This window comes from Pristiophorus japonicus, chromosome 7 (assembly GCF_044704955.1).
Source record: "Pristiophorus japonicus isolate sPriJap1 chromosome 7, sPriJap1.hap1, whole genome shotgun sequence".
In the NCBI taxonomy this organism is placed as follows: domain Eukaryota; kingdom Metazoa; phylum Chordata; class Chondrichthyes; family Pristiophoridae; genus Pristiophorus; species Pristiophorus japonicus.
Genome location: NC_091983.1, coordinates 230956932 through 231029020, shown reverse-complemented (window position 1 = coordinate 231029020; position 72089 = coordinate 230956932). Strand labels below are relative to the sequence as shown.

General features: G+C 50.3%; 1 protein-coding gene across 1 annotated transcript; it reads right to left on the bottom strand.

Moving 5' to 3' along the window:
• Window positions 1-27873: 27873 nt before the first annotated feature.
• LOC139266690 (netrin-G1-like) lies at window positions 27874-58400 on the bottom strand. The gene is made up of 7 exons (XM_070884280.1): window positions 58158-58400; window positions 43529-44172; window positions 40513-40685; window positions 39059-39085; window positions 35763-35930; window positions 30365-30499; window positions 27874-28103 (listed from the first exon to the last, which is right to left on the bottom strand). Exons 1-7 carry the CDS (start codon window positions 58398-58400, stop codon window positions 27874-27876), a joined length of 1620 nt encoding a protein of 539 aa, XP_070740381.1.
• Between the last annotated feature and the right edge of the window lie 13689 nt (window positions 58401-72089).

The window sequence follows — 72089 nt, the reverse complement described above, 5'->3', positions numbered from 1 at the left end:
ACCAGTGCGGCTGAAAATATAGAAACATGGAAAATAGGTGCAGGAGCAGGCCATTCGGCACTTCGAGCCTGCACCACCAATCAATATGATCATGGCTGCTCATGCAAGTTCAGTACCCCACTCCTGCCTTCTCTCCATACCCCCTGATTCCTTTAGCTGTAAGGGCCACATCTAACTCCCTTTTGAATATATCCAACGAACCGGACTCAACAACTTTCTGTGGTAGAGAATGCCATTGGTTCCCAACTCTCTGGGTGAAAAAGTTTCTCCTCATCTCAGTCCTATATGGCTTACCCCTTATCCTTAGACTGGGATCCCTTGTTCTGGACTTCCCCAATATCAGGAACATTTTTCCAGCATCTAACCTGTCCAATCCCGTTAGAATTCTACATGCTTTTATGAGATCCCCTCTCATTCTTCTAAATTCCAGTGAATATAAGCCTAATTGATCCAGTCCTTCTTCATACGTCAGTCCTGCCATCCTGGGAATCAGTCTGGTGAACCTTCGCTACACTCACTCAATAGCAAGAATGTCCTTCCTCAGATTAGGAGACCAAAACTGCACACAATACTCAAGGCGTGGTCTCACCAAGGCCCTGTATAACTGTAGCAAGACCTCCCTGCTCCTATACTCAAATCCTCTCGCCTTGAAGGCCAACATGCCATTTGCTTTCTTAACGGCCTGCTGCACCTGCATGCCTACTTTCAATGACTGATGTACCATGAGACCCAGGTCTCGTTGCACCTCCCCTTTTACTAATCTGTCACCTTTCAGATAAGAACATAAGAACATAAGAATTAGGAACAGGAGTAGGCCATCTAGCCCCTCGACAAGATCATGGCTGATCTGGCCGTGGACTCAGCTCCACTTACCCGCCCGCTCCCCGTAACCCTTAATTCCCTTATTGGTTAAAAATCTATCTATCTGTGACTTGAATACATTTAATGAGCTAGCCTCAACTGCTTCATTGGGCAGAGAATTCCACAGATTCACAACCCTCTGGGAGAAGAAATACCTTCTCAACTCGGTTTTAAATTGGCTCCCCCGTATTTTGAGGCTGTGCCCCCTAGTTCTAGTCTCCCCGACCAATGGAAACAACCTCTCTGCCTCTATCTTGTCGATCCCTTTCATTATTTTAAATGTTTCTATAAGATCCTTCTGAACTCGAACGAGTATAGAGCCAGTCTACTCAATCTATCATCATAAGGTATCCCCCTCATCTCCGGAATCAGCCTAGTGAATCGTCTCTGTACCCCCTCCAAAGCTAGTATATCCTTCCTTAAGTAAGGTGACCAAAACTGCATGCAGTACTCCAGGTGCGGCCTCACCAATACCCTATACAGTTGCAGCAGGACCTCCCTGCTTTTGTACTCCATCCCTCTCGCAATGAAGGCCAACATTCCATTCGCCTTCCTGATTACCTGTTGCACCTGCAAACTAACTTTTTGGGATTCATGCACAAGGACCCCCAGGTCCCTCTGTACCGCAGCATGTTGTAATTTCTCCCCATTCAAATAATATTCCCTTTTACTGTATTTTTTCCCAAGGTGGATGACCTCACACTTTCCGACATTGTATTCCATCTGCCAAACCTTAGCCCATTCGCTTAACCTATCGAAATCTCTTTGCAGCCTCTCTGTGTCCTCTACACAACCCGCTTTCCCACTAATCTTTGTGTCATCGACATATTTTGTTATACTACACTCTGTCCCCTCTTCCAGGTCATCTATGTATATTGTAAACAGTTGTGGTCCCAGCACCGATCCCTGTGGCACACCACTAACCACCGATTTCCAACCCGTAAAGAACCCATTTATCCCGACTCTCTGCTTTCTGTTCGCCAGCCAATTCTCTATCCATGCTAATACATTTCCACTGACTCCGCGTACCTTTATCTTCTGCAGTAACCTTTTGTGTGGCACCTTATCGAATGCCTTTTGAAAATCTAACTACACCACATCCATCGGTACACCTCTATCCACCATGCTCGTTATATCCTCAAAGAATTCCAGTAAATTAGTTAAACATGATTTCCCCTTCATGAATCCATGCTGCGTCTGCTTGATTGCACTATTCCTATCTTGATGTCCCGCTATTTCTTCCTTAATGATAGTTTCAAGCATTTTCCCACTACAGATGTTAAACTAACCGGCCTATACTTACCTGCCTTTTGTCTGCCCCCTTTTTAAAAAAGAGGCGTTACATTAGCTGCTTTCCAATCCGCTGGTACCTCCCCAGAGTCCAGAGAATTTTGGTAGATTATAACGAATGCATCTGCTAAAACTTCCGCCATCTCTTTTAATACCCTGGGATGCAGCAGAGAGAGCAGTGCAAACCATCAAGCAAGGCTTGAAGAGGGTAACTGAAGGCTCATTGCAGACTCGCCTATCCCGAGTCCTGCTTAGCTACCGCACGAGACCGTACTCACTCACTGGGATTCCACCTGCTGAACTGCTCATGAAAAGAACACTTAAGACAAGGCTCTCTGTAGTTCACCCTGATCTACATGAACAGGTTGAGAGCAGGCGGCTTCAACAAAGTGCATACTGTGATAGCGCAAATATGTCACATGAGATTGAAATCAATGATCCTGTATTTGTATTAAATTATGGACAAGATCCCAAGTGGCTTCCCGGCACTGTCATGACCAAAGAGAGGAGCAGGTTGTTTTGGGTCAAACTTTCAAATGGACTCATTCACTGGAAACACTTGGACCAAATCAAACTCAGATTCACGGACTATCCTGAGCAACCCACCTTGGACCCTAACTTTTTTGATCCCCCAACATATACACCAGTGGCAACCACAGCAGCCCTGCAGGGCCCAACACACCAGGCAGCCCAGCAAGGCCAGCTGCACAGCAGCCCAGCAAGGCCAGCTGCACAGCAGCCCAGCAAGGGCCCAACAAATGACTCAACAACACCAGCTTTCACACCGAGACGATCAACCAGCTTTTGACTACAGATAATAAGGGGTCCTGGCTTGTCCAGGTTTTGATCTGCTGGGCAGTGACGGGTGATTGTTCACTCTCAAATGCTTCCATAACCATGGCAAAATCTGCGGGCTGTGCCATTTCCACCCCGTGGTGAGCAATGGCAGCCTACTGAGAGCATCGGCGCAGTTTTCTCTGCCTGGCCTGTGGCGGATCGCATAGTTGTATGCAGACAACGTGAGTGCCCATCTCTGGATGACGGCCGATGCATTGGTATTTATCACTTTACTCTCGGAAAACAGGGATATAAGTGGTTTATGGTCAGTTTCCAATTTGAATTTTACCCCAAACAGGTATTGATGCATTCTCTTTACCCCATAGACACACGCTAACACTTCTTTTTCAATCATGCTGTAGGCTCTGTCAGCCTTAGACAGACACCTGGATGCATGGTTGCAGTTTCCTGAAATCATTAGCTTGTTCCAAAACACACCGACGCCATATGACGACGCATCACATGCTAGTACCAAACGCTTACATGGATTATACAACACAAGCAATTTGTTTGAGCATAACAATTTTCTCGCTTTTACAAAGGCATTTTCTTGGCTTTTGCCCCAAATCCATTCGCCCCCTTTTCGTAGTAAGACATGCAGTGGTTCTAACAGTGTACTGAGACCAGCTAAGTAGTTATCAAAGTAGTTCAAGAGTCCCAGAAACGACGCAGCTCCGTCATGTTCTGTGGCCTCGGTGCGTTCTCAATTGCCTCCGTCTTCACGTTGGTGGGCCTGATGCCGTCCGCCGCAATCCTCCTTCCCAAGAACTCCACTTCAGGCACTAGGAAAACGCACTTTGAGCATTTTAACCTGAGCCCCACGCGGTTGAGTCGACTAAGAACCTCCAGGTTCTGCAGATGCTCGACTGTGTTCCAACCTGTGACCAAGATGTCATCCTGGAAGACCACGGTGTGCGGGATCAACTTCAGTAAGCTTTCCATGTTTCTTTGCAATATCGCCACCACTGATCGGATTCCAAATGGGCATCTGTTATAAACAAAGAGACCGTTGTGCGTGTTGATGCAGGTGAGGGCCTTCGATGATTCCTGCAGTTCCTGCATCATGTAGGCTGAAGTCAGATCCAACTTCGTGAACGTCTTTCCTCCCGCAAAGTGCAAAGTGGTCGGCCGGTTTTGGTAGTGGGTATTGGTCCTGCAGGGAGAAACGATTGATAGTTACTTTGTAATTGCCACAGATTCTGACGGTGCCGTCTCCCTTGAGGACTGGGACAATAGGACTGGCCCACTCGCTGAACTCGATCGGTGAAATGATGCCCTCTCGTTGCAGCCAGTCTAGCTCAATCTCTACCCTTTCTCTCATCATGTACGGTACTGCTCTCGCCTTGTGATGGATGGGTCGCGTCACCGGAATTAGGTGGATCTGCATTTCTGCTCCTTGGAATTTCCCAATGCCTGGTTCGAACAGCAAAGGAAATTTGTTTAAGACCTGGGCACACGACGTGTCATCAGCGGGTGATAGCACTCGGACGCCATCCCAGTTCCAGCGTATCTTTCCCAGCCAGCTCCTGCCGAGCAGCGTGGGACCATCGCCCGGTACCACCCAGAGTGGTAGCTTGTGCACTGCTCCATCGTAGGAGACCTTTACGGTAGCACTGCTGATTACAGGAATGAGTTATTTCATGTAAGTTCTTAGTTTCGTGCGAACTGGAGCAAAGACTGGCCTTGAGGCCTTGTTGCACCACAGCCTTTCGAAAGTTTTTTTGCCCATGATGGACTAGCTCGTCCCTGTATCCAGCTCCATTGAAACCGGAAGTCCATTTAGTTCAACATTCACCATTATCGGCAGACAATTCGTGGTGAATGGGTGCACCCCAAGTACCTCTGCCTTCTCGGTCTGAGGCTCAGGTTCATTGTGATCCTCCATGGATCTGTCCTCCTCTGCAACATAGCAGTTTGCAGGTTTAACAGGCTTTGCAGCTTGCCTGCACACTTGTTGGAGGTGTCCCATTGTTCCACATCCCTTGCAAACGTACTCGTTGAATCAGCATGAATGGAAACGATGATCACCCTCGCAGCACCAACAAGGTGTTAATGGCTTTGCATTCATCACCCTTGATGGTGGACTCTGAGTCATCTGTGGACGTGGAGCTGCAGGTACGTGTGACCTGCCCTGTACGTTGCAATTCGAAAACAACATCACTATGTTCAGAGTACTTGTAGCAGCACTTGTGTGCTGAGAGATTTGCTTCGTATTGTCACTGGTGGCAATGAACGCCTGGGCTATCGCTATACCCTTACTCAAGGTTGGGGTCTCTACAGTCAAAAGTTTGCGAAGTATGGTTTCATGGCCAATGCCAAGTACGCAAAAGTCTCTGAGCATGTGCTCCAAATGTCCTTCAAATTTGCAATGTCCTGCAAGGCGTCTTAGCTCGGCGACATAACTCGCCATTTCCTGACCTTCAGCCGTTTTGTAGGTATAGAACCGGTGCCTCGCCATCAGAACGCTTTCCTTCAGGTTCAAATGCCCTCAGACCAGTGTGCACACATCGTCGTATGATTTCTCCATGCGTTTCGTTGGAGAGAGCAGATTCTTCATGAGACCATACTTTGGTGCCCACAGACGGTGAGGAGAATCACCCTTCGTTTGGCAGCGCTCTCTTCCCCATCTAGCTCGTTGGCCACGAAGTATTGGTCGAGTCGCTCCACAAAAGTTTCCCAATCATCTCCCTCCGAGAATTTCTCCAGGATGCCCACTGTTCTCTGCATCTTTGGGTTCACTATCTGTATCTCATCGCCAGTTGTGTATGGAGAAAGAGTCAGACTGAACACTGTGAGCTCAAAGTAAAGTGTGACCTTAGTCTTTTATTGCAGGTCTCCAGAGTGCCTCTCAACCTGTGAAGCCTCAAGGGATTATGGGATGTCTTGGGACACCAGGGGATGAGCCCTCTGGTGGCTGTACAGAGTAAATACAAATCCACATATGTAACACTGACATCAAAGTTAATTTGTCTTTTCCACTTTGACCCAGAGACCCCATTTCCCCCACTTACCCGACCCGCACACTTTAGTTTTCCGGATTTAATTTTTCTAAACCATTTACTATTTTAAGGATCTCTAAACACTTCCTTTCCCAGCGAGAAAGCCCAGGTTTCTGCTGTGTTTGCTCATAATTCAGTCCCTTTCCCCAGGGATCAGTCTCGTGCAGTGCATCATGGTACTGAAAATCTCCCTTGTTGTCTTGGTGACCAGAACAGGGCCCAGTGCTCAAGGTATGACGTGGCCCCAGCACGGAAACAGTGTAGCGCCACATCCTTCAATTTACTGTATTGTTTTGGCCAAATATTCAGCATTCTATATAAGAACATAAGAACATCAGAAATAGGAGCAGGAGTAAGCCACCTGGCCCCTCGAGACTGCTCCACCATTTAATAAGATCATGGCTGATCTGATCATGGACTCAGCTCCACTTCCCTGCCCGCTTCCCATCACCCTTTATTCCCTTATTGCCCAAAAATCTGACTATCTCCACCTTAAATATATTCAATGACCCAACCTCCACAGCTCTATGGGGCAGAGAATTCCACAGATTTACAACCCTCTGAGAGAAGAAATTCCTCCTCATCTCAGTTTTAAATGGGCGGCTCCTTATTGTGAGACTATATTCCCTAGTTTTAGTTTCCCCTATGAGTGGAAATATCCTCTCTGCGTCCACCTTGTCGAGCCCCCTTATTATCTTATACGTTTCGATAAGATCACCTCTCATTCTTCTGAAGTCCAATGTGTATAATCCCAAACGACTCAACCTATCTTCATAAGTCAACCCCCTCATCTCCAGAATCAACCGAGTGAACCTTTTCTGAAGCTATGTGTGAGATGACCCATTGACAATGACATTTAGCATCGATCCTGTCATGTGGGAATGTTTGAGAATGTAATGTCACCGGGGCTTGCAGGCCCCAATGACAACACGCATTTTTTAACAATATTTTATTGTTATTATTACTGTTGGTGTTGGTTGGGTGAAACGCACCATCAAACTTCTCAGGCTTGTGCTCTTAACTTATTCATGGTTAACACACGAATAGACTTGCTGTATATCGGGGTTTCTGGTTTCTGAGTATGATTATCATCATCATCATCATCATAGGCGGTCCCTCAAAACGAGGATGACTTGCTTCCACGCCAAAAAGGGATGAGTTCCCAGGAGTTTCAATGTATTCCAGGTCCCGAACTACATCTTGAAGGGTGGAAGATGCCTGTGCGTGGATTTTTTTAACGTGTGGTGGCCATTGCACACCAGCCACCACACGGGCTTGACAGAGCTAGGTCTTGGTCCAGTGGCAAGGATTAACCAAGACGACTGGAGACCAGTTCTGCTGCATGGACCTAGTGTGCACACATATCGCAGTGTGGGCTAGTCCGTGCTGCCCCTGGGCCCTTGCTTCTTCTGGACCCCGAACTCTCGCCTCTCCTGGGCCACGATCATGTCCCTCTACGATCTCTTATCGCTCCTTCCCCCCGACCTCACCCCGACCTCGCCGCTCCTTCGCCCCGACCTCGCCGCTCCTTCGCCCCGAACTCGCCGCTCCTTCACCCCGACCTCTCCGCTCCTTCGCCCTGACCTCACCGCTCCTTCGCCCTGACCTCACCGCTCCTTCGCCCCGACCTCACCGCTCCTTCGCCCCGACCTCTCCGCTCCTTCGCCCCGACCTAACCGCTCCTTCGCCCTGACCTCGCCGCTCCTTCACCACGACCTCGCCCCGACCTCGCCGCTCCTTCGCCGCGACCTCGCCCCGACCTCACCGCTCCTTCGCCACGACCTCGCCGCTCCGTCGCCGCGACCTCGCCGCTCCTTCGCCCCGACCTCGCTGCTCCTTCTCCCCGACCTCGCCGCTCCTTCACCCCGACCTCGCCCCAACCTCACTGCTCCTTCACCCGAACCTCGCCGCTCCTTCGCCCCGACCTCGCCGCTCCTTCGCCCCGACCTCGCCGCTCCTTCGCCCCGACCTCGCCGCTCCTTCGCCCCGACCTCGCTGCTCCTTCTCCCCGACCTCGCCGCTCCTTCGCCGCGACCTCGCCCCGACCTCGCCGCTCCTTCGCCCCGACCTCGCCGCTCCTTCGCCCCGACCTCGCTGCTCCTTCACCCCGACCTCGCCCCAACCTCACTGCTCCTTCACCCCAACCTCGCCGCTCCTTCGCCCCGACCTCACCGCTCCTTCGCCCTGACCTCGCCCCGACCTCGCCGCTCCTTCACCCCGACCTCGCCCCAACCTCACTGCTCCTTCACCCCAACCTCGCCGCTCCTTCACCCCGACCTCGCCCCGACCTCGCCGCTCCTTCACCCCGACCTCGCCCCAACCTCACTGCTCCTTCACCCCAACCTCGCCGCTCCTTCGCCCCGACCTCGCCGCTCCTTCGCCCCGACCTCACCGCTCCTTCGCCCCGACCTCACCGCTCCTTCGCCCCGACCTCGCCGCTCCTTCACCCCGACCTCACCGCTCCTTCGCCCCGACCTCACCGCTCCTTCGCCCCGACCTCGCCTCTCCTTCACCCCGACCTTGCCGCTCCTTCGCCCCGACCTCGCTCCTCTTCTGCTGTCATCTGAAAGATATTTGGTTCTCCTCCAGCAGATGGGATATAATCAGTATATAAGCGGACACTCTTTGCATATTATATTGCTCGTAAATGGATTTGTATGTGGTTAGGGACTACCTCCAAGTGTGAACAGATTATGAGAATGACCATACCTGTGAGATCAGAAGAAGGGACAAATTATTGGAAACCTAATGAATGGCTCTTGTACCCATTCTAATGGTTGGCTGCCCAGTAGTTTTGGTAGCATCTGCCACAAATCCATTCAGACATTTTTCATTTTCCAGATTGAGTAACGGGAGAATGTTATAATTGTCTCCAAATATGACTTTCATCACTATTTGAAGAAAGTTTCATTTTATGATTGTACATTCATTAATGCTTTTCTTCTTTCTTTAAATGGTCCCTCTCTCAATTATATGGCCACCTTCTCCATTTACAGAAAGGGATTTATTTCAATGGTGCATTCATTCACATGCCTTTTACACAGAAAAAACTGGGTAATGTTTCAACTTTTTTCCATGTGTGGCTTGCAAGTACATCGAAAGAATGATGTAACAATTGAAGATTCATTTATAGTTTGTTTGCCTTTATAGAATCAAAGAAATTGCAGCACAGATAGAAGCCTTTCATTCCACCGTATTTAGCGATTAAACTGGAGTAATCTACTCTAATCCCAATTCCATGTCCTGTCTCTATATATAACTTTTTACATTCTTTTTCTGTGTAAAAAATTCTATCCTGTATATAAGCATAATACCTATATTTAAGGGGATAGAACATGTCCAGGGAATTTTAGACCAGTCACTTAACATCGGTGGTCGGAAAAGTAATGGAACCCCTATTAAAGGAGAAAATAGAAGAACATCTAGAAACCAAAAATATAATAATGAATAGTCAGCATGGATTTCAAAAGGGAAAGTCTTACTTGACCAACCTCATTGAATTTTTTGAAGAGGTAACAGAGAGAGTAGACAAGGGTAATGAAATAGATGTAATTTATCTAGATTTTCAAAAGGCCTTCGATAAGGTAGCCCATAATAGACTGATGAACAAGGCCAGAGAATGTGGAGTCAGGGCACAAGTAGCAGAATGATTAATACAAGCTGTGGTTAATGTCTGGTTATTGGATTGATTTTTATATTCAACAGTCCAACACTAGAGGGTGCCATTGCCTTGGGAACTATGGGAGTGCGGGTTCGATCCTCAGAGTGACTATTTGCACTCGGTTTTTCAGTGTCCTTCTGAGCATGCGCATTGGACTCCGCCCGCTTTTTGAGCATGGGCCCTCGACTCGGTCGTGCATACGCACTGCGACATACAAGGAAGTCGGAAGTGGGGCACGAGACAAAGAGACAGCCGCTGGAGCTGCTTCTAGCTTTTGGATTATTTGGAACGTTTTCATGACCTTCTGTGGGAGAGAAAACGTCGGAGTTTGTGGGAGAGAGAGAGAGAGAGACTGGGGAGGGAGAGAGAGAGACTGGGGAGGGAGGGAGAGAGAGAGAGACTGGAGAGGGAGCGAGAGAGAGAGACTGGGGAGGGAGAGAGAGAGACTGAGAAGATAGAGACTGGGGAGGGAGAGAGAGAGAGAGACTGGGGAGGGAGCGAGAGAGAGAGACTGGGGAGGGAGCGAGAGAGAGAGACTGGGGAGGGAGCGAGAGAGAGAGACTGGGGAGGGAGAGAGAGAGAGACTGGGGAGGGAGGGAGAGAGAGAGAGAGACTGGGGAGGGAGGGAGAGAGAGAGAGAGACTGGGGAGGGAGAGAGAGAGACTGAGAAGATAGAGACTGGGGAGGGAGAGAGAGACTGGGGAGGGAGAGAGAGACTGGGGAGGGAGAGAGAGATAGAGAGACTGGGGAGGGAGAGAGAGCGAGAGACTGGGGAGGGAGATGGGGAGAGAGAGAGAGAGAGACTGGGGAGGGAGAGGGAGAGAGAGAGAGACTGGGGAGGGAGAGGGAGAGAGAGAGAGACTGGAGAGGGAGAGGGAGAGAGAGAGAGAGACTGGGGAGGGAGAGGGAGGGAAAGGGAGGGAGAGAGAGAGACTGGGGAGGGAGAGGGAGAGAGAGAGAGACTGGGGAGGGAGAGGGAGAGAGAGAGAGACTGGGGAGGGAGAGGGAGGGAGAGGGAGAGAGAGAGAGAGACTGGGGAGGGAGAGGGAGAGAGAGAGAGACTGGGGAGGGAGAGGGAGAGGGAGAGAGAGAGAGAGAGAGAGAGAGACTGGGGAGGGAGAGAGAGAGAGACGAGGGAGGGAGACTGGGGTGACCCACACACAATGTCCCATCTATGGTGGGGATGGGACAGGAACTTGGGTTGGGATGGGGAGATTTATCCTGTCTGGGCTCTGAAGTCAGAATGGTTCGAATTATATTTTTCAAAGTCACTCAGAACTTGGGCTGGGCAGTTCCAATTACACATTCCAGAGAAACGTCTGGGTGTGTCTTACCCTCCAAGGAGACCAATCAGCAATCAGATCATGTGATCAAGGAGAGCCAATCAGAGCATTTTGTAGTGCAAATAGCTGCGTCGCGGCTTAATTATACCCCTGAGGTAATAATTATACAGAGCTGTGAGATCCGATATATCAATGTGTTTACTCTGAGGTGGGGAGGGGGAGTAATATATCAATGTTTTTGCTATTCTATTCTAACAATGAGCCGCTTGATATTAATTCGCGAGGCCGCAAATGTGTCCTTGGTATCCTGGCCTGCACTGGGGTTAATCACATCGATTGATCACCAGAAATATCAGGCAGAGGGAGAAGGCCAGAAGGAAGCAGTAATAAGGGGTTGGATTTCTGTACAGTTGAATATTCTCTCAGATGTTCCCATTCACACACTGAGCTGTGTTTGAGGATCGGAGATATGGGCGAGTGTTGCATTAAATCCCATGGACTGTGGGACCCGGGTTAACACAATGAAACATTAATTAAAGCGATGAACAGATCACTATTAGTCAAATGTGGCCCAGAATCAGAACTGAGCATCAAAGCGAGAGAGCGGAGCCCCCGGATTATGGGCTGTTTGGGAGGTCAGCTTTCATTCGCTGCCAAAGGCAGAAATCTTTGTGAAAGATCGCACTTAAAGACAATGTTAAGATGTTCAGTGTTGTTGCGTTTAACCAGAATCTTTAAACAGATTATTGAGGCTCAGCGGGTCTCAGATGAAACAATCTAATAACATTGAAGTGTGTGGGAGCTGTGATATATCAGCTGGTGAACACGGGGCGTTTTATTTCACTGGAGGGGCGGATACAGCGGGAGCAGTCGATCCCATCGTGAGCAGAAATGGTGGTGAACGGATTTAACTCCCGAACTCCCTGCATCCAGCTCCTCACTGCTGCTCTTCTCTACCTTAGTGTCTGCAGCAACTCGCCAAGGCTTCTTCAACAGGACCTCCCAACCCACCAACTCCACCATCTAGAAGGACAAGGGCAGCAGGCGCATGGGAACATCACCACCTGCAAGTTCTCCTTTGAGTCACATACACTATCCTGACTTGGAAATAGATCGGCCATTCCTTCATCGCCGCTGGTTCAAAATCCTGCAACACCATCCCTAACAGCTCCCTCAGTACTGCTCCTCCGACAGTGCAGCACTTCCTCAGTTCTGCCCCTCTGACAGTGCAGCGCTCACTCAATATTGCCCCTGTGACAGTGCAGCGCTCCCTCAATATTGCGCCTGTGACAGTGCAGCGCTCCCTCAGTACTGCCCCTCCGATTGTATAGTGCTCCTTCAGTACTGCCCCTCTGACATTGCAGCTCTCCCTCAGTACTGCCCCTCTGACAGTGCAGCACTCCCTCAGTACTGCCCCTCCGATTATATAGCGCTCCTTCAGTACTGCCCCTCTGACAGTGCAGCACTCCTTCAGTACTGCTCCTCCGCCAGTGCAGCACTCCCTCAGTTCTGCGCCTCTGACAGTGCAGCGCTCCCTCAGTACTGCCCTTCTGACAGAGCAGCACTCCCTCAGTACTGCTCCTCTGACAGTGCAGCGTTCCCTCAGTACTGCCCCTCCGATTGTATAGCACTCCCTCAGTACTGCTCCTCTGTCAGTGCAGCACTCCCTCAGTACTGCCCCTCTGACAGAGCAGCACTCCCTCAGTACTGCCCCTCTGACAGTGCAGCGTTCCCTCAGTACTGCCCCTCCGATTGTATAGCGCTCCCTCAGTACTGCTCCTCTGACAGTGCAGCGCTCCTTCAAATGTGCCGCTGTGACAGTGCAGCACTCCATCAGTACTGCCCCTCCGACAGTGCAGCGCTCCTTCAAAGCTGCCGCTGTGACAGTGCAGCGCTCCCTCAGTACTGCCCTTCTGACAGAGCAGCACTCCCTCAGTACTGCCCCTCTGACAGTGCAGCACTCCCTCAGTACTGCCTCTCCGATTGTATAGTGCTCCTTCAGTACTGCCCCTCTGACAGTGCAGCTCTCCCTCAGTACTGCCCCTCCGATTGTATAGTGCTCCTTCAGTACTGCCCCTCTGACAGTGCAGCACTCCCTCAGTACTGCCCCTCCGATTGTATAGCGCTCCTTCAGTAGTGCCCCTCTGACAGTGCAGCACTCCCTTAGTACCAATTCCTCTGCCAGTGCAGCACTCCCTCAGTTCTGCCCCTCTGACAGTGCAGCGCTCCCTCAGTACTGCACTTCTGACAGAGCAGCACTCCCTCAGTACTGCCCTTCTGACAGTGTAGCGCTCCCTCAGTACTGCCACTCTGACAGTGCAGAGCTCCCTCAGTACTGCCCCTCCAATTGTGTGGCGCTCCCTCAGTACTGCTCCTCTGTCAGTGCAGCACTCCCTCAGTACTGCCCCTCTGACAGAGCAGCACTCCCTCAGTACTGCCCCTCCGATTGTATAGCGCTCCCTCAGTACTGCTTCTCCGACAGTGCAGCGCTCCCTCAAATGTGCTGCTGTGACAGTGCAGCACTCCCTCAGTACTGCCCCTCCGACAGTGCAGCGCTCCCTCAAAGTGCCGCTGTGACAGTGCAGCACTCCCTCAGTACTGCTCCTCCGACAGTGCAGCGCTCCCTCAAAAGTGCCACTGTGACAGTGCAGCACTCCCTCAGTACTGCCCCTCTGACATTGCAGCACTCCCTTAGTACTGATCCTCTGACAGTGCAGTACTCCCTTAGTACTGCCCCTCTAATAGTACAGCGGTCCCTGATGACTGTTGATACGTCCTTACTACACAGTATAAATGCACACGAGGCCCATGCTTGAGAGAAGGTCAGTCTGTGACCTGTCCTTTATTCCTAAGCACTCAAGTGATAAAGGTGGGTGGAGCTTCCCCTTTTATACCTGAAGGTCCAGGTTAGGAGTGTCTCCCACCTCGTGGTCAGTGTTCTCACGGTGTACAACTTAGGTCAGTTTATACATGGGTTACAATGCTGGTTGAATACATGACATCACCTCCCCCCGCCCAAAGTCTTATTGGGATCACAGGTTGAGTTTCTCTGGTGGTTTATGCTCCCTTGTAGAGCGCCTGAGTTGGAGCTCCGGTTGTTGGGCTCTGGCCTGAGTGTCTGCTGTTTGCAGTGCCTCAGGCCTGTCCGGACTGCCCACAGTGACTGGGCTCTCCTCCCTTTGGTTCCAGTGTTCGGTCACCTGTGGTGGAGTGAACTCTATATCGTGTTGTTCCTCTACTTCTTCTATGGTGTTGCTGAACCTCCTTTTTGTTTGATCCACATGTTTGCGGCAGATTTGTCCATTAGTAAGTTTAACTACCAGAATCCTATTTCCTTCTTTGGCAACCACAGTGCCTGCGAGCCATTTGGGCCCTGCAGCGCAGTTGAAGACAAAAACAGGATCATTTACATCAATACATCGCGCCCTCGCATTCCTGTCATGGTAGTGATATTGTGACTGGCGCCTGCTCTCGACAATTTCTTTCATGGTGGGGTGTATAAGGGATAATTGGGTTTTGAGCGTCCTTTTCATTAGTAGCTCTGCGGGTGGAACCCCTGTGAGCGAGTGTGGTCGGGATCTATAGGCCAACAGGAGGCGTGATAAACGGGTTTGTAGGGAACCCCCTTCGTTGACCATGATGTCCGGTAGACCGTGGGCGGCGAACATTACCCGTAGACTTTCTACCGTGGCAGAGGATGTGCTTGAATTTAAAATGTCACACTCGATCCATTTGGAGTAGGCGTCTACTGCAACCAAAAACATTTTTCCCATGAAAGGACATGCGTAGTCCACATGGATGCGTGACCAAGGCTTGGCGGGCCATGGCCAGGGGCTAAGGGGGGCTTCCCTGGGCGCATGGCCCAGCTGGGCACACATGTTGCACCTGCGAACACAAAGTTCCAGATCTGCGTCTATCCCTGGCCACCAAACGTGTGACCTGGCAATTGCCTTCATCGTGACAATGCCCGGGTGCCCATTGTGGAGTTCTCTGATGAACACCTCTCTGCCCATCTGGGGCATGACTACGCGGTTTCCCCACAGTAGGCAATCGGCCTGAATCAAGAGTTCATCCTTGCGCCTGTGAAATGGTTTAAATTTCTCAGGACATGCCCTGTACGTGGCTGCCCAGTCCCCATTCAGGACACATTTCTTGACTAGAGACAATAGCGGGTCTCTATTTGTCCAGACTTTAATCTGACGGGCTGTCACGGGTGAGCCTTCGCTTCCGAAAGCTTCAACAGCCATGACCATCTCAGCACCATGCTCGGTAGCCCCCTCAGTGGTGGCTCGTGGGAGCCTGCTGAGTGCATCGGCGCAGTTTTCGGTGCCCGGTCTGTGCCAAATTGTGTAGTCATAGGCAGCTAACGTGAGTGCCCACCTCTGTATGCGGGCCGATGCGTTTGCATTTATGGCCTTGTTGTCGGCCAAAAGGGACGTTAGGGGTTTGTGATCTGTCTCCAGCTCAAATTTCCTGCCAAACAGGTACTGGTGCATTTTCTTTACCGCATATATACATGCGAGCGCCTCCTTTTCTACCATCCCGTAGCCCCTTTCTGCCTGGGACAGACTCCTGGAGGCATAAGCTATCGGCTGTAACTGACCCTTGGCACTGACATGCTGCAACACACACCCGACACCATAGGATGACGCATCGCACGTTAACACAAGTTTCGTACATGGGTCATATAGCGTTAACAGATTGTTGGAACATAACAATTGCATGCTCTATTAAAAGCCCTTTCCTGGCTGTCCCCCCAGACCCATTCGCGACCTTTGCGTAGGAGCACGTGTAGCAGCTCTAGCAGTGTGCTCAATTTGGGAAGAAAGTTACCAAAATAGTTCAGGAGCCCCAGGAACGAACGCAGCTCCGTCGTGTTACGGGGTCTGGGTGCTCTCTGGATCGCTTCCGTCTTGGATGCAGTAGGGCTGATTCCGTCTGCTGCTACCCTCATCCCCAGGAATTCTACCTCTGGAGCTAGGAAGACGCACTTCGCCTTTTTCAGTCGCAGACCTACCCGGTCCAGACTGCGTAGCACCTCCTCCAGGTTGTGGAGGTGTTCTTCAGTATCGTAACCCGTAATGAGGATGTCGTCCTGAAAAACCACCGTCTCTGGAATCGACTTGAGGAGGCTTTCCGTATTTCGTTGGAAGATCGCGGCGGCCGAGCGAATCCCGAACGGACATCTGTTGTACTCAAACAATCCCTTGTGTGTCGTGATGGTGGTCAGCTTCTTCGACTCACTCGCCAGCTCCTGGGTCATGTAAGCCGAGGTCAGGTCCAATTTTGAAAAAAGTTTGCCACCGGATAGCGTCGCAAAGAGGTCCTCTGCTCTCAGTAGCGGGTACTGGTCTTGGAGTGACACCCGATTGATGGTGGCCTTGTAATCGCCACATATCCTGACCGACCCATCCGCCTTGAGCACCGGCACAATCGGGCTCGCCCAGTCACTGAAGTCGACTGGCGAGATGATGCCTTCCCTCAACAGATGGTCCAATTAGCCTTCTATCTTTTCCCGCATCACGTACGGCACCGCTCTGGCCTTGTGGTGTACTGGTCTGGCGTCCGGGTTTATGTGAATCACTACCTTGGCCCCCATGAAAGTGCCAATGCCAGGTTGAAATAATGAGTCAAATTTGTTCAAGACCTGTGAGCATGATACTCGCTCCACAGAGGAAATGGCATTGACATCGCCCCATTTCCAGTTCATGACAGCAAGCCAACTCCTCCCCAGTTGTGCGGGACGATCTCCTGGGACAATCCAGAGTGGCAACCTGTTCTCCAAATCTTTGTGGGTCACGACTACCGTGGCGCTGCCCAGCACCGGAATGATCTGCTTTGTGTAAGTCCGTAGCTGTGCGTCAATCGGCGATAATTTTGGCCTCCCGGCCTTGGATGCCCACAACTTTTCGAACTGTTTGATACCCATCAGGGACTGGCTGGCACCCGTGTCTAACTCCATTGATACTGGGATGCCATTGAGGAGCACTTTCATAATTATTGGTGGCGTCCTGGTGTATGAACTGTATACGTGCTCCACATGAACTCGCTGGACTTCAGCTTCCAGCGATTTCCCCCAGTGTCCATTTCTGCAATTTCTGCAGGTATTTTGCTCATCTCTGCAAACTCCGGCTCAATGTATGCCTCCACGCCTCCACGCCTCCAGCATGAGTTGTGGTTGAAAACAAAAGGTCCCTTGCCAGTCGATCGTCCCTGACTGCCCCTGTTATTGTCCTTGAGTGCACCATTAACAGGTGTTGATGGCCCCATTACTGGCTGCATTGTCCCTTGCAATGGCGTGAATCGCTGTTCAGCTTGCCATTGTCTCTGTCGAACTCCCCCTCTCGGTTCGACTACATGTTGGGGCATGCCTGACTGCCCTTGTCTGCCTGGAGAACTGTGTGCTGCTTTAACAATGTTGAATTTCTGTCCCAACCATTCGTTAACACAGTACCTCTCGTCTGTTCTGCTAGTGGCCATGCTCGCATGGTTTAAATCCCAGTTTCTTGTCGCCATTGATACGTCCTTACTACACAGTATAAATGCACACGAGGCCCATGCTTGAGAGGTCAGTCTGTGACCTGCCCTTTATTCCTTAGCACTCAAGTGATGAAGGTGGGTGGAGCTTCCCCTTTTATACCTGAAGGTCCAGGTTAGGTGTGTCTCCCACCTAGTGGTCAGTGTTCACACTGTGTACAACTTAGGTCAGTTTATACATGGGTTACAATGCTGGTTGAATACATGATAACTGTGACATATCCTCCTGTGAATTTTGCAAATCTCTGTCACGAGTTTTAAGTGCATTTAAAAATGCCATTCTTCTCACCTCTTCCCGTGTCATTGGGATTGGAATCCGAGAGCAGATGGATTCTGGTCGCCAGTAAATCCCAACCCTTTGAACGGAGACAAGGTTCCAGTATTCCCACATTGTGCCTGCACTGGGAGCCTGTCCCTGTGTCCTGTTTTACATCGGCCTTTACTCCCATATTACTCCAGTATTCCCACACTGTGCCTGCACTGGGAGCCTGTCCCTGTGTCCTGTTTTACATCGGCCTTTACTCCCATATTACTCCAATATTCCCACACTGTGCCTGCACTGGGAGCCTGTCCCTGTGTCCTGTTTTACATCGGCCTTTACTCCCATATTACTCCAGGATCTCAGTCAGAGTCTCATTGAACTGAAACTGCTCCTCCGAGGAATCTCTCCCTATTCTGTGCTTTATAACTTCATCTTCAGACTGTCTCTCCCGAGATTCTTTAAAGACGGAGATTCAGTCCTCGATTGGCTCCCATCAGCCCTCCTCCCCAAGCTTTAAACTTCACTGCTCATTCCCAGAGGGAGAGTCACGGCTCAGAGTGTTGGTGCTAGATTCTCCCAAACATTCCTGGGCTGATCCAGTCCCATTTCTAATTGATTCTACCACATCCTCCTTCCAGAAATCTCTCCCCCAGAATCCCAAAGGAAGTGTCTGGGCCCACTGCCCCTCCCTGTGTAACCGTAACCCTGAACAGGACCCAGATTCTGAGAGGGGACAACCAGCCTGGGAGACATTCCAACCATTCCCATTATCAATGACCAGCTTTATTCGGTCGCCTGAGGAAAAGTGTTTGAAGACCAGGCCCTCCAAACTGCTACCAAGCTCATGGTCACAGGGCTGTAGTAATACCTGCCCTCCTGTATGGCTCAGACATGGACCATGTACAGTAGACACTTCAAGTTGCTGGAGCAATATCACCAATGATGACTCCGCAAGATCCTACAAATCCCCTGAGAGGACAGGCGCACCAACATCAGCGTCTTCACTCAGGCTAACATCCCCAGCATTGAAGCACTGACCACACTCGATCAGCTCCGCTGGACAGGCCACAGTCTGCATGCCAGACACGAGACTCCCAAAGCAAGTGCTCTACTTGGAGCTCCTTCATGGCATACGAGTCAAAGGTGAGCAGCGGAAATGCTACAAGGATACTCTCAAAGCCTCCCTGATAAAGTGCAACATCCCCACTGACACCTGGGAGTCCCTGGCCCAAGACCTCCGTAAGTGGAGGATGTGCATCCGGGAGGATGCTGAGCACCTCGAGTCTCAACGCCGAGAGCAAGCAGAAATCAAGTGCAGACAGCAGAAAGATCGTGCGGCAAACCTATCCCACTCACCCTTTCCCTCAACGACTATCTGTCCCACCTGTGACAGAGTCTGTGACTATCGTATTGGACTGTTCAGCCACCAAAGAACTCACTTCAGGAGTGGAAGCAAGTCTTCCTCGATTCCGAGGGACTGCCTATGATGATGATGATGATGATGATGATTTGAAATAAGATTGCTTTATCTCCTGATGATCCTTTTGTTTTTTGTGCTTTACACATTTGTTCATTTCAGAAACAAGGTTGGGATTTATACGGATCATTATTGCGAACAATGTGATAATTTGCTGGAACAGACTCACAGCCCAGGGACCGTCTGTCTCGGGATCCCCACTGTGAACAGGGAAAGAGTTAAAGATTTGGCTCAGAAACTGGCAGAGTGCCGGCAAATGTTCACAAGTTTTGTGAAGGGTAATTTCTGTTGAATATCCATTGGGATTCTTCCGATTGTTATTCTGTCTGAATGGTGAATATCCCAGCACCAGGTCCCTTGTTGGAGAACAGAATTTACACTGAAACAAGACCTTTACATATTGACATATTGGAAAGCCCAGAGCCATTGTCTTCAGTCCCCGTCACAAACTCTGTTCCCTGACCCCCGACCCCATCGCTGACCACTGTCTGAGGCTGAACCAGACCGTCCACACCCTTGGAATCCTATTTAACCCCGAGCTGAGCTTCCCACCCCAAATCCTCCCCATCACCAAGACCGTCTATTTCCACCCCCGTAACATCACCCGACTCCGCACCTGCCTCAGCTCATCTGCTGCTGAAACCCTCATCCATGCCTTTGTTAACTCTGGACTCCACTATTCCCAAGCTCTCCTGGCCGGCCTCCCATCTTTCACCCTCCGTAAACGACAGCTCATCAAAAACTCTGCTGCCCGAGTCCTAACTCGCACCAAGTCCCGTTCACCCATCACCCTTGTGCTCGCTGACTTACATTGGCAACACTTCGATGTTAACTTCTCATCCTTGTTTTCACATCCCTCCATGGCACTGCCCCTCCCTATCTCTGTAACCTCCTCCCACCCTCCAACGCTCTGAGCTCTCTGTGCTCCTCCAATTCTGGCCTCTTGCGAATCTCTCATGAACAGTGTTAACTAACGATGGTCTGAATTGAGCCCAAACTCTCCAGGAATCAGCGAGTGCCTCCTGGCTCCGTGGATTGAGGCAGTGTGTGAGGGCAGGCTCTCTGTTACTCTTCCTGTGATTATATTGATGCTCAGATCTCCTGGTATTACTGGGAGCACTAACAGTATCAATAACCTGACCCATAACCCTGACAGATTGTGTTAACACAATATCAATACCTAGAACATCTGTACATTTAACAGGCAGTAAAATTACACAAAATTACTGGAATAAGACAAGGTTAAGTCTCGCTCAATGCTATCACTGAGTGGTCTAGTCCCATCTCTTGCAGTAATGGCCTGGTGCAGATCGAGAATTTCCAGCGGTAACGTTCAGTTATAGTGTGTGTTGGCCTCGATTTATTACAATCATTAACCATCAGATCATCCTCGCTGTTTCCCATAATTCCATGACAAGTCTTTCATTCACATTATCCCAAATACCTTACAATTATTCCCAACCGCAGCATATTCCACACACTGCTGTATAATGAGCGATATAAACCATGCAAAACTCCCTCAGTACTGCGCCTCCGACACTGCAGTGCTCCTTCAGTACTGCACCTCCAACAGTGCAGCACTCCCTCAGTACTGCACCCCAATAATGCAGCACTCCCTCATTACTGCGCCTCTGACAGTGCAGTGGTCCCTTAGTACTGCACCTCCAACAGTGCAGCACTCCCTCAGTACTGCACCTCCAACAGTGCAGTGCTCCCTCAGTACTGCACTGGGAGTGTCAGCCTGGATTCTGTGCTTGAGTCTCTGGAGTGAGATTTGAACCCACGACCTTCTGACCCAGAGGCGAGAGTGCTGCACACTGAGCCACGCCTGACACTGAGCTGTGGGTTGCAATTGTTTTTTCGCTGATGCATCGAATGAGAAAACGAGGTCAGTGTTTAGATTGAAGAATGAAACGTGGCCGGACTGGGACAATGTCAGTCTCATTCCTCTAAACCCTGGGATTATTCTATAAAGAGCTTCCTACACACAAAGGATCAGAGATTTCAGTGTTTGCAAACTGATGGGTTATTGAGATTCTCATCCTGCTTCTAGTCTCTGGATTTCAATTTTATTTCACTCCCGTTATTAAACTGTGATATAACAGCAACTTTCCTTTCAACAATTCCCCGTCCAATCAACTTGATTGACCCTGGGGTCCATCAGACTGACCCTTGACCCCTGGGCTGAGTGGTGTCCATCAGATTGACCCTTGAACTAATGGATGTGGATCTTGCAGGGATTATATTATATTATTATTGGGGTTTGGGGTCTGGTTGGGGTTGGGATTGGGATGATTGCTGCTTATTATCCTGTGCCAGCAATGTCCTGATTTATACTTTGCTCACACTGACCCTGGATACTGAACCCACAATTAGAATCTGATTTCTTTTCACATTTAGAGAGGGGCAGAATCCTGAGCTCTGCTCCCTGCAGTTACAGAAATCAATGTGACCATTTTCTAATGACGGGAGATTGGTGGAAGGAGGTCACAAGCTGCAAAACTCAAGGAGTAAAGTAAGAAAGTGTGGGAGCCACTGTGATGTGAGGTGGATAAGGGGGAAAGGTCGCTGGGTTTGAATGCTGGAGCTGTCTGATCTCAGGCACATCATTAGTTTAGTGAGGGGAGAAATCTTTCTTTGACAAATACCAGGAGAAATGAAACAGAAACCACATTGCAGCATCTGAGCCCAGACAGGAGACAGAAGGAGCAAAGATTGGGGCCTTCGAGACTGAACCTATTACTGAGATTTCATATTTGTGGAAAGAGGATCAGGTTTTTATAATGGTGATATCAGAAAGGATTAGATATTGGAGGGGGATTGGATCAGTCATTTTCATAAGGAATTAGGTTAATAAATATCTATCATTTCCTGCAAATTAAGAGTGAACAAGATTTAATTATTTGAGGATTAATATTCTCAGCCTATGTCCCTTGTATTGTACAGACAGACAGATTGCCCTTTCATAAATCCATGTTGACTCTGCCCAATCTTATTATTTTCTATGTGCCCTTAATAATAGATTCGAGAATTCTCTCTGCAACTGATGCCAGGCTAACTGGACTGTAGTTCCCAGTTTTCTCTCTCCCTCCTTTCTTAAATAGTAGGGTTACATTTGCTATCTTCCAATCCACGGGAACCATCCTATAATCTATAGAATTTTGGAAGATGACAACCAATGCATCCACTATTTCTATAGCCACCTCTTTCAAAACCCTAGGATGTAGGCCAACAGGTCCAGGGGATTTATAGGCTTTCAGTGCCATAAATTTCTCCAGTACCATTTTTTAACTAATATTAATTTCTTTCAGTTCCTCATTCTCTCCAGACACTTGGTTCTCCACTATTTCCACTAAGTTGTTTGCGTCTTCTTCGGTGAATACAGACGCAAAATATTTGTTTAATTTCTCTGCTATTTCGTTATTCCTCATTATAATTTCTCCTGTCTCAGCCTGAAAGGGACCCACATTTGCTTTCGCTAATCTTTTCCTTTTTTATATATCTATACCTTTTTACATACCTATAGAAGCTTTTAGTCTTTTTGTATGTCTCTCGCTAGTTTACTCTCATATGCTATTTTCCCTTTCTTTATCAATTTCTTGGTCCTCCTTTGCTGAATTCTAAAATCCTCCCAATCCTCTGGCTTGCTACTTATTATGGCAACATTATAAGCCTCTTCCTTTGATCTAATACTATTTTTAACTTCCCTTGTTAGCCATGGTTGAACCACTTTTCCTGTGGGGTTTTGGTACCTTAAAGGAATTTTTGTTATAAATTATGTATTCTTTAAATGCTATCCATTGCCTGTCCACCATCATACCTTTCAATGTAGTTTCCAGTCTACCTTAGCCAACTCACCCCACATACCTACATAGTTTGCTTTGTTTTGATTTAAGACCCGGATTTAACTAAATCACTTTCAAACTTATGTAAAATTCTATCATATTATGGTCACTCTTCCCTAAAGGCCCCTTTACTACAGCTTATTAATTAACCTTTCCTCATTGCACAATCATAGATATAAATTGTCTGTTCCCCAGTAGGTTCCTCAACATTTTGATCTAGAAAACTATCTTGCATACATTTCATGAATTCAACCTCTGCAGTATTACTGACAATTTGGTTTGCCCAGTCTATATGTAGATTAAAGTTCCCCATGATTATGCATTTCCAAATTCTCATGATTTATACTCTGCCCTACATTACAACTTCTTTTCAGGGGCCTATAAACAACTCCCACCAAAGTTTTCAGCTCCTTGCTATTTCTTAGCTCCAACCAAACTGATTCTATTTCTGGATTTTCGGAGCTAAGGTCCTTTCTCTCTACTGTCTTTATCCCATCCTTTATTATCAGGGCTACCGCTCCTCCTTTTCCATGTTGCCTATCTCTTCTAAAAAGTAAGTATCCTGTAATATTTAGTTCCCAACCTTAGCCACTTTGCAACCACGTCTCCGTAATGGCTATTAAATCAAAACTATTAATTTCTATCAGCGCTATTAATTCATCTATTTTGTTGTGAATACTTTGTGCATTCAGATATAGTGCTTTTACCTGTGACTTATTTATCTTCTTCCCTGATGTCACCTTAGTCACTGATGCCTTATTAACTTTGTTACTTTCTCCATCTCTTCCTGACCCAATCTGCTTATTTTTACCCAAAACTTTACTCTGCTCCAGTGTCTTGACATTTCTCTTGCTGCTTTTAAATTTACTCTTTCCTGAAATCTCCCATCCACCCTTTATTAGTTTAAAGCCCAGTTCAAAAAATAATGGAGGTTTGAGAAATATTTCTATATTCAAGGACTTTCTATCTCCTGAGCACCATTTATATCAAGGCAAGGTCTTTCTTTAAAGGATGTTGTTGTTTGAGTCTAAGGTCCTTCCCCAGATGTTGCAGCAGCTGTGTCAGAAGCTTGGGAGGGAGTTACAAGCCCACCCTCCCATCCAGTCAATGTTGGGCAGTGAGAGGGAGGGAAAGGGAAGATGGAATGGTTGTAACAATGAAGGAGGAAGAAGGGAGAAGTTTACAAATAAACATCGACACTGATAAAAACTCACTGGAAAGTGAACACACAGAAACCTAAATACTTTCCACGGACTCTCCCTATCCCATGTATCGGGGCCTGAGATTTATATTTCAGCTGACTTCAGTCAGAAATAAGAAACACATCTTTGAATTATTGATCTTTCCGACCTGTTTATTTCAACTTCTTTTAACTCTCATTCGACATCCTGTCAACAGAGGCAATAAATATTTCATTGAGGAAGTCTGTTGGTATCATTGTTTGCTCAGATTTCGGTCTGACAGTCGATGACAAACAGGTTTGGAGAAATTTCAAAGAGTTTTTTTTAAAGGAAAGTTGAACTTTAGACATGAGCTGTGGTTCAGTGGGCAGCATTTTGGCTCTGAGTTAGAAGGTCATGGGTTCAAGTTGCCCCCTAGAGATTTGAGCCGATAATCCAGGCAGATACTCCCAATACAATACCGAGAGAGTGATGTCAGCTCATCTATGCACTGTCAGAGGGGGCAGTACTGAGGGAGTGCTGCAATGTCAGAGGGGCAGTACTGAGGGAGTGCTGCAATGTCAGAGGGGCAGTACTGAGGGAGCGCTGCACTATCAGAGGGGGCAGTACATCACTTGTGACTTTGATGAGAGTTGTTTCGATACTGTGGCAGGGGAGGAAACCTAGTGCTTCACAGGAGCGTAAATTATTTGACACCGATCCGTGTAAGGAGATATTCGGACATGTGAGGTTTTAAGGAGCATCTTCGAGGAGGGAGAGGCAGAGAGGTTTAGGGAGGGAATTCCAGAGTTTGAGGCCCAGGCGGCTGAATGCATGGCCGTCAATGTTGGGGTGATTAAAATCGGTGATGTACAAAAGTGCAGGGATCTCGGAGGGTGGTAGAGCTGGAGGAGGTTATAAAGATAGGGAGGGGTGCAAGGCTGGAGGAGGTTACAGAGATAGGGAGTGGTGTAGGGCTGGAGGAGGTTACAGAGATAGGGAGGGGTGCAGGGCTGGAGGAAGTTACAGGGATAGGGAGGGGGTGTATGGCTGTAGTGGGGTTACAGAGATAGGGAGGGGTGTAGGGCTGGAGGGGGGTTACAGAGATAGGGAGGGGTGTAGGGCTGGAGAGGGGTTACAGAGATAGGGAGGGGGTGTATGGCTGGAGAGGGGTTACAGAGATAGGGAGGGGCGAGGCCATGGATGGAGTTGAACACAAGGGTGAGAATTTAAAATCGAGGTGTGGCCGGACTGGGAACAATGTCGGTCAGTGAACGGCGGGGTGGTGGGTGAACGGGACTTGGTGCGAGTTAGAACACAAAGGGGCCGAAATTGCTCTCCAACCAAAACGGGACACACTCACCGTTTCCTTTGCTGATTTACCGCCCCAATCGTTGTGTCTGGATCGATTTTGGACCTTTGTTAAATGTTTCCCTGGCGGGACGGTGAAGCCGGGCTGCGGCGGGGCGGAAGTCGGTGGAGAGCGGGGCGGAAGGTGGGCGGATTCAGGGGCGTCGCTCTGACGTGTCACAACGTCCCTCCCCTTCAGTTAAAGGGGAGGGCCGCTGCCAGCTCTGCATCAACTTTAGTGGTGCCCACTGGGCCACCAGGGAGGGTTTCGGCCGGGCCAGCGACCGACAATTAAAATAAAATGGCCTTTAATGGCGGACGCCTCACCCAGCCACAAGCAGCTTCCCGCCGGGGAAAGCTGTCAGTGGCACCGACTGCCGGCCGATCTGCTCTTACGGGGTAATTTCCCACGGGGCAATTTCCCTCGCGGGGCGGAAAGGGGGTCAACGCCGGTCGGTAAGGGGTCGGCGTGCGCCCGATGGGGTGGGAACACAGGCGGGGTGGTAGCTTACACCGACACAAAAATGCACCAGGGCAATTTCTAAAATGGCGTCACCTCCGCCCCGACTGAGCGGTAGCTGCTTACCGACCGTTGGTAACTGCTCTTAAATAAAGGGTCAATTTCAGCCCCAAAACCATTTGATGCAAAGCCACACAACAGAGACAGCTCTTCAAAGCCATAAACTAAAGGGAAATAATTTGCCCAAACACTGGGCTCCAGTTCCAGTCCGTGTGCAATGGCTCGAATCTAAAGAGCAAATCATTGTTTGTCATCAGCAACAAGCAAATTTTAAATCTGCCGATAAATCTTCACACAACCTGTTGAGCAAGTGCGGAGCGTTAAACTGAGATGAAAGGGCCCAGTGGAGCCATTCTGACCCAGGCGAGTGAATTTTCAACATTTAATATCTGAAACGTCAGATAAATGGGCTTTGACGATAATTCCTGAAAACCAGGAAATATTCTAAAGAGTTCCCGAGACAGGTCAGGAAAAGATTCTGTGGAACCAGAAGTAAATGATGATTAATGTCCTTGTCTAGAGCTCCAGCGATTGAAATATTTTCTTGACACAATCTCTCGTCTATTTTATTGTAAAAGCTTTGAATTCTCTGTGTAAAATAAACTCAAAGCAAAGTGGACCATTTCTCAGCCGTGGTCAGTCAAGGTCTCAGGTCAGAGTTCATCTGCACTGTCGGAGGGGCAGTACTGAGGGAGTGCTGCACTGACGGAGGCACAATACTGAGGGAGCACTGCACTGTCGGTGGGGCAGTACTGAGGGAGTGCTGCACTGTCAAATGGAGTGAGAGAGGGAGGGAGAGAGGGAGGGAGTGGATGGACTCAGAGTGATGGAGTGTAACTGTTATATATGCAGACTATAGATATACTCTCTGTGTAGTCACTGTATAGTTACAGAAGATGGATACTTGTTACCTGCTGTACGATCAATAAGGTTTACACTGCATATATATTATGCTGGCACCACTAGAGGGTGCAACTGTTGGAGACCAGGGTTTCCTGCCCCTGTGGCAGAGGCTTTCAACCAGAGGGCACTGTGGTGGGAGACCTGAGGGTCACCTGCATAGGTGTGCAGGGCCCAGTATAAAAGGCTGCCCACCAAGCTTGTGCCTGACTCTGGAATTACGAATAAAGGACCAAGGTCACTACAGTTTGACTACAGCACATTGCCCCGTGGAGTCATTCATAAGTGCATTACAGACATAACAGTAACAAGTGTGAATGAATGAGTGCTGCACTATCGGAGGTACCATCTTTCAGATGCGACATTAAACCGAGTCTGCCCTCTCAGGTGGCTGTAAAAGATCCCATTTCACTATTTGGAAGAAGAGCGGGGGAGTTATCCCCAGTGTCCTGGCCAATATTTATCCCTTGACCAACATCACTAAAACAGGTTGTCTGGTCATTATCACATTGCTGTTTGTTGAGAAAGTCCTTCATTGTCTGTGAGGCGCTTTGGGCCATCCTGAGGGGCGAAAGGCGATGGAGAAATGCAAGTCCTTTCTTTCTTTGTCCCAAAGCTGGACATGGGCCGAGCGGCTGGCAATTACAGAATGAATATTAGCAGCTGCCTGGGCCCCGCGGGGAGTCCGAGAGTCCAGTCCCCACTGACTGCCCATTCCTTCCGGCCTCTCACATCCAGTCGGGCTGGGTGGGCTCCGGCCTCGGTTCCACTTTGCCTTTCCCAGGGGTGGGAGTGGGGGAGGGGAGCGTGTTTTACCGGCGACGCAGTAAACGCTGGATCCTCCTGCGCTCTTCGCACCTTCCCGTGAGCGGCCATGGCGCTGGAAGCCGGTCAGAGCGGCGGGCGGCCGTTAGCGGTGGTTAGCAGCGCAGTCAGCGACAGCAGCACCCGGTGTAAGGTGGGGTCCCGCGGGGATTGGGAGACACACCCTCCCACTTCCTCCCCACACTGGCCTTTCTCACACAGGAGCCCGGTGTAGGGAGCGGGGCACACACACCTCCCATTGTCCTCACACACTCCTCCGTTCTCACACCACGTCAGAACGTTATCGCACACGCCCGCTGCAAGGGGTCAGAGAAAAGAAAGGTCAGGTCATAGAAACTCTCCCACGTTACAGATTGTTCCAACTCTCTCTCACTTTTACAACAACTTGCATTTATATAGTGTCTTAATCGTAATAAAACGTCCCAAGGTGCTTCACAGGTTATCAGACAAAATTTAACACCGAGACACAAAAGGAGATATTAGGACAGGGGACCAAAAGCTTGGCCCAAGAAGTCGGGTTTAAGGATTGTCTTATAGGAGGAGCGAGAGGTGGAGAGGTTTATGGAGTGAACTCCAGAGCTTCGGGCCCAGGCAGCTGAAGGCACGGCCCCCAATGGTTGAGCGATTAGAGTTGGGGATATGCAAGAGGACAGAACTGGAGGAGCACAGAGATCGTGGAGGGTTATGCAGCTGGAGGGGTTATAGAGATAGGGAGGGGTGTAGGGCTGGAGGGGGTTACAGAGATAAGGAGGGGCGTAGGGCTGGAGGTGGTTACAGAGATAGGGAGGGATGTAGGGCTGGAGGGGGTTACAGAGATAGGGAGGGGTATAGGGCTGGAGGGGATTACAGAGATAGGGAGGGGCGTAGGGCTGGAGGTGGTTACAGAGATAGGGAGGGGTGTAGGTCTGCAGGAGGTTACCGAGATAGGGAGGGGTGTAGGGCTGGAGGAGATTACAGAGATAGGGAGGGGTGTAAGGTTAGAGGAGGTTACTGAGATTGGGAGGGGGATAGGGCTGGAGGGGGTTACAGAGATAGGGAGGGGTGTAGGGCTGGAGGAGATTACAGAGATAGGGAGGGGTGTGGGGCGGGAGGAGGTTACAGAGATAGGGAGGGGTGTAGGGCTGGAGGGGGTTACAGAGTTAGGGAGGAGTGTAGGGCTGGAGGCGGTTACAGAGATAGGGAGGAGTGTAGGGCAGGAGGGGGTTACCGAGATAGGGAGGGGTGTTGGGCTGGAGGAGGTTACAGAAATAGGGAGGGCTGGTGGAGGTTACAGAGATAGGGAGGGGTGTAGGGCTGGAGGGGTTTACAGATATAGGGACGGGTGTAGGGCTGGAGAAGGTTACAGAGATAGGGAGGGGTGTAAGGCTGGTGGAGGTTACAGAGATAGGGAGGGGTGTAGGGCTGGAGGGGGTTACAGATATAGGGAGGGGTGTAGGGCTGGAGAAGGTTACAGAGATAGGGAGGGTTGTAGGATGGAGGAGGTTACAGAGATAGGGAGGGTTGTAGGATGGAGGAAGTTACAGAGATAGGGAGGGTTGTAGGTTGGAGGGGGTTACAGAGATAGGGAGAGGTGTCGGGCTGGAGGGGGTCACAGAGATAGGGAGGGTTGTAGGATGGAGGAGGTTACAGAGATATTGGGGTATGTGGCCATGGAGGGATTTGAACACAAACATGAGAATTTTAAATTCGAGGCATTGCCAGACTGGGAGCCAATGAGGATCAGCGAGCACAGGTGAGATAGGTGAACGGGACTTGGTGCAAATTAGGATGGGATTAAATATTGAGGCTGAGACTGAGGATTAAATTCTGTGTCCAATTATTCTGTCTAATTCTGGGCGCATTAGGAAGGATGTCAAGGCCTTGGAGAGGGAGCAGAGAAGATTTACAGGAATGATACTGGGGATGTGGGACTTCAGTTATGTGGGGAGACTGGAAAAGCTGGGATTCTTCTCCTTCGAGCAGAGAAGGTTAAAGGGAGATTTAATCGTGGTGTTCACAATTATGAAAGGTTTTTGATCGAGTAAATAAGTAGAAGATGTTTCCAGGGGCAGGAGGGTCAGGGACCAGAGGTCACAGGTTGAAGGTAATTGGCAAAGGACCAGAGGGGAGATGGGGCGAGTTTATTTACGCAGCGAGTTGTTGTGATCTGGAATGCGCTGCCTGAAAGGGCGGTGAGAGCAGATTCAATCGTAACTTTCAAAAGGGAATTGGATAAATATTTGAAAAGGAAAGATGTGCAGGTCTATTGGGAAAGAGCAGGGAGTGGAACTAAATGGATTGCTCTTTCAAAGAGCCAGCACAGGCCCGATGGGCCGAATGGCCTCCTTCTGTGCTGTCTGATTCTATGACCCACCCTCACTGAACTCCAGGCCTCCCTTTGTGAGGAGCTGTGCCACTAATTGTGTGGCAGGTGATGGGAGAGTCCAGGGGGATTCACTCACTAAAAGCCTCTGTGTTTCCCCCCACGGTATCTCTGCTATCGGATACTCTGCTGACCCTGACACCCAGAAGCCGGGGCGGAGTGAGGGGAGGGGCTGGTGCTGGAACGGTTACTTACCTCGACAGCCCCTGTGCCAGTTATATCCGGGCAGGCACCTGTCACACTTGGGCCCTGTCGCCCCCTCCTTACAGTCACAATATCCCGTGTCATTACAGCGATGGTGGAGCGAGCCATCAAGGTGACACTCACAGTCTGCAGAAACAAGACAACACACAAACTGCACACGGCTGTTCCCAATAAATACAGCGACACAATCTCAGCGACAGGAATGAGTGCGAGCCGGGACAAGGGAGGCTCAGACTGTGGGGGTGAAACAAGTCTCCAACACTTTACAAACAGCTTCAATCCTCCACACACTGACTGCACACGGCCCGTGTTCCACTCCCTGGGGCGACTGCACAGAATTAACGCAGGTTAACAAGGCCAGAAAAAACAAACCAGGTTCATCAATAGAGGATAGAATGCACAAGCACAGAAGTGATGTTAAACTTGTATCGAACTTGGAGCACTGGGCGCAGTTCTGGTCTCCGTATTATTAAAAGGACATAGAGGCACTGGAGTAGGTACAAAGTAGATTTACAAGGATGATACCAGAACTGAGACGTTGTACCTATCAGGAAAGGCTGACCAGGCTGGGGCTCTTTGCTGGTAAAGAGAAGACTGAGGGGTGACCTGATCGAGGTCTTTAAAATTGTGAAGCGGTTTGATAGGGTGGACGTAGAGAAGATGATTCCACTTGTGGGGAGTCAAAAACTAGGGTCATAAATATAAGATAGTCACTAATAAATCCAATAGGGAATGGAGGAGAAACTTCTTTATCCAGAGAATGGAACTTGCTCCCACAGGGAGTGATTGAGGCGAATAGTATCGATGCATTTAAGGGGAAGCGAGATAAACACATGAGGGCGAAAGGAATAGAAGGATATGCTGATTGGGTGAGATGAAGAGGGGTGGGAGGAGGCTCGTGTGGAGCATAAACACCGGCATGGAGCGGTTGAGCCGAATGGCCTGTTTCAGTGCTGCACATTCTGTGTAATTGTGTGTGTGGAGAATGGGAGGAGATGAGGAAATGGAGAGAGGGGATTGTTGGTGGACACTGGGGGGAGGGGTAACATTGAGCAGAGGGAAGCGATGCTGCTACGATGCAGGATGGTCGTTTACCGAGAGTATAAACAACAGAGCCATGACCCACAAAGATTCGGAGAACAGGTTGCCACTCTGGATTTTCCCGTGGGACGGTCCCGCACTACTGGGGAGGAGTTGGCTTGCTGTCATGAACTGGAAATGGGCGATGTCAATGCAATTTGTTCTGTGGAGCGAGTATCATTCTCACAGCTCCTGCACATATTTGGCTCATTATTTCAACCCGGCATCGGCACTTTCATGGGGACCAAGGTAGTGATTCACATAAACCCGGATGCCAGCCCAGTATACCACAAGGCCAGTGCGGTGCCGTACGTGATGCGGGAAAAGATAGAATGCAAATTGGACTGCCTGCTGAGGGAAGGCATCATCTCGCCAGTTGAATTCAGTGACTGGGCGAGCCCGCTCATGCCGGTGCTCACGGCGGATGGGTCGGTCAGGATATGTGGCGATTACAAGGCCACCATCAATCGGGTATCACTCCAAGATCAGTACCCGCTACCGAGAGTGGAGGACCTCTTTGCGACGCTATCCGGTGGCAAACCTTTTTCAAAATTGGACCTGACCTCAGCTTACATGACCCCGGAGCTGGCAAGTGAGTCAAAGAAGCTGACCACCATCACGACACACAATGGGTTGTTTGAGTATAACAGATGTCCGTTCGGGATTCATTCGGCCGCGGCGATCTTTCAGCGAAATATGGAAAGCCTTCTCAAGTCGATTCCAAGGACAGTGGTCTTTCAAGACGACATCCGCATCACGGGTCGCGATATTGAACAACACCTCCATAACCTGGAGGAGGTGCTACGCAGACTGGACCGGGTAGGGCTGCGACTGAAAAAGGCGAAGTGCGTCTTCTTTGCTCCAGAGGTAGAATTCCTGGGGAGGAAGGTAGCAGCAGACGGGATCAGACCTACTGCGTCCAAAACGGAATCGATCCAGAGAGCCGTAACACAACGGAGCTGCGTTCGTTCCTGGGGCTCCTGAACTATTTTGGTAACTTTCTTCCCAAATTGAGCACGCTGTTAGAGCCGCTACATGTGCTCCTATGCAAAGGTCGTGATTGGGTCTGGGGGGACAGCCAGGAAAGGGCTTTTGATAGAGCACGCAATTTGTTGTGCTCTAACAAACTGTTAACGTTATATGACCCGTGTAAGAAACTAGTTTTAACGTGTGATGCGTCGTCCTATGGGGTCGGGTATGTGTTGCAGCATGTGAATGCCAATGGTCAGTTACAGCCTGTAGCTTATGCCTCCAGAAGTCTGTCCCAGGTAGAAAGGGGCTACGGGATGGTAGAAAAGGAAGTGCTAGCATGTGTATATGCAGTAAAAAAAAATGCATCAGTACCTGTTTGGCAGGAAATTTGAGCTGGAGACAGATCACAAGCCCCTAATGTCCCTTTTGGCCGACAAAAAGGCCATAAATGCGAATGCATTGGCCCGCATACAGAGGTGGGCACTCACGTTAGCCGCCCATGACTACACAATTCGACACAGACCGGGCACTGAAAACTGCGCCGATGAACTCAGCAGGCTCCCACTAGCCACCACTGAGGGGGCAGCTGAGCATGATTCTGAGATGGTCATGGCTGTTGAAGCTTTCGAAAGCAAAGGCTCACCTGTGATAGCCCGTCAGATTAATGTCTGGACAAATAATGACCCGCTACTGTCTTTAGTTAAGAAATGTGTCCTGAATGGGGACTGGGCAGCCACGTACGGGGCAGGCCCTGAGGAGTTTAAACCTTTTCATAGGCGCAAGGATGAACTCTCGATTCAGGCCGATTGCCTACTGTGGGGAAACCGAGTAGTCATGCCCCAGAAGGGCAGAGGGGTGTTTATCAGAGAACTTCACAATGAGCACCCGGGCATTGTCATGATGAAGGCAATTGCCAGGTCATACGTTTGGTGGCCAGGGATAGACCTGGAACTTTGTGTTGGCAGATGCAACACGTGTGCTCAGCTGGGCAACGCAGCCAGGGAAGCCCCCCATAGCCCTGGTCCTGGCCCGCCAAGCTATGGTCACCCATCCATGTGGACTACGCAGGTCTTTTCATGGGAAAAATGCTTTTGGTTGTAGTAGACGCTTACTACAACCATTATTAGTGTGCCATTTTAAATTGAAGCACATCCTCTGCCACGGTAGAAAGTCTACGGGCAATATTTGCCGCCCATGATCTACCAAACGTCTTGGTCAGTGACAATGGCCCGTGCTTCACAAGCACTGAATTCCAGGACTTCATGGCAGGCAATGGAATCAACCATGTCAGCCAGCCTCAAACGGCCAGGTGGAACGAGCAGTGCAGATAATCAAACAGGGGATGCTCAGAATCCAAGGGGGTTCCCTACAAAGCTGCTTATCACGTCTCCTGTTGGCCAATAGATCCTGACCATACTCGCTCACAGAGGTTCCACCCGCAGAGCTGCTATTGAAAAGGATGCTCAAAACCAGGTTATCCTTATACACCCTACAATGAAAGAAATTGTTGAGAGCAGGCGTCAGTCGCAATGTGACTACCATGACAGGAATGCGAGGGCACGATGTATTGATATCAATGACCCTGTTTCTGTCCTTAATTACGCTGCAGGGCCCAAATGGCTTGCAGGCACTGTGATTGCCAAAGAGGGGAATCGGGTTTTGGTAGTTAAACTTACCAATGGACAAATCTGCCGCAAACACGTGGATCAAACTAAAAGGAGGTTCAGCAACCTCATAGAAGAAGCAGAGGAAGAACACGGCGTAGAGTTTATTCCACCACAGGTGACCGAACACCGGAACTAAGTGGAGGAGAGCCCAGTCACTGTGGGCAGTCCGGACAGTCCTGAGGCACCGCAAACAGCAAACACTCAGGCCAGCCCCAACCGGAGCCCCAACCGGAGCCCCAACTCAGGCGCTCTACAAGGGAGTGTAAACCACCAGAGAGACTTAACCTGTGATCCCAATAAGACTTTGGGGGGGAGGTGATGTCATGTATTCAACTGTCATTGTGACCCATGAATAAGCTGACCTAAGTTGTACACCTTGAGAACACTGACCACAGGGCGCGAACTTGTGGGAGACACTCCTAACCTGGACTTTCTGGTAGAAAAGGGGAAGCTCCACCCACCGTCTGTCTCTTGAGGTCTTGGTAATAAAGGTAACTGGTCACAGAGTGACCTTCTCTCAAGTATGGGCCTCGTGTGCATTTATACTGTACAGTAAGGACATATTACAAACAACATACAAATTCCTGAAAAACAATGCAGACAGGGAGGCAATGATGATATCGTCAAAGCACAGAGCTTTTAATTTACCTCAACACAGCCTGGGCCAGGCCTCATCGCGAGGGAAAGCCTGGGCCAGGCCTCATCGCTAGGGAAAGTTTGAGTCGGTGCCTAGTCGCTGGGGAAAGGTTGGGTCGGGGGTCTAGTCACTGGGGAAAGGTTGGGTCGGGGTCTAGTCACTGGGGAAAGGTTGGGTCGGGGTCTAGTCACTGGGGAAAGGTTGGGTCGGGGTCTAGTCACTGGGGAAAGGTTGGGTCGGGGTCTAGTCACTGGGGAAAGGTTGAGTCGGGGCCTAGTCACTGGGGAAAGGTTGGGTCGGGGTCTCGTCACTGGGGAAAGGTTGGGTCGGGGTCTAGTCACTGGGGAAAGGTTGGGTCGGGGTCTAGTCACTGGGGAAAGGTTGAGTCGGGGCCTAGTCACTGGGGAAAGGTTGGGTCGGGGTCTAGTCACTGGGGAAAGGTTGGGTCGGGGTCTAGTCACTGGGGAAAGGTTGAGTCGGGGCCTAGTCACTGGGGAAAGGTTGGGTCGGGGTCTAGTCACTGGGGAAAGGTTGAGTCGGGGCCTAGTCACTGGGGAAAGGTTGAGTCGGGGCCTAGTCACTGGGGAAAGGTTGGGTCGGAGCCTCGTCACTGGGGAAAGGTTGGGTCGGGGTCTAGTCACTGGGGAAAGGTTGGGTCGGGGTCTCGTCACTGGGGAAAGGTTGGGTTGGGGTCTAGTCACTGGGGAAAGGTTGGGTCGGGGTCTAGTCACTGGGGAAAGGTTGGGTCGGGGTCTAGTCACTGGGGAAAGGTTGGGTCGGGGTCGAGTCTCTGGGGAAAGGTTGGGTCGGGGTCTAGTCACTGGGGGAAGGTTGGGTCGGGGCCTAGTCACTGGGGAAAGGTTGGATTGAGGCTGGTCACTGGGGAAACAGGGGCTGATTTCCGACGTGCTTTGCTCAGCCCTATTGAAGGTATTTTCTTTGTTTCTTTATCTTGTTTTGGGCTGAAAGCAGAAGGGTGAAAGAAGGTGAAGGGTGAAAGAAGGTGAGAGCAGAGATTGTAACAGGAACTGACCTCGGCAAACGTTGTGGTGGTCCAGCTGTGCTGAAGGGTTTCGGTGGTAGCCCAGCCGACATAACTGGCAGTGTCGGCCTCTAGTGTTGTGCTTACAGCTCACGCAAATGGCGGTGGTGAGCAGCTCGAGGTAACTGCACCGGTTCGAATGGCCGAAGCATTCGCAGGCTTGCAGGGAAAAGACAGAGAGTGTAGACGGGACACAGGCAGTTTGCAGACTGTGAGAGGGTCACATGCTGCAGGAATGAGAGGTGGGGAGGAAATGGCAGGAATGGGAGGGAGGGAGGGAACACTGAGGCTTTTAGCAGTGAGGGGAAAACATCAGACTCCTGGCTAGTTACGGTTTGCATTGAATCAGGCAGATGGCAATGGATGGTCCCAATCCCAGGTTTATAGATTCTGTGCCGGGTTTTACACAGCACTGCCAAGTTAGGGGCCTTTCAACTGTGGCTCAGTTGGCAGCACGTTCGCCTCGGAGTCAGAAGGTCATCGGTTCAAGTCCCATTCCAGAGACTTGAGCCCATAATCCAGACTGACGCTCCCAGTGCAGTACTGAGGGAGCGCTGCAGTTTCAGCGGGCAGTACTGAGGGAGTGCTGCACTGTGTGAGGGGGAGTACTGAGGGAGTGCTGCACTGTGTGAGGGGGAGTACTAAGGGAGTGCTGCATTGTGTGAGGGGGAGTACTGAGGGAGTGCTGCACTGTGTGAGGGGGAGTACTGAGGGAGTGCTGCACTGTAAAACGGGGAGTACTGAGGGAGTGCTGCACTGTGTGAGGGGGAGTGCTGCACTGTGTGAGGTGGAGTACTGAGGGAGTGCTTCACTGACAGAGGGGCAGTACTGAGGGAGTGCTGCACTGTGTGAGGGGCATTACTGAGGGATTGCTGCACTGCTGGAGTGGTAGTACTGAAAGACTGCTGCACTGCCAGAGGGACAGTACTAAGGGAGTGCTGCACTGTCGGAGGGAAAGTACTGAGGAAACACTGCACTGTTTGAGGGGCAGTACTGAGGGATTGCTGCCCTGCCGGTGGGGCAGTCCTGAAGGAACACTATATAAATGCAAATCCTTGCTTTCTCCTGTGCTCTGAGCCAGTCGCGGTGTTTGAGAGCTCCTACCTTGCTCTGGGATCGTGACCTCTAGTGATGAGATTCTTGGCCATTTGCGACCGAGCTTTGGGTCAGCTGCATGTGTCAGGAGAAATCAGCAATTATTAATCCCAGCTGGAGAACAACGCGCGTTCTGAACAGAACATCTGTACTGTGCGCACACACATCGAGTGGAGACTGTCCGGGATTGCAGGAGTATCCGAGAGACAAGCAAACAGACATTTCCATCTCCGCTACACCGCCAATCAGACAGAAACTCACACCGAGACTCGGGAGGAGATATTAGGACAGGTGACCAAAAGCTCGGTCAAAGTGGAAGGTTTTAAGGAGATTCTTAAAGGAGAAGAGAGAGGTGGTGTGGAGAGGTTTAGGGAGGGAATTCCAAAGCTTCGGACCCAGGCAGCTGGAGGCTTGGGAAGGCATTAGGGATGGAGGAGGTTACAGAGATAGGGAGGGTTGTAGGGTGGGAGGGGGATATAGAGATAGGGAGGGGTGTAGAGCTGGAGGAGGTTACAGCGATAGGGAGGGGTGTAGGGTTGGAGGAGGTTGATGGAGATAGGGAGGGGTGTAGGGTGGGAGGGTTTATTGAGATAGGGAGGGGTGTAAGTTGGGAGGATTTACTGAGATAGGGAGGGCGTAGGTAGGAGGGTTTACTGAGATAGGGAGGGTGTAGGGTGGGAGAGTTTACTGAGATCGGGAGAGTGTAGGTAGGAGGGTTTACTAAGATAGGGAGAGTGTAGGGTGGGAGGAGGTTGATGGAGATTGGAAGGAGGTTTACTGAGATCGGGAGGAGAGTCGGGTGGGAGGACTTACTGAGATAGAGAGTGGTGGGGCCATGGAGGGATTTGAATGCGAGGATGAGAATTATAAATTGGAGGCGATGTTGGACTGGGAGCCAATGTCGGCTCAATCAATCACTTCCCCGGGGCTACTCACTGCCCGGGCTGTCGCTCGAAGCGGATCGATGGATAATTAGTGGAATCTGGTCCGCGGAGCGATGATTAAATGGGGTGAGGCCGTGACAGGCTGTTATTGTGGGATTTCGGTACATTCGAGTGGGTTGAGGGTTTGAAAGGCAAACTGTGTAATGCTGGATGTGACAGAGTCTCCCTGTTATGATTCAGTGTGACTGAATACAGCAACATCTCACTCAGTAATTCAGCACAAAATGGAGATTCATCGCCAGACATTAGAACTAGTTTGTCTTTAGTTCAGTTTGTGTCGGTGATGAAGGTTTTGAGTGTCGGTTCTAGCTGTACCTGGGCAGGAAAGGGGCAGGTTTGGGGTCAAAGTGTAACATTTCATCGAAGCTCCAGGTGCCTCAGACCCCCAGACCCGGTCAGTGTGGTGGGTTATGGTCACTCTCGGTCAGTTTGGAGAGTTATGGTCATTCCAATCAGTGTGGGGAGTTATGGTCACTCCTGGTCAGTGTGGAGAGTTATGGTCACTCCTGATTAGTGTGGGGAGTTATGGTCACTCCCGGTCAGTGTGCGGAGTTATGGTCACTCCCGATCAGTGTGGGGAGTTATGTTCACTCCCATTCAGTATGGGGAGTTATGGTCACTCTGCTCCCGGTCAGTCTGGGTGTTGGTTCAGGGTTGCGATATGGCGGATGGTTTGGAATGACATTGACAGCATGCGAAGGGTTAAATAAATGGGAACAAGTTGACAGGAACAAAGGGGAACAGATTGAGGCCGAGACACTCACCCAGTTCCTATTCCTGCATCTGGGATTACGGGATTACAACAGGTCACCATTGATCTCGGCCTCAGCCACCACGTGGCTTTCTACAAATCTTCCCTCCACTTCCCACTGAACATTCTCACTGAGACAGTGTTAAGAAGCATTTTTGTCTCAGCTAAGATGTGGGTCATATATATTACATCTTCCCTGCTTCATATCTGCTGCACCACTCGAGAAGATTATACTTTACTCCATAGATACACGGACAAGCAGACTCCTGATCCCAGCCCTGCTCACACCTGCACTGCCTCACACCTTCACCTGTTCACACCTTCACCCGCTCACACTCTACCCCTGCTCACACTCGGCCCCCGCTCACACCTACACCTGTTCCTCGCTCACTGAGAGATGAGGGAGGTTTGAGGGAAGCGGATTATTCCCGATGCAGAAATGGGCTCTGGGTCAGCAGGTCACAGGTCACAGGTCAGAGAGTATAGGTCCAACTCACGGCCATTCGCCACGGGGTCAGGGAAGCCTGGAGAGGGAAAGAGAAACAAACAGAGTTAGAGAGACATCTGATTAACAATCTTTATCGATAAACACATTAACACAACCCATTACACGGAGTGTTCATCAGATCGACGTCACTCAAACTCAGAACAAGGAACTGATGGGGGATTGGCATGCTGCATCCTCTGAGCGATCACACCAGCCCTGTGTGAGACCAGGTAGAGTTGCTAAAGTGCTCCCGTAAGGTGAGTGTGAGAGTAGTATGTGGGGACGCTCCCACTACGTGCGATTAGTGTGTAAGTACGCAGAGTTAATACGTAAGGGCATCAGTAGTCACACACACCCCTCCCCCACTGCCCAGTCAGCTCACTATCCGGATATTGATCTCGGGACATTCCACACACAGCAATGGCCACAGATGTCCCTCACAACCTTCACTTCCTGATCTGCTTCAGATATTGATTACATAGAGGCTTATTCTCCTCTCACCCTCCCCAGCTGTTCCCCAGATATTCATCCAGCTGTGAACATTCCATTCTCACATTAGTCTGCACCTCACTGCTGGCTCTGTATCTGTGGGTGTCCGGAGTAAGGTTTCAGCAAATTCAACACCTGCGGCTATTACAACCTCACCCTCTACATAATGCCAGCGATCCCCCTCGCTCACTGACCCCGACATTACATTGATAGAGGGCTTCAAAATGAGGAAGGGTTTTGATGGAGTGAATAAGGAGAAACTGTTTGCAAGGGCAGGAGGGTGGGTAACCCAAGGACACAGATTGAAGGTGATTGGCCAAAGACCCAGAGGGAGATGAGGATTATTTTTACGCAGCAAGTTGTTGTGATCTGGAATGCGCTGCCTGAAAGGGCGATGGGAGCAGATTCAATCATAACTTTCAAAAGGGAGTTGGATAAATACTTGAAAAGGCAACATTTGCAGGTCCATGGGGAAAGAGCGGGGAGTGGGACTAATTGGATAATTTTCCTTTCATTCTTTTTTTTCTTCGCTATATCTCTAATTCTTTCTCTCACTTTCCTTTTGTCTCTCTTACTTTCTGTCTCTCATTCTAACTTAATTTCTCTGCTTCTCTCTCTCCCTCTTTATCACTTTCTCTATTTCTCTGTTTCCCACTTTCTCTTTCTTTTTGTTTGTTCTCTCTTTCATTCTTTGCTTCTCTCTTTCTCTCTTTCTCCATCTCTGTCTCTTTCTCTCTCCGCCGCCCCCCCCCCCACCCTTTCCCTCAGTGTGGAGCTGTGGGCACGGACCCTATCTCTGTCCCTGGCTCTGTCCAATCTCCCGCTGTGAGTCTCTGTTCCCACATGAACACAATGACAAAGATGGGTGGGTTGTATTTTGGAGTCGGTACATTGCCGAGAGTTGGGCTGAGAATGAAATGTGAAGGGAATCTGGTGCCGGCACTGGGCCGGGCCGGAGCAGCTCTGATTACTCACAGACATTGGCCGTCCCTTTGGGGATTGGGAGGTACGAGCCCGCTCTCCACGCTCGGCCTTGAAAGCCTTTCTTGCATCTCTCGCAGTCCGGCCCCGTCGTGTTGTGCTCGCACTCGCAACTCAGCTTCCCCTTCTCCCAGATACAGTTGTTGGCGTGAAGATTGCACTTACACCTGGCAAAAAACAACAGCAAGCTGGTTTCAAATAAGCTGAGCAGCCGGGTTAGACTGGGGACTGGCCGCTCCGCGAGTCCGCTCTCCCTTTCCCAGCTTCGCTCTGCAAACAGCAACATTTTTCTCCCACTTACTGCCTTTCAACCCAGGCGGCGGGTCAGTTTCTGGGTGTGTTTCCGCTGATTGACGATCAGATTCTGGGCAGCAATAACAACACGTTAGGAGAGAGTTTCTGATCAGCTCCGGCCTTCCAGGCCCCTCAAAGGAAGAGCTTGCATTTATAGAGCGCCTCGCACAAGTTATTGCTTTTCAACAACAATAACACCTGCAACAACAACTTGCATTTATATAATGCATTTCGTCCCAAGGTGCTTCACAGGAGCGTAAATCAGATAAACTGACACCGAGCCACTTAAGGTGATATTAGGACAGGTGACCAAAAGCTTAGTCGAAGAGGTCAGTTTTAAGGAGCGTCTTAAGAGAGAGAGAGGTAGAGAGGGAGATGTTTAGGGAGGGAATTCCAGAGCTCAGGGCCCAGGCAGATGAAGGCACGGCCACCAATGGTGGAGCGAAGGGAGTGGGGGATGGGCAAGAGGCCTGTGGTGGAGGAGAGCAGAGATCTCGGAGGGCTGTAGGGTGAGAGGAGGTTACACAGATAGGGAGGAGGAGAGGCCAAGGAGCTGTTTAACTCACTGCGAGGGTGAAGCTTCATAATCCGCAGATTGTACGTTGCACATTCAGCAAATTGTCAGTTCTGGGCACTGTTTGCTGAACTAAGCAGATACCCAGGCAGTTCCTTGGAGTCACATTAACGGCAGCGTAAACATTTTACTGCTCCTGTTCTCTAATTAGTATCTGAAGATTGTCCTCGGCTAAAAGTTGGAGCGAGCCTCCCAGAAGCTGAGTGTGGAATAATGAGGGAATGGCTCCAAGCCCTGGAGATTGTGTGATGGGAGAATGGGAACTCACTGACCCAGACTGAATATAGATCCAACACGAAGGAAGCCTTCAGTCACAATCATTCCTCAAATCAGGAAGGGCTTGGATCGAGTAAATGGGAGCAACTGTTTCCAGTGGCAGGAGGGTCGGGGAACAGAGGTCACAGGTTGAAGGTAATTGGTAAAAGACGCAGAGGGGAGATGAGGAGAGTTTATTTATGCAGCGAGTTGTGATCTGGAATGCGCTGCCTGAAAGGGCGGTGGGAGCAGATTCAATTGTAACTTTCAGAAGGGAATTGGATAAAATACTTCAAGGGAAAGATTTGCAGGGCTATGGGGAAAGAGCGGGGAGTGGGACTAATTGGATATCTCTTTCAAAGACCGGCACAGGCCCGATGGTCTGAATGGCCTCCCCCTGTGTTGTGTGATCCTCTCACTCTCTGAATCCTGATCAGACTGGAGCTCGGCAGTGCTGAGAGTAAAGGGACAGACTCTGCTCGCTCCGTGCTACTCGATTGGCTGAACACTGAGCAGGAACTCGCTGACTCATCGCCAGCCAGCCAGCAGGACTGTGAAAGCTCGCTAACGGGCCCATCACCAGCGGCAGGGAGAGCTTGCACAGTGCTGGTCTGTGCCCACTGTCGCAGGGCCATTCAGGGAAGCTCAAACACCCGACACAGGGGCAGCTGACGGTGCCCAGTGGGCCGGGGGAGGGATCCCCATCTATCGCTGTCAAACCTCCCAGTTACCCAGCGTTCACATCGGAACAGGAGGAGGCCATTCAGCCCCTCGAGCCTGCTCCGCCATTCAATGGGATGATAGCTGATCTGTGACCTAACTCCATTCACCCGCCTTTGCCCCATATCCCTGAATACCATTGGCTGATAAAATCTATTAATCTCAGATTTAAAATTAACAATTGATCTTGCATCAACTGCTATTTGTGGAAGAGAGTTCCAAACTTCTACCACCCTTTGTGTGTAGAAGTGTTTCCTAATTTGACTCCTGAAAGGTCTGGCTCTAATTTTTAGATTTTCTCCCTACTCCTAGAATCCCGAACCAGGGGAATAGTTTCTCTCTATCTACCCTTTCAGTTTCCCTTCATAACTTGAAAACTTCATTCAATTCACCTTCTAAATTCTAGGAACACAACCCTAGTTTGTGTAATCTCTCCTCGTAATTAGATGTTGGCCCTGATAGACTGCCCTTCAGATGTTCATTGAGATTGTGTGCCAGATGTTAACTCCGATATAGTGCCCTCCAGATGATAACTGCTAGATTGCCATGCCAGATGTTATCCCTGATAAAGTATCCCAGATGTTAGCTCTGATAGAGAACACCAGCTATTTGCTCTGATGGAGTATCACCAAGTTCATAGACTGAGAGTATCCCCCAGATGTTGGCCCTGATAGAGTTCCCCAGATGTTGCCTTGATAGAGTGCCCCAGATGTTCTCCTTGATAGTGCCCCCAGATGTTGGCCTTGTGAGTGCTCCCAGATGCTGGTCCTGATAGAGTGCCCTGAAATGTTGAAACTGAGTGCCCCCAGATGTTGACCCTGAGCTCCCCCAGATATTGACCCTGTGAGTGCCCTCTCAGATGTTGGCCACGTGAGTTACCCCAGATGGTGACCCTATGAGTGCCCCAGATGTTGGCCCTGTGAGTGCTCCCCAGATCTTTCCCTGTGAGTTAACCCCAGATGGTGTCCCTGTGAGTTAACCCCAGATGTTGACCCTGTGAGTGCCCCCAGATGTTGACCCTGAGCGCCCCCCCCCCCCGATGTTGGTCCTGTGAGTGCCCCCAGATGTTGTTCCTGTGAGTGCCCCAGATGTTGGCCTGACAGGGCACCCCCCGGGTGTGAAGTGTGGGATCTGCGACTCTGGCCAGAAGGAGCGAGGAGCTCTCACCGGCCATGAATGTCCAGGTTGGAGATGGCGTAAAAGTATTTGGAGAGGTTGTGCTGGTCAACACTGGTGGCCCCAGTGGCCGGCCGGAGCAGCCTGACCCGCAGGTCGGTCAGGGTGAAGAAGTCCCTCAGGTCCTTGGTGGTGTCCAGCTGGCCGTACAGCGAGGCCATGTCCTGGAGACGGGGCCCCCCGAACAGGGCAAAACGCTCCTGGATCTCGAAGCGGACCATCTTGTCCACCTTCCACACGTAGCCCCTGGAGTACTCCTCCGTGCAGATGATATCCAGCACCGAGGCCGGGCTCAGATCCCGGGCACTTCTCGGCTCCATCCCGAAGGAGGTGAGGCAGTCGGCCGCGTAGAACTGGTAGGGTTGCCACGTCCGGCCGTGGTCCAGAGACTTCTCCAGGACCATCTGCTCCGGCCGGCCTGACTCGAAGGTGATGACTATGTCCTCGGTCAGCTCGATGGTCTTGCCCCAGGACAGAGTGATGTTGATCAGGAGGGGCTCGGGGAAACTCCTCCAGGAGACACTTTGCCAAAAGGTGTTGGGAATCCGCCCCTCATCATCCAGCATCAGCTCAAGCGGGTGTGCGAGCTCGGGCGTGTGAGCATCACACTCGTTGTTGCACATGTACGGGTTCTCCTGGAAACAGAGACGGAACAACACGGGTTAGATACAGAGTGAAGCTCCCTCTACACTGTCCCATCAAACACTCCCAGGGCAGGTACAGCACGGGTTAGATACAGAGTAAAGCTCCCTCTACACTGTCCCATCAAACACTCCCAGGGCAGATACAGCACGGGTTAGATACAGAGTAAAGCTCCCTCTACGCTGTCCCATCAAACACTCCCAGGGCAGGTACAACACGGGTTAGAGACAGAGTAAAGCTCTGCACTGTCCCATCAAACACTCCCAGGGCAGGTACAGCATGGGTTAGATACAGAGTAAAGCTCCCTCTACACTGTCCCATCAAACACTCCCAGGACAGGTACAGCACGGGTTAAATAAAACCCCAGGTCTGGACGGAACACTTCTGTGCTTTTTAAATGAATCTGGGGAAGAAATAGCAGGGGCACATATTTATTAATTAGTTTGAAAAAGGTGTCATACCCGAGGACTGGAAGATAGCTAACATAATACTTATATTTAAGAAGGGAGATAGAACATGTTCAGGGAACTGTAAACCCATCAACTTAATATCGGTGGTTGGAGAAATAATGGAATCCTTACTAAAGGAGAATATAGAATAACATTTAGAGAGCAAAAGTATAATAATGAATAGTCAGCATGGAGTTCAAAAGGGAAAGTCTTGCTTGACCAACCTCATTGCATTCTCTGAAGAGGTAACAGAGAGAGCAGACAAGGGTAATGTAGTAGATATAATTTATCCAGATTTCCAAAAGAACTTCGATAAGGGACCACATAATAGACTAATGAATAAGGTCAGAGAATGCAGAGTCAGGGAGCCAGTAGCAGAATGGATAGCTCGCTGGCTTCAGGACATAAAGCAGAGAGTAGGGGTAAAGGGCAGCTATTCAGAGTGTCAGAAGGTAGAAAGTGGGGTCTCCTCATCTCCCCTCTGGTACTTTCACCAATCACCTTCAATCTGTGTCCTCTGGTTACCGACCCTCCTGCCACTGGAAACAGTGTCTCCTTATTTACTCAATCAAAATCCCTTCATGATTTTGAACACCTGTATTAAATCTCCCCTTAACCTTCTCTGCTCTGAGGAGAAAATCCCAGCTTCTCCAGAATCTCCACATAACTGAAGTCCCTCATCCCTGGGACCATTCCAGTAAATCTCGTCTGCACCCTCTCCAAGGCCCTATCATCCTTCCTAAAGTGTGGTGCCCAGAATTTGGACACAATTCTCCCGCTGGGCTCTGCCTCCACCACCCTTTCAGGCAGTGCATTCCAGATCCTAACCACTCACTGCGCAAAAACAATTTTCCTCAAGTCGCCTTTGGTTCTTTGTCAATCACCTTAAATATGTGTCCTCTGGTTCTCGAGCCTTCCGTCAATGGGAACAGTTTCTCTCTATCTACTCTGTCTAAACCCCTCATGACCATGAACACCTGTATTAAATCTCCCCTTAACCTTCTCTGCTGTAAGGAAAACAATCCCAGCTTCTCCAGTATCTCCCTGTAACTGAAGTCCTCCATCCCTGGGACCAGGAACGAGCCCCAGCCTATTCAGCCTTTCCCCATAGTTAGATCCTCTCAGTTCCCCAATCATCCTTGGGAATCGTTTTGAGCAAAATAAAATGGACTGTAAAGAGACCAGGGAGCTGACATTTGGATAGATTTCTGACATGACGACATTTTGGAAGTTTTCTTTGTTTAGATTTTCCAAAGTTCATGTTCAGTGAAAGAATCTCCGACCTCCGACCTTCAGAGATGGGAAAATGAGTCTCACTGCAGCTGTCTGTTTGGGTTAGAGAGAGAGAGAAAGGGCGAGAGTTTTGTGGGCAGAATGATTAATGGGAACTTGTCTTTTTATCGTCTATTGTTAAAACAATCCCTTATTTGTGCTCAGGCCTTACCCCTGGGCTCTGTGTGTCGGACCCTCACCCAGCCTGTGGGCCTAATGATGCTTTACCTCAGGCTGGTTTGTGAGGGAGCAGTCGGAGGTGGCAGGGCTCCCTCGGGGTCACATCAGGTCATTGACCTTCCACGGTGAAGCAGCGATGGACACAGCGGCAGCTCCACATGTTGTGATCTGGAATGCGCTGCCTGAAAGGGCGATGGCAGCAGATTCAATCGGGAATTGGAGAAATACTTGAAGGGGAAAGATTTACAGAGCTGTGGTGAAAGAGCGGGGGAGTGGGGTGAATTGGGTAACACTTTCAAAGAGCCAGCACAGGCATGATGGGCCGAATGGACTCCTTCTGTGCTGCATCATTCTATGATGCTGTGATTTTAAGTCGGGACACTGTGTGACTCGAGGGGAACTTGGAGGTGATGGTGTTCCCAGGCACCTGCTGCCCTCGTCCTTCTAGGTGGTAGAGGTGGCAGGTTTGGGAGGTGCTGCTGAAGAAGCCTTGGCGAGTTGCTGCAGTGCATCCTGTGGATCGGACACACTGGGACTCTGCCTGACATCGGCAACACAGAATCAGCCCGACATCCTTTTCCAAATGATCAGACAGCTTACCTGTAACATCCTCATCCCCAGCAAGTGGCTGTTGCAGCAATCAATAAAACTAATGTGTGTGATAAAGATGGAGAGCGCGGCAATATACAGAGATCATAGAGATTAATGAATCTACAATTGTCACAGCATCGACTAAAGGCAGTGACTAAAGCCGCATATTGGATTGGTTATTTTTAATACTCGATGCAGAAGGAATGGAGTGAACATTAGTACCAGAATCCTAAAGCTGTGTAAAGTATGAATGAATAATGGAACGGTGCAGATGTGACGTGCTCCTGAATTGCCGTGTCCTCGGGACATAATTAACAGCACCGTGCCCCAGCGCTACAACTGACCTCCGACTGCTCCATCACTGTGTGTCCCAGGCCGTGGTCTTTGTTGGTGAAGGCACCATAAAGGTTCAGGCTCAGGTCACCAGCCATGCCCGGCCCATCCAAACCTGGCTCACCTTCTTGTTCCCTACTCAGCCTCACCCCTCCTCACACTACCCTTTCTCAAGACTTCAGCCTCAACCCTAATCTGAGGCCCTTCTCACCTCATCCCACCGTTCACACATGCACTGTGAGCAGCCACGCAGATTCAAATGCACGTTTGCGCACATCCACACAGCAGCAACTATTCAACTATGGAAGGCACATGTGGCACACGATGAGCTGCACACTCACTCACACCTTCTTGTGCTTCTTACTGCAGGTGAAACTAGCTCACAACAGGAGAGAGCAGCAGTGCACCGGTGGAGGGGAGCCTGACATACAAGCCCTCAGTGACGTGGAGGAGCGAGTGTCCATCCCCATGGGCACACCAGTTGGTGCGGTAGTGGCCGGAGAAGCAGCGCCCCCTGTGGACCGTGACGGTATGTGAATGCCCTTTGGCATTTCTGTGAGATCCTTGAACCTTGACAGCAAACGCCGTCCACTTCAACTGACGGGGAAGATGAAGAGGAAGGTGAGGAAAGTGTGGTGCCTGTGTGGGACCCTTCATCAGTTGCTCCGTGTGGGGACACCACCTTGGTGGAAGAGCCAACATTCCTGGGCTTTGAAGAGCCTGAGGCTCCTGACTCCAGTGGCATACAGCAGCGCCCAGAGCGAGGGGAAGTTCGGGGGCCATCTCCCCGGACAGTGAGTCGGCCTATCAGTCCTGCTCAGAGACAGTCAGACGTGGACCTGGACTTGGAGGCTATGTCCAGAGAGTCCATGCAAATGCACCGCGAGCCAATGGGTGCATTGGAGAAGGTCCCGCAGAGCATGGATACACTTGCACTGAGGTTGGGGGAGACCGCCTCAAGCATTGTCCCTGCCTCTCAGCAGTTCAATGAACCCATCCTTGCCCATTTACAGAGGGAGATGGACTCAACCAGCGACAGTGGAGTCGCAGAGGGGAGAGCGCGTGCCATGGTTGACGTGGCAGCAGCTATCGCATCACAGACCCAAGCCACGCAAGGCCTTTGTGATGTGATACTGTCAATGATTGTGGCAACAACTCTCAGAACGCTGCGTTTGAGACTCAGGCTGTCCTGAGTCAGTCACAGAGTGATGCCATGCAAACACTGACTGCTGCCATCCTCTCTGTTCCCCACAGTCCAACGGGGAGGTAACGGTGCCGAAGCAGGCCAGTAATCCGCGCTCCCACATATTGCTCCAGATGTTGAGGCTCCGCCCTGGGGGAGGTGGCAGTGGGCCGTGGGAAATGGAACTTGTTGTCTTTGCTCAAGATGACAGCATTCTGGCTCCCACCACTGCCACTCTGCCTTTGCACCTGCTGCGGTCTACACACCAGCCAACCTAGACTGCTGCCGCCGATGCTGAGGTGGTGCAGTCTGCAGCCGGGCCTTCTAGGCCCAGAGCTGGTCCAATGTATCCTACTAGGCCATCTGTAGTGTCTGTGTTAAACACACAGCAGCCCTCAAGCAGCCTTGCTGCAGGCACTGAGGCAACATTGAGGAGGAGCAGGAGATGTGGGAGGGGGTTAAGGTAAGGGGTAGCAAATGCCAGAGCTAGTCTCAATAAAAACTTTGGCCACAATGGAGAGATGGCCTCATCCTGTAAATATGTTTGTCATGATCTGGTTGCAGTTTTTGAGGCCTGCTATTGTTGTAAGTGTATGTGCCTAATACGGCACATGGGTACTGTTGAGGAATGACAAATGGCAGGGGCCTGTGTACAGATATTGTTGAGGTTAATTGTGTGTTATGGTGTTTCAAGGGGCCGTTGTTAAATGTTTATTAGTTGCTGGTCAGGGGTTGTGTTGTGTTGTTGGAGAACCGATGTATGATGAGCCGCTGACATGTGGCCCTTGTATCGGGAGCAGTGCCACGGTGTCTCCTCCGTGGCTGCTGCACCTCCTCCTCTGGCTGACCAGTCGGGGCCTCTCCAGGCTCCTGTTCCTCTTTCTCCTCCTCCTGAGTTGGGGCTGCACTCCCCACTGGTAAGGCCTGGGCCCTCATGATGGCCAAGTTGTGCAACATGCAGCACACCACAATGAATAGCGACACCTGTTGAGGGAAGTATTGAAGGCTGCCTCCAGAGCGGTCCAGGCTTCGGAAACGCTGCTTGATCACCCCTATTGTCTGCTCGATGTTGTTGTGAGTGGCCGCATCTTGGATCTTTGGATCCAGACCGCTCAAAATGGAGGAGAAGCATCCGAGAAGGCGATGAACACATCGAGTCTCTTTGCCGGGAGAATGCGGAAGCCAAGTACAAACAGCAGAAGGTGCGTACGACAACCCAAGCACCCCACCCACCCGTCCCTCTAACCACCATCTACCCCACCTGTGACAGAGACTGTGGATCTCACATTGGTCTCATCAGTCACCTGACAACTCATTTTAATGTGGAAGCAAGTCATCCTCGACTCCGGGGGACTGCCTAGGAAGAAGAGAAGAATTAAACATCACCATACAGCCCAGGGAGAGAGAGACACAACAGGCTCCTGCTGTGTGTGGCTGCATCAACGCGGGAAGGGAAGATATTTCAATATAAGGATCATGTATTACAGAAACTGCTCCTGCAACACTGGAGCATAAACGGAGCATCTTATAAATCATTGTTCTTTCTACAAATCCACTCATCCCTTGACATTTATTTCGGGGGTTTAAGTGTTGCTGTCTCGCATTTACACTGTGTGGTGTGACGAAGAGCCTGTCGTTATCACTAACTAAACCACTCGCTAACAGCACGGTTCACTCCCCTGGTTAATGATATTAATTAGTGTATTATTGAGTACAGAAGTTAGTAGCTCCATAAAGTACAATCCCACAGATTGATGTCACTTCCCATCACCCAGTAATCAGGCCCTTTGTTGGAGTTAATGTTCGAGCAGAGTTGCTCAGTTAGCAGCATTTAGTGGGCCAGTACTGAGCTGAAAGATTACATAGGATTACTTATAGGATTACATATAGGATTACATAAGATACACGGCACAGAAACAGGCCATTCGGCCCCACCAGTCCATGCCGGTGTTTATGCTCCACTCGAGCCTCCTCCAGTCTTTCCTCATCTAAATCTATCCACAACCCTCTATTCCCGTCTCCCTCATACGCTTGTCTAGCCCCCTCTTAATGCATCTACACTATTCGTTTTAACCACTCCCTGTGGTAGCAAGTTGCACATTCTCACCACTCTTTGGGTACAGACGTTTCTTCTGATTGGATTTCTTGGTTCTGTCTGTATCCACTCTATCAAACCCTTTCAAAATTTCAAAGACCTCTATTAGATCATCCCTCAGCATTCTCTTTTCAAGAGAAAAGTGACCCAGCCTGTTCATCCTTTCCTGATATGTATACCCTCTCATTTCTGGTATTATCCATCTCCCCACGGCCCACAGTGGGTCAGGGAGAGGGTCCTCTCCCCACGGCCCACAGTGGGTCAGGGAGAGGATCCATCTCCCCACGGCCCACAGCTCAGGGAGAGGGTCCTCTCCCCACGGCCCACAATGGGTCAGGGAGAGGCTCCATCTCCCCACGGCCCACAGTGAGTCAGGGAGAGGGTCCTCTCCCCACGGCCCGCAGTGGGTCACGGAGAGGATCCATCTCCCCACGGCCCACAGTGGGTCAGGGAGAGGGTCCTCTCCCCACGGCCCACAGTGGGTCAGGGAGAGGCTCCATCTCCCCACGGCCCACAACTCAGGGAGAGAGTCCTCTCCCCACGGCCCACAGTGGGTCAGGGAGAGGGTCCTCTCCCCACGGCCCACAGTGGGTCAGGGAGAGAGTCCATCTCCCCACGGCCCACAGTGGGTCAGGGAGAGGGTCCTCTCCCCACGGCCCACAGTGGGTCAGGGAGAGGGTCCATCTCCCCACGGCCCACAGTGGGTCAGGGAGAGGGTCCTCTCCCCACGGCCCACAGTGGGTCAGGGAGAGAGTCCTCTCCCCACGGCCTACAGTGGGTCAGGGAGAGAGTCCATCTCCCCACGGCCTACAGTTGGTCAGGGAGAGAGTCCTCTCCCCACGGCCCACAGTGGGTCAGGGAGAGAGTCCATCTCCCCACGGCCCACAGTGGGTCAGGGAGAGGCTCCATCTCCCCACGGCCCACAGTGGGTCAGGGAGAGGGTCCATCTCCCCACGGCCCACAGCTCAGGGAGATTGCCGTGAAGCCCAACTGGTTCAGTAATGTCCTTTAGGGAAGGAAACCTGCCTCTGTAACCTGCCCGGGCCTATATGTGACTCCAGGCCCACACCAACGTGGTTGACTAGTAATGACCCTCTGAAGTGGCCGAGCGAGACACTCAGTTTGTATCAAACTCGCTCCCAGCGGATCAAGAAGGCGGCCCACCCCCACCTTCTCAGGACACCTGGGGATGGGCAATAAATGCCGGCCATGTCAGCATCCCAAGAATTAATTTAATAAAGGAACGGCGGTTTTAAGTCAACATCTTGCCAGGGAGCTCGATGGGATTCTACACTTTGGAATTTAATTATAAAAAAACGTGAGCCGGCAGAAATGAATGTTTGTTCAAGTTAATGAAACCCAGAACTCTGCACCTGGTGTTTGTATCTAAACATTTCAGCAATGAGAAGACCAGAGGGAGGTTTCAGAGAAAGAAACCAGACTGGGGAAAGATTGAGAATCTGCAGCAAATCTTCAACCAGCTGTGGTGTAATCCCACATTATTGACCGGCCTGTGTCGATCGGTCCTTATAGACCACAGCCATCGTTCATTAAACACCCAGCTTCCAATTTTAAACCATCCATCCCCAATGGGTGACCTCCTTCTAATGAAAGGTCCCCAATAAAGGGCCTTCTCCCCAAACTAATGTCCCCAGTGCCCGAGCCTCACGGAGACTCAGGGCTGTGAGCAGGTGTTCAGGGAACCCACCGACTGTCTGTCAAACCAGATTTAAACAAACACTTTAATCCCAGGCTCATTTCAGCTCCGTCAGTCAGCAGGTTCCTGGGGGTGGGAAATAAAACAGGAGCTCGCAGACATATACCGCCGTCCGCCCCGCTCCCCACGCACTTCCACCCCGCCGCAAACTGACTGCACCGCCCGCAACAAAAACAATCTACAAAGAGCTGAATTTTGCTCAACTCTCCACTCCATGGATTGGGGCGGGGAAAATCGGTTCGCTCAGTGAGTGCGCCCCCTTTCGTCGGAGGGCAAATTCGGCAACAGGGTGTTTCTGGTGAATGAGCCCGTGTAATGTGGGAGGGGAGGAGGGAGTAAGAGAGAGAAAGAGAGTGGAGAGAAAGAGAGAGCAAAGACTGAATTCTAAAGCGCCATTCACTAACTCAGGATGAGAGCAGTGCAGCGCTCCCTCAGTACTGCCCCTCCGACACTGCAGCACTCCCTCAGTACTGCCCCTCCGACAGTGCAGCGCTCCCTCAGCACTGCCCCTCTAACAGTGTAGCACTCCCTCAGTACTGCACCTCCGACAGTGCAGCGCTCCTTCAGTACTGCCCCTCCGACAGTGCAGTGCTCCCTCAGTACTGCCCCTCCGACAGTGCAGTGCTCCTTCAGTACTGCCCCTCCGACAGTCCAGTGCTCACTTAGTACTGATGCTCCGACAGTGCAGCGCACCCTCAGAACTGCCCCTCCGACAGTGCAGCACTCCCTCCGTACTGCCCCTCCGACAGTGCAGTGCTCACTCAGTACTGATGCTCCGACAGTGTAGCGCTCCCTCAGTACTGCCCCTCCGACAGTGCAGCACTCCCTCAGTATTGCCTCTCCGACAGTGGAGCATTCCCTCAGTATTGCCCCTCCGACAGTGCAGCACTCCCTCAGTACTGCTCCTCCGACAGTGGAGCTTTCCGTCAGCACTGCCCCTATGACAGTGCAGCACTCCCTCAGTACTGCCCCTCCGACAGTGGAGCACTCCCTCAGTACTGCCCCTACGACAGTGCAGTACTCCCTCAGTACTGCCCCTCCGACAGTGCAGTGCTCACTCAGTACTGATGCTCTGACAGTGTAGCGCTCCCTCAGTACTGCCCCTCCGACAGTGCAGCACTCCCTCAGTATTGCCTCTCCGACAGTGGAGCATTCCCTCAGTATTGCCCCTCCGACAGTGCAGCACTCCCTCAGTACTGCTCCTCCGACAGTGGAGCTCTCCGTCAGCACTGCCCCTACGACAGTGCAGCACTCCCTCAGTACTGCCCCTACGACAGTGCAGTACTCCCTCAGTACTGCACTGGGAGTCTCGACCTCGGTTTTGTGCTCAAGTCTCTGGAGTGGGACTTGAACCCTCGACTTTGCCTGTCTGCCTCTATCTGTGTTTATAATGAAATTTGCGTGAGGCCAATACAGAGAATGGGAAACAGAGAATAACAGGAGATGGAACCGAGACTCCTCATCATTCAAACTGCTCGATAGAAAAATCCATCCACTGGTGACAGGGTCAGGGGTCAGTCAGTCAGTGCCACAACAACAGTAAATCGTTCTTCAAACATTCTCCTGTCTGAGCTGCTAAAGTGAGCGAAACATTGTCAGAGAGCAGCACAGTGAGGGAGCTCTGATCCAGGAATCAAGAGACTGGGAAAGTTTAATGTGCAGCCGGTTTACTGGGGACAGTGGGCAGTGAGTGAGATATTGGGCAGGGGGAGGATTCATGGGGATAAAGTCTATGGTCTCAGGTTTAATCCACTTACTGTAGGCCTCTCCCAAACCCTCGATTTCCCATCTGAGTATTAAAGGTTTAGTCCCAGACCCAATAGAACGGACTGCAATATTACAAAGAGAATGTTTGGCTCGTTCAGACTGAAATCCCATCTGCTGCTCGCATCTGCTGAAAATAAACTCCCTTAAAACAGGGGAAATATCACAGAATCTCACAGCACAGAAGGCCATTCGGCCCATCGTGCCTGTGTTCGCTCTTTGAAGAGCTGTTTGAACCTGCTTCAACTAAACTCCCTTAAAACAGGGAAAAATATACTTGATAAATTTGGGAAAAAGGATAAATTTGCAAGGCTATGGGGAAAGAGCAGGGAGTGGGACTAATTGGATCGCTCTCTCAAAGAGCCGGCACAGGCACGATGGGCCGAATGGCCTCCTGCTGTGCTGTGAGATTGTGTGAACAGCTGGCGGGGGAACGGATACAGATGTTAACAATCCCGAGAGGATCAGACACAATCTCCAGGCACCAGTTTACAATCAGTTCAAACTCAGCTTACAGAAATTACCCAGAAACTCCACGTTAACATTCACCAGCTGTCACCACTCGCTGGGATTTCCAGAATTGGTGATCGGATTCAGAAATAATTGGCTGTCAGACTTTTACCCGAGCAAGGCACAGACTGTGTTTCTACAGAAGTGGTGACAATTCTCCCTTTAATTCGACTGTTCGAGCTAACCTCATAACACAGTCCCTCACCCCCTCACCCCTGGTCACACTGTGTCACTGTGTCCCGTGTCCCATCTCTTTCTCCCCTCACCCCCTTACCTCCGGTCACACTGTGTCCCTGTGCCCCATGTCCCATCTCGCCCCTACAATGAGGAGCCCACTCTGCCCGCAGTATTCCAGATGTGCCTCTCCCTCGGTGTGTGCTCAGATACTGTGAGTTTTGCTTTGCAGCACGCGAAACACCCAAATCAATGAACAAATCGGCACTGAAGTGGAATTGGAGGCGAATACTTTGAGCTGGTGCCAGAGATTAATCAAATTGGGGATTACAGACCAGCGGGAGATTCTATTTCCAACACTGAGATCGATGAGCATTAACTGGTGCCTTTTGGTCGAGAAGAACTAAAACAAACAATCATATCCGCTCGATCACCAAGGCCACCTATTTCCACCTCGGTAACATCGCCCGTCTCCGCCCCTGCCTCAGCACATCTGCTGCTGAAACCCTCATCAATACTTTGTTCCCTCCAGGCTCGACCATTCCAATGTTCTCCTGGCCGGACTCCCATCTTCCACTCTCCGTAAATTTCAGCTCATCCAAACCTGTGCTGCCCGTGTCCTAACACACACAAGTCCTGTTCCCCCATCGCCCCTGTGCTCACTCACCGACGTTGTTTCCCAGTCTGGCAACACCGAAGTGGCAAGTAACATTTGTGGTCCACACCTGGAAGGCAATGATCATCTCCAACAAGCCAGAGTCCAACTACCTCTCCATGACATTCAACGGCGTTACCATTGTCGGATCCCCCACTATCAGCATCCTGGGGATCACCATTGACCAGAAACTTAACTGGACCAGCCACATAAATACTGTGGTACAAGAGCAGGTCAGAGGTGAGTATTCTGCGGCGACTGTCTCACCTCCTGACTCCCCAAAGCCTTTCCACCACCTACAAGACACAAGTCAGGCGGGTGATGGAATACTCTCCACTTGCCTGGATGACTGCAGCTCCAACAATACGCAAGAAGCTTCACACCATCCCGGACAAAGCAGCCCATCCACCACCTTAAACATTCTCTCCCTCCACCACCGGTGTACCATGGCTGCAGTGTTTACCATCTACAAGATGCACTGCAGCAACTCACCAAGACTTCTTCGGCAGCACCTCACAAACCCATGGCCTCCATGGGAACACCACCATCTCCACGTTCCCCTCCAAGTTACACTGCATCCTGATTGGGAAATATATTCAATGTTCCTTCATTGTCACTGGGTCAAAATCCTGAACTCCCTTCCTAACAGCACTGTGGGAGTAACTTCACCACACGGATTGCAGCGGTTCAAGAAGGTGGCTCATCACCACCTTCACAAGGGCAATTAGGGATGGGCAATAAATGCCGGCCTTGCCAGCGACGCCCACATCCCAGGAACAAATAAAAAACTGAAGGATGTGCCTGGGACTGAGTCTCCCAGCAGGACCGGCAGTATCTCCCTCTGCCCAGTCTCAAAGCCCATGGAGGGATTGGAAGTGCAGTTCTGTGGATTACTGGTCCAATCACAGAAGCCCTGCACCACCGTGCCCCGGTGCATTCGATCACAGCAGTTTGTGACCAGGAATTCGTGTCTTTGCACCAAGGTTACAGCCACAGTCTGAATACATTCTCACCCTGGAGTCTTTCCGTCTCACTCACCCACTCACAGTCAACACACAATCAGGGAACACAAGTTCAGGAGTCGGGACACATCGGGAAAGAAGGAGCGAGTACACCTGTCAAAAACTGTTACATATTAAAAAATGCAAACTATGAGATAACGGCCGATAAATTCAGCCGCGTTTTTATCGGTGAAAGAAAAATGATTGCGATTTCAAAAAGTCCTTCATTGTCTGTGAAGCACTTTGGGACGTCCTGAGGTGTGAAACTGAGACAGTAACATCTATTGTGGTCTCACTGAGTCCGGGCCCTGTTTCACACACAGCTCCCACAGTGGGATATGGGACAGATGGAAGATTTACCTCAAAGACTCGTAGTATTTTTACAACAGATTACTAATTGAGCTGGAGAATAATTCCCTCTGAGGAACTGCATGTTCTGCAATAAATTATACATTTTCAATTATTGCTGAAACATACGGCTGATTATTAAACCAGGCGTTTCCCCTCGAACAATGATGTAGGAACCAATTATCCTGAGGAGATGATTCACTCAACAAGAGCATCATTAATATTTAGAAACAGGCTTGAATTTACATCTCAAGGACATATTCCCCATTGGGGATATTGGGCAGGGCTCAGGCACAATGGAATATATTCCACACTGGAGATATTGGGCAGGGCTCAGACACAATGGGACATATTCCTCACTGGGGATATTGGGCAGGGCTCAGACACAATGGGACATATTCCTCACTGGGGATATTGGGCAGGGCTCAGGCACAATGGGACATATTCCACACTGGAGATATTGGGCAGGGCTCAGACACAATGGGACATATTCCACACTGGGGATATTGGGCAGGGCTCAGACACAATGGGACATATTCCCCACTGAAGATAATGGGCAGGGCTCAGACACAATGGGACATATTCCACACTGGGGATATTGGGCAGGGCTCAGACACAATGGGACATATTCCACACTGGAGATATTGGGCAGGGCTCAGACACAATGGGACATATTCCCCACTGGGGATATTGGGCAGGGCTCAGACACAATGGGACATATTCCCCACTGGGGATATTGGGAAGGGGTCAGACACAGGGATCAGGAGCTCCAGGGAGTGTTTATAAACATTCGAACTCCCTCCTCACATCTATTACCATGTCTAATTTTACAAACACTGCCACCCCTTATGGTGAGTCACTGGGAAGCAGCGAGTTTTGTGGTTTTCGTGTCCTGACCTTTCCTGTTCAGCCCAGCAGTTTTACATCTCCTCACAGTTCCACGAAATGCAACTTATCAGACTGTTATTCCATCCCCATATCTCCTCCTTCACCAAGCCCGCCTCCTTTCACCTCCATGATATCGTCTGTCTCTGCCACTGGCTCAGAGCTGTCTAGTTAGTCCCACTCTCCTACTCCTTCCCCATAGCCCTGTACATTTCTCCTTTCCCAGTATTTATCCAATTCCCTTTTGAATGTTATTCTTGAATCTCCTTCCACCTCCTTTTCAGGCAGCACATTCCAGATCATAAAAACTCGCTGCATTAAAACATTCTCCTCATCTCCCCCCTTGGCTTTTTTGCCAATTATCTGAAATCTGTGTCCTCTGGTTACTGGCCCTCCTGCCACATGAAACAGTGTCTCCTTATTTACTCTTTCAAAACCCTTCATGATTTTAAACACCTCATCAAATCTCCCCTTAACCTTCTCTGCTCTGAGGAGAACCATCCCAGCTTCTCCAGTCTCTTCACATAACTGAAGTCCCTCATCCCTGGAAACATTCCAGTAAATCTCCTCTGCACCCTCTCCAAGGCCTTGTCATCCTTCCTAAAGTGTGGTGCCCAGAATTGGACACAATACTCCAGTTGGGGCCGAACCAATGATGTATGAAGGTTCACCATGACTCCCTTGCTTTTGCACTCAATGCCTCTGTTAATGAAGCAAATGTAGGAGTTTGGATGGAATTCACTTTGATAAAGGCCGTTCAGTGAGCGTCCATTCACAGTGTGACACACAACAGAGGCTGTCTCAGAAAGGCTTATACTCACCAGCGTGCAGTACATCTCGAGGGTCTCTCCACACGTACTGTCGGAGGGATCTAAGCTGACCTTCAGTGACCTGGTGAGCAGGGTGGCCTCGGGCTGGCAAGCCATGTAATCCCAACTCATGGCCTGGTCCCAGTGAAGCTGGGCCTTACACAGGTCGTAGTGACCCCAGGACGGGAAGTGCTGCGCGGCGAGAGACAGGGCCACCCAAAGGGCCTGAAGGGGCAACAAACCGTACAGACGCATCGCTCCAACTGGACCCGCTCAGAGAGGGGCCATCTCGGTCCATCTGGGGGTGATTCAGGGGGTCACTGCTCCGACTGGACCCTCTCAGAGAGGGGCGATCTCGGTCCGTCTGGGGATGATTCAGGGGGTCCCTGATCTGACTGGACCTGCTCACAGAGGGGCGATCTCGGTGCTTGCAAATGTTCCAGGTGTTGGGATTGCAGATGCTTTCCCAGTGTTGGTGCAAATGTTCCAGGTGTTGGGATTGCAGCTGTTTTCCCAGTGTTGGTGCACGTGTTCCAGGTGTCGGGATTCCAGCTGTTTTCCCAGTGTTGGTGAAGATCTTTTAGGTGTTGAGCTTTCAGCTATTTTCCCAGTGTTTATGCAGATGTTCCGGGTGTCAGGATTCCAGCTGTTTCCCAGTGTTGGTACAGATGTTCCAGATGTTAGGATCCCAGCTGTTTCCCAGTGTTGGTACAGATGTTCTGGGTGTTGGGATTCCAGCTGTTTTCCCAGTGTTTGTACAGATATTCCAGGTGTTGGGATCCCAACTGTTTTCCCCCCAGCTGCCCGCTGTATCAAACAGATGCTCTGATAGGCTGATCAGTCAGTATTGGGACCCAATGTGATGATTGTCTCCTGACCAGAGTCTGTTTCCCATCGATCATCTCTTCCTTCTGCCATCAGTTCCCTGTGAGGAGAGAAATAAAATCAATGCATTTTGGAACAGGTGCTGCTCCTGACCTTCGACCCCCACCCTCCAACACCGCCTCCCATTAGCTGCAGCGTTACACAGAAATAATCACCAGTTGGGAATCACCGCAGCCAATAGGAGGTGGCTAAATCACTTTTGTTAATATACCAAATGAGACAAATGAACAATTATCCTATTTTAGTGATGTTGGTTGAGGGACAAATATTGCTCAGGATACTGGGGAGAACTCCCCTGTTCTTCTTTGAAATAAAGCCAGGGGATCTTTGATGTGAAGCTGAGAGGGCAGACGGGGCCTCGATTTACCGCCTTGTTCGACAGTGCAGTGCTCCCTCAAGACTGCCCTCAGGAAGTGCAGCATTCCCTCAGTACTGCCCCTCCAAAAGTGCAACACTCCCTCAGTACTGCCCCTCCAAAGGTTCAGCACTCCCTCAGTACTACCTCTGTGACATTGCTGCAGTCCTTCAGTACTGCCCCTCCGACACTGCAGCACTCCCTCGGTACTGCCCCTCCAACAGTGGTGCACTCCCTCAGTACTGCCCCTCCGACAGTGCAGCACTCCCTCAGTACTGCCCCTCCGACAGTGCAGCGCGCTCTCAGTACTGCACTGGGAGTGTCAACCTAGATGCTGGGCTCGAGTCTCTGGAGTGGGATTGAGTCAGCTCCTTCAGCAAAATCTATTCTCCTTCCTCCATTATCGCACCTCAATCTCAGAGCTCTCACTGGAAAAGCAAAATTATTCTACTTCTTAGTGCAATCAAGCAGACGCAGCATGGATTCATGAAGGGGAAATCATGTTTAACTAATTTACCAGAATTCTTTGAGGATATAACGAGCATGGTGGATAGAGGTGCACCAATGGATGTGGTGTATTTAGATTTTCAAAAGGCATTCGATAAGGTGCCACACAAAAGATTACTGCAGAAGATAAAGGTACGCGGAGTCAGAGGAAATGTATCAGCATGGATAGAGAATTGGCTGGCTAACAGAAAGCAGAGAGTCGGGATAAATGGGTCCTTTTCGGGTTGGAAATCAGTGGTTAGTGGTGTGCCACAGGGATCAGTGCTGGGACCACAACTGTTTAAAATATACATAGATGACCTGGAAGAGGGGACAGAGTGTAGTGTAACAAAATTTGCAGATGACACAAAGATTAGTGGGAAAGTGGGTTGTGTAGAGGACACAGAGAGGCTGCAAAGAGATTTAGATAGGTTAAGCAAATAGGCTAAGGTTTGGCAGATGGAATACAATGTCGGAAAGTGTGAGGTCATCCACCTTGGGAAAAAAAACAGTATAAGGGAATATTATTTGAATGGGGAGAAATTACAACATGCTGCGGTGCAGAGGGACCTGGGGGTCCTTGTGCATGAATCCCAAAAAGTTAGTTTGCCGGTGCAGCAGGTAATCAGGAAGGCAAATGGAATGTTGGCCTTCATTGCGAGAAGGATGGAGTACAAAAGCAGGGAGGTCCTTCTGCAACTGTATAGGGTATTGGTGAGGCCGCACCTGGAGTACTGCATGCAGTTTTGGTCACCTTAATTAAGGAAGGATATACTAGCTTTGGAGGGGGTACAGAGACAATTCACTAGGCTGATTCCGGAGATGAGGTTACCTTATGATGATAGATTGAGTAGACTGGGTCTTTACTTGTTGGAATTCAGAAGGATGAGGGGTGATCTTATAGAAACATTTAAAATAATGAAAGGGATAGACAAGCTAGAGGCAGAGAGGTTGTGTCCACTGTTCGGGGAGACTAGAACTAGGGGGCACAGCCTCAAAATACGGGGGAGCCAATTGAAAACCGAGTTGAGAAGGAATTTCTTCTCCCAGAGGGTTGTGAATCTGAGGAATTCTCTGCCCAAGGAAGCAGTTGAGGCTAGCTCATTGAATGTATTCAAGTCACAGATAGATAGATTTTTAACCAATAAGGGAATTAAGGGTTACGGGGAGCGGGCGGGTAAGTGGAGCTGAGTCCATGGCCAGATCAGCCATGATCTTGTTGAATGGCGGAGCAGGCTCGAGGGGCTAGATGGCCTACTCCTGTTCCTAATTCTTATGTAATGTTCTTACACTTTAAAAAGTTGCCCCTTTCAACACTGACAGATTCTGTGTTTGGTGACGCTCCCACTGCCTGTTTTATGACACAAGGTGTTACTCTGGGCTGTGACTGATATACAGACTAGTAACGGGGATATTTATAATCTTTTTTCTATAATGAATTCAATGAGCTTTTACAAACTGCTGCACCGCGAGCAGGAATAGTCTCTGAATGTCTCACTTCCTCGCCCGTAATGCTGTTCCACTTCAGCTCGAGCATCACAATCCACAGTCACCTTCTGGGCCTGACGTCACTCCTCCTGCTCAAACCCCAACACACGCTCACCATCTCCAGTCATACCCCAACACACACTCACCATCTCCAGTCACACCCCCAACACACACTCACCATCTCCAGTCTCACCCCCAACACACACTCACCGTCTCCAGTCACACCCCCAACACACACTCACTGTCTCCAGTCACACCCCCAACACACACTCACCGTCTCCAGTCACACCCCCAACACACACTCACCATCTCCAGTCACACCCCACAACACACACTCACCATCTCCAGTCACACCCCCAACACACACTCACCGTCTCCAGTCACACCCCCAACACACACTCACCATCTCCAGTCACACCCCACAACACACACTCACCATCTCCAGTCACATCCCCAACACACACTCACCATCTCCAGTCACACCCCCAACACACACTCACCATTTCCAGTCACACCCCCAACACACACTCACCATCTCCAGTCACACCCCCAACACAAACTCACCATCTCCAGTCACACCCCCAACACACACTCACCATCTCCAGTCACACCCCCAACACACACTCACCGTCTCCAGTCACACCCCCAACACACACTCACCGTCTCCAGTCACACTGATTTACGCTCCTGTGAAGCTTCTTGGGATATTTTACTGGGTTGAGGCGCTATATAAATGCAAGTTGTTATACAATGCGTTCCTTCATTGTACAGATTGCTGCAGTGCTCCGATACAATGCACAGCTCTCCTGTACAATGCCTGCAATCCTCAGATACAATGCACTCTTATCCAATGGAAGATTGCTGCTCTAGAATGCACACAGAATCGTCCTCTCCAATTCTCCAGCCCTCCGATACAATCCACACAGGAACCAGTCTGATCCCCGCGCCAAGCCGTCAATCGCTGTTGGAAACAGCAAGGCGATCCCGGGAGATCCCGGGACAGAGTCTGACTCACTCTGGGGGAGATCAGCGAGCTCCGGGCGCGGCGAGGTCCCGGAGCCAGCTCCGCATTGCTCAGCAACAAGTCCAGGAGCCTCCTCAATGGACCGGAGGAGTTTAGCACAGAATCTGCCCTCAAGGGGAGGGAAAGAGAGAGAAGGGGAGAGGGAGAGGGAGGGGGAAACAGAGGGAGAGAGGGAGAGAGAGGGAGGGAAAGAGAGACGAGAGGGATTGATGGAGAGGGAGCGAGGAGGAAAGAGAGGGAGGTAGAGAGAGGGAGAGAGGGGGAAAGAGGGAGGGAGAGGGAGGGGGGAAAGAGGGAGGGAGAGGGAGAGTTCGGGAGAGGGAGAGAAAGGGAGAGGGATGGAAAGAGAGGGAGGGAGAGAGAGGGTGGGAGAGAAAGAGAGAGGAGAGATTGAGCGAGAGGGAGGGAGGGAGAGGGAGGGAGAGGGAGCGAGAGAGGGAAGGAAAGAGAGAGGAGAGATTGAGGGAGAGGGAGAGATTGAGAGAGAGAGAGGGAGGGAAAGAGAGAGAGAGGAGAGATTGAGCGAGAGGGAGGGAGGGAGAGGGAGAGAGCGGGAGGGAAAGGGAGCGAGAGAGGGAGGGAAAGAGAGAGGAGAGATTGAGGGAGAGGGAGAGATTGAGAGAGAGAGAGGGAGGGAAAGAGAGAGAGAGGAGAGATTGAGCGAGAGGGAGGGAGAGGGAGAGAGCGGAAGGAAGAGGGAGCGAGAGAGGGAGGGAAAGAGAGAGGAGAGATTGAGGGAGAGGGAGAGACTGAGGGAGAGAGAAAGGGAGAGAGGGAGGGAAAGAGAGACGAGAGAGATTGATGGAGAGGGAGCGAGAGGTTGAGGGAGAGGGGAGAGGGAGAGAGAGGGAAAGGGAGAGGGGAGGAAAAGAGGATGAGGGAGAAAGAGAGTGAGAAAGGGAGAGAGAGTAGAGAGATTGAGGGAGAGGGATATTGAAGGAGCGAGAGATGGAGAAAGAGAGGGAGGGGGGAGAGAGGGATGGGAACAAAAGAGAAAGACACAGAAGTGAGGAAAGGGAGTGAGAAATCAAAAGAGAAAATTTGACTGAGAGAGAGAGAAACAGAGAAAGAGAAAAGGGGAAGAAAACGAGAGAGAGAGAGAAATCGCGATCCCGAGACTCACAGAGAGAGAAAACTGAAATCTCAATCCAGGGGCTCGGACTGGGAACGTCGCCCCAGCTCAGCATTCCGCGCGGTCCTAAAGCCAGCCAAGTTCCACTGTCCAATTACTTGGCTGCCCCAATCAAAACGAATCGGATATTCAGCTCGGTTGTGAGCTGGGAAAAGTGTTCTGCTGTTATTTAAATATAAAAATCCACATGAAATGCGGTAATGAGAGATTTAATAATATGGGGGAGGGGAGCTGACAGTCAGGGTGGAGGTCAGATGTCTGCACTGCTTCAGAGATCTGTCCTGTTGCTGTTTACAATCTTCCCGGGAGAGCTGACTAATATCCCATCTATACAGGGCTCTGGGGAAAGAGCAGGGAGTGGGACTGATTGGATCGCTCTTTCAAAGAGCCGGTACAGACCCGATGGGCCGAATGGCCCCCTCCTGTGCTGTCTGATTGTATGGAAGGATTAAACACATAAACCTTGGGGTGGGGGGTTTATGGACCCATCGGCCTGCAGCATTTAACTCGAGAAATGAAGGCAAGTCCGGCAGCTTTAAGAGAGATGCAGAGGGAGGCCGTTCAGCCCAACCAGCCTCACATTTTTTTAAAAACTGCAAATCCCCCGCCCCGCCTGTCACAGCCTCCCACTGACCCTTGGGAATGGCCCCAGAGGTTTCAATCCCACTCCCTGCCCTGGGCCCATTTCACGTATTGGTCACTCTGGGTGTGAAGTGTCTCCTTATACCAGGCCCGAACCTGCCTTTTTCCAGTCTGTACCTGTGTCTCCTTGTCCTGCAGTCACCGCTTAACTTCAAATAGTGACTGGGGACTAACCCTTTCCAATCCACTTAGTATCATCTACAATTTTGTAAAATCCCATCTCATTCAACCCAGAGAGAGAGTGAGAAGGAAGGAAAGAGAAAGGGAGAGATGTAGACAGACAGCGACAGTCAGAGACAGATACAGAGAGACTGAGAAACAGAGACAGAGACAGACAAGGAGAGAGCGAGAAAAGAGACAGAGATACAGAGAGACCGAAGAGACATAGGGAGAGAGAAACAGAGATCCATTTTCCAAGTCTCTCTCCATATTTGGATTCCCTCACACCAGGCAGCACCCGAGTGAATCTGTGCTGTTCCCCCTCAACAGCCTCACTCTCCTCTCTATAGTGTGGAGCCCAATACTGCACACAATGCTTGAACTGCCCCTATCCAGCCCATTCCTCATCCCATAATATCCCCCTGTCCCTGTCCAGCCCATTCCCCATCCCATATCTCTCTGCCCCTGTCCAGCCCATTCTCCATCCCATAATATACCCTGTCCAGCCCATTCCCCATCCCATAATATCCCCTGCCGCTGTTCAGCCCATTCCCCATCCCATAATATCTCACTGCTCCTGTTCGGCCCATTCCCCATCCCATAATATCCCTCTGTCCCTGTCCAGACCATTCCCCATCCCATAATATATCTCTGCCCCTGTCCAACCCATTCCCCATCCCATAATATCCCCCTGCCCCTGTCCGGCTCATTCCCCATCCCATAATATCCCTCTGTCCCTGTCCTGTCCATTCCCCATCCCATAATATACCTCTGCCCCTGTCCAGCCCACTCCCCATCCCATAATATCCCCCTGCCCCTGTCCGGCCCATTCCCCATCCCATAATATCCCTGTGCCGGGCCCTTGGACCTTCTGAACCATTACCCACCCCTCCTGATCTGGGACATCCGCAGATTTCCCGCTCCGAAGCCTCAGTGCCCCGATCGCAGAGACTCGCCGAATAAACTTCTGTCCTTCAGGCATCTCAATTGTTGCAGCAGCAACTCCTCAGCCCGTCAATCCGGATCAGAGCGTCGCCACACACCCAGGTCGAGCTGCTTCGGATCGCTGGCTGGACCATCGACTCGATCAAACCCTCGGCCGTGCGGTTAGATACGGTGAAAGGAATTCTCTCCCAAACTCTGCTCCACACTGTTCCCCCAAGGAACAATGTACAACAATCAACGTGTCCGTTTGATAAACCCCAGAACAACACAAGCAATAACTCGCGATTTATTGGTATTTAGAGACTTCTGTAAACTGATCCTTAGATTAGATTTAAAAGATATTTGAGGACAAAGAAATCGATCCAAATATAAACAGAGCTTCAAAATTCCACACTCTGCTGTCACTGAAATAAAACTGGGATCTCTGCAACGCCTCGATTTTAAAATTCTCATCCTTCCAGGGCCACGCCCCTCCCAATCTCTGTAACCCTCTCCAGCCCTACACCCCTCCCTATCTCGGTAACCACTCCCATCATACACCACTCCCTATCTCTGGAACCCCATCCAGCCCTACACCCCTCCCTATCTCTGTAACCTCCTCCATGTTACCTGTGAAAAAAATTCCGGGCCGCGCGACCTTTTCAAAATACCGTGCATGTGCAGCCGTGCACCTTCCAGGGGAATGTGGGACTGTGCTGGGATACTGGGCTGTGTCCCACAGGGGAATGGGGGACTGTGCTGAGATACTGGGCTGTGACCCACAGAGGAATGGTGGACTTGCTGGGATACTGGGCTGTGACCCACAGGGGAATGGGAGGCTGTGCTGGGATACTGGGCTGCGTCCCACAGAGAAATGGGGGACTGTGCTAGGATACTGCGCTGTGTCACACAGAGGAATGGAAGGCTGTGCTGAGAAACTGGGCTGTGTCCCACAGGGGAATGGGGGACTGTGCTGGGATACTGGGCTGTATCCCACAGGGAAATGGGGGACTGTGCTGGGATACTGGGCTGTGTCCCACAGGGGAATGGGGAATATGCTGCGATACTGGGCTGTGTCCCACAGGGGATGAGGAGACTGTGCTGGGATACTGGGCTGTGTCCCACAGGGGAATGGGGGACTGTGCTGGGATACTGGGCTGTGTCCCACAGAGGAATGGGAGACTGTGCTGGGATACTGGGCTGTGTCCCACAGGGGAATGGGGGACTGTGCTGGGATACTGGGCTGTGTCCCACAGGAGAATGCAGTGTGAGAGGATTAAACACTTACAGTGACAGTTCCATTCTCCATCTGCAGTCAGTGATCGAGAGTAACCAGGTTACCATCAATCTGCAGTCAGCGATCGAGAGTAACCAGGTTACCATCAATCTGCGGAGCTCCAGTCACAAGCCAAGCTCTCAAGCAATGAATATTTGCTGATAAAGGAATGAATTATTTATGGTCTGGGACTGAATAAAGTCACATTGCATTTTTATCACATGAGAATCTGGAGTTTTTTTCATTCATTTTATGTTCCTGAAGGTTGAAGGATGTTGGTGCTGGGACAGAAACATATCCCCATTTCATTACCCAGTGTCGGCATCAAACATTCCCAGGGCAGGTACAGCACGGGTTAGATACAGAGTAAAGTTCCCTCCACACTGTCCCATTAATTACTCCCAGGGCAGGTACAGCACGGGTTAGATACAGAGTAAAGTTCCCTCTACACTGTCCCATTAAACACTCACAGGGCAGGTACAGCACGGGTTAGATACAGAATAAAGCTCATTCAACACTGTCCCATCAAACACTCCCAGGAAAGTACAGTACGAATAGATACAGAGTAAAACTCTCTCTACACTGTCCCATCAAACATTCCCAGGGAAAGTACAGTACAGATAGATACAGAGTAAAACTTCCTCTACACTGTCCCATCAAACACTCCCAGGGCAGGTACAGCACGGGTTACATGGAGAGTATGGTGAACAGGCTCGAGGGGCTGAGTGGCCTCCTCCTGTTGCTATGTAACTAGGGATGGGCAGTAATGCCAGCCTGGCCAGCGACATCCAAATTCTGAGAATGAATTAACGATGATTGTCTTTTGATTTCCCACTACACACACCGTGATTTCCCTGAATCACACCATGTGATATTAGTCCCAATCCCCCAACTCCCAGCTCTGCTCATTTCACATGATTTACAGCACTACACTAAGAACATAAGAACAAAAGAAATAGGAGCAGGAATAGGCCATTTGGCCCCTCGATCCTGCTCCGCCATTTAATAAGATCATGACTGAATTGATCATGGACTCAGCTCACTTCCCTGCCCACTCCCCATAACCCTTTATTCCCTTATCGTCAAAAGTCTGTCTATCTCCACCTTAAATATATTCAATGATTCAGCCTCTACTGCTCTCTGGGGCAGAGAATTCCATAGATTTACAACCCTCTGAGAGAAGAAATTTCTCTTCATCTCAGTTTTAAATGGGCGGCCCCTTATTCTGAAAATATGTCTCCTAGTTTTAGTTTCCCTATGAGTGGAAACATCCTCTCTGCATCCAACTTGTCGAGCCCCCTCATTATCTTATATGTTTCGCTAAGATCACCTCTCATTATTCTGAACTCCAATGAGCATAGCCCTGACCTACTCAACCTATCTTCATAAATGAACCCCCTCATCTCTGGAATCAACCTAGTGAACCTTCTCTGAACTGCCTCCAACGCAAGTATATCCTTCCTTAAATACGGAGACCAAAACTGTACGCAGTACTCCAGGTGTGACCTCACCAATACCCTGTATAGTTGTAGCAGGATATCTCTGCTTTTATACTCCATCCCCCTTGCAATAAAGGCCAATCTGTAAACAGGGCGAGATAAATGAGCAAAGCTCGATGGAATTCAATCCTCGATGGACAGCCCGATCTATCAAAATAAAAAGTAGGAGTATTGAGAAACGCGACGGGAAACATCAGCTGAGGCCGAGACTCGGGGGCAGAGCGTAATCTGAAATCTGCCGTCATTTATTGTCTGTCCCCAGGGAACAAAGGCAGTCGTTTCACTCTGAACGAGAACCAGGTCTGAAACCCCCCAGCTCTGGGCCGCAGACAGTAAAGAAAGAAAGGACTTGCATTTCTATAGCGCCTTTCACCACCTCAGGACGTCCAAAAGTGCCTCACAGACAATGAAGTATTTTTGAAGTGTAGTCACTGTTGTAATGTAGGAAACGTGGCAGCCAATCTGCACACGTTAAGATCTTCATCAAGAATGCAGTGGGATCTTATACATTTAACTGAAAAGACAGATGGGACCTCGGTTTAACATCTCATCTCAATGATGGCACCTCTCAGTATTCTCTCAAAACTGCCCCTCCAACAGTGCAGCGTTCCCTCAGTACTGCCCCTCCAACAGTACAATGCTCCCTAAGTACTGCCCCTCCAACAGTGCAGCTCTCCCTCAGTACTGCTTCTCTGACAGTGCAGCTCTCCCTCAGTACTGCCCCTCTGACAGTGCAGTGCTCCCGCAGTGCTGCCCTGCTGAATCTAGCACTCCCTCAGTACTGCCCCTCCGACAGTGCAGCGCTCCCTTAATACTGCCCTTCTGAATCCAGCACTCCCTCAGTACTGACCCTCCTATAGTGCAGCTGGGAGTATTGCACTGGGAGTGTCAGCATTAATTATGGGATCTGGAGTGGGACTTTAACCCACGACCTTCTGACTCAGAGGCGAGGGTGCAGCCCACTGAGCCATGGCTGATATCTAATTAGTGCCAAACTCACTATTTCCACCACCGGCTTACCATGGTTCCAGAGTGTACCATCTACAAACGCACTGCAGCAACTCGCCAAGACTTTTTCCCTTCAAACACTCCCTCCCTCACAGAGCTGTGAGAGAACCTTCACCACACGGACCGCAGTGGTTTAAGAAGGTTCACCACCACCTTCTCAAGGGCGACTTGGGATGGGCAATAAATGCCGGCCTTGCCAGCGACGCCCACATGCAGAGAATGAATTAAATGATTCTCCCTCCTGCCTGCCCTCTGTCTGTCCTGCTTTGGGTGTCAGGAGCAAACCATCGATTTTCTCCACAATTGCAGAGAATGTCAAAGAATGAAATGACTGCCCTGATCTCAGCATCCCAGCAACATCAGTCACTGCTCCTACAGTGCAGTTTACATTGAATTAAAAGGCTGGTGTTTAATTATAATTTTTATTTTTTTTATTTTATTTATTTATTTATTTATATAGAAAAAAATTTTATTTTTTTTAATTAAATTTTTCGTAGCCAATCTTTCCAATTCTTTGTCAGATCACAAACGCCAGAGGTCACCTTGCACACATCAAGGATCACCCTGCGCTAATGCTCTTAGCCAAAAGGCCTAGAGCCCAAGCACCGTTCCTGGAAGTACTGCAACACCAGGTTCGTGCCATGGAGGTGGATGGGTCAGCAAACCCACACACCTCCGTGGAGGTGGATGGGTCAATCCACCCCACCCACCTCCTATTTCCAAAAAGCATAGGAGAACCACTTTCCTGATCCAGGGAGAACCACGTTGGGGTCATGGTTAACCCCCTGTCAGGTCAGTTACGCATGATCTTAGCCAATATAAATATGTCAGTAACACATGAGTAGAGAAATAGCAGGATAGAGCAGATGAATGCATGGCTTGGTGCAGGAGGGAGGGCTTCAGACCCCTGGGACACTGGGATCGGTTCTGGGGGAGGTGGGACCTGGACGGGTTACATCTCACACCTCAACAGAGCTGGGACTAATTTCCTTGTTGGGGCCGGGGGACGGCAGGGGGCAGGTTGCTAGCACTGTTGGGGAGGGTTTCAACTAATTAGGCTGGGGATGGGCAACAGGATGTATCATTAGTCATGGAGGCCGGGTCATTGAATATATTAAAGGTGGAGAGAGACAGATTTTGAGCGACAAGGGAGTGAAGGGTTATGGGGAGTGGGCAGGGAAGTGGAGCTAAGTCCAAGATCAGATCAGCCATGATCTTATTAAATGGCGGAGCAGGCAAGAGGGGCCAGAGGCCTACTCCTGCTCCTATTTCTTATATTAGAAAGGAGAAACAAGGTGCACGAAGGATTGGGGCGACAGATAGCACTAGAGTAAGAAATAGTACGATATTCGGTAGGGTCAGACTAAGAAAGAACACAAGAAGGTGTAAGAGTGGTTTACAGTGCATGTGTGTGAATGCATGAAGTTTGGTAAATGAGGTTGGTAAGCTCCAAGCACAAATAGACAGATGGGATTATGATGTTGTGGCGATAACAGAGACCTGGCTCAATAAAGGGCTGGATTGGGTATTAAATATTCCTGGATATAAGGTGTTCAGGAAAGATAGGGAAGGAAAGAAAGGAGGTGGGGTGGCAGTATTGATTAAGGAGATTATTACAGTGCTGGAAAGAGAGGATATCCTGAAGGGGTCAAGGACTGAATCTATTTGGTTAGAGTTGAGAAACAATCGAGGTGCCATTAAACTACTAGGTGTATTCTATAGGTCACCAACTAGTGGGAAGGATATAGAGCAGCAAATCTGCAGGGAAATTACAGAGAGGTGGAAGAACTATAAAGTACTGATAGTAGGGGACTTCAACTATCCTAATATAGGTGGGATAGTAATAGTGTAAAGGGCAGAGAGGGCGAAGAATTTCTGAAGTGTGTTCAGGAGAACTTTCTTGAACAGTACGTTTCTGGCCCAATGAGGAAGGAGACATTGCTGGATCTGGTTCTTGGAATTAGGTGGGTCAAGTAGAGCAAGTGGCAGTCGGGGAGGATATAGGGAACAGTGATCATAGTATCATAAGGTTTTGACAGGGAGCAATCTAGAGTAATGTGATTGAGAATGGATCTTGTTATGTCCAGAATAGAGTAATGTGATTGAGTACTGTAGACGTGAGTAAGTGTGACCATAGTCTCTTTATTCTAGCTTCAGAGTGTTGGAACAGCATGGGAGGCCTGCTTATATACAGTGCTCCCAAGGGATGCTGGGATCCCTTGGGACTCCAACAGACATGCCCTCTGGTGGCAGTAGAATGCTGGTTACATAGGGTTGCATATATAACATCACTCCCTTCCAAAGTCAATAGTATACTTATTTACAGGGTGAGACGATCTGGGGCTTTTCGTTCCCTCGTTAATCACCTCGGTACAAATGCAGGTGCAGGTGAGTTGGTTGGTTCTTCACTGGGCTGCTGCGCAGCTGGTCTTGCTGGGCTGCAGAGGGTGATGAGTTCAGCTTCATGGTCAACCGTGATGTCGGTTGCCACTTGTGTGTGCGTCGGAGGGTCGAAATTGGTGGTGTCCTCTTCAGGATGCTCATGGCTTTCTGTGAATCGCAGTTTGGTTTAGTCCAAGTGCTTTCTGTAAGTTAGTCCATTTGCGACTTTGACCTGAAACACCCGACTCCTTCTTTGGCCACAAGAGTGCCAGCAAGCGATTTTGGACCATGTCCATAGTTGAGCACAAATACAGGGTCATTGACTTCAATATGACATGACAAACTTGCACGATCATGGTACATGCTTCGTTGATGCCGCCTGCCCTCGACATGATCATGGAGATCAGGGTGGACTAGAGAGAGCCTTGTGTTGAGTGCCCTTTTCATGAGCAGTTCGGCAGGGGGAACCCCGGTGAGAGAGTGGCGTCTGGTAGCTGAGCAGGACTCGGGACAGGCGGGTCTGCAGGAAGCCTTCCGACACGTGTTTCAAGCTTTGCTTGATGGTTTGGACTGCCTGTTCTGGCTGGTGATTGGATGCGGGCTTGAACGGGGCAGATGTGACAAGCTTGATCCCATTGCAGGTCATGAAATCCTTGAATTCAGCGCTGGTGAAGCACGGCCCAT

Coding starts and splice junctions, on each gene's coding strand:
- LOC139266690 (XM_070884280.1), bottom strand. CDS start 58,400: ATGCGTCTGTACGGTTTGTTGCCCCTTCAGGCCCTTTGGGTGGCCCTG. Junction 44,173..58,157: donor TCGAGATGTACTGCACGCTG/GTGAGTATAAGC, acceptor CTCTGTTTCCAG/GAGAACCCGTACATGTGCAA. Junction 28,104..30,364: donor CTGGCACAGGGGCTGTCGAG/GTAAGTAACCGT, acceptor GACCCCTTGCAG/CGGGCGTGTGCGATAACGTT.